This window comes from Magallana gigas, chromosome 1 (genome assembly GCF_963853765.1).
Source record: "Magallana gigas chromosome 1, xbMagGiga1.1, whole genome shotgun sequence".
NCBI classification, from domain to species: domain Eukaryota; kingdom Metazoa; phylum Mollusca; class Bivalvia; order Ostreida; family Ostreidae; genus Magallana; species Magallana gigas.
The window spans coordinates 43,490,231-43,562,319 of NC_088853.1; the positions used below are offsets into that span (position 1 = coordinate 43,490,231).

The following is a 72,089-nucleotide window of genomic DNA, read 5'->3' on the forward strand; positions in this document are numbered from 1 at the left end:
TTCAGTAAGGCATTCTTAATAAGCAACCGAAATTTGAGTGTAATTTGTTGAATTGTGAACAAGTTACAGAGCTTGAACTTCTTTGCAAAGTAAACAAAGCGTTTGTTTATAATTTAAATGTTAAAGTGAAAATTCCAATTTTAGACCTCAAATGAATGTGTTAAACGTGTTAAAGTGAAAATTCCAATTTTAGACCTCAAATGAATGTGTTAAACGTTAGAAACTGTTTATGCTTAAAATAAATTCAAAGATAGACAAATCAGTTTACAATTTTTTTACTCGTATATTGAACCTATGTAAACAAAAACAGGGCACGAGTGTTGTGTACATTACAAAGAATTCTCAGCTCTGTATCTTGCTTTCAACTCCACGAATGACTCTCAAATTTCATTTGATCATTGGAAATGCATGTCTAAAGCATTTCTAAAAAATAAAAATAGAAAAAAATAGAAAAATAGAATTTGACCAAAATCGTGACCATGCCCCTTTTAATTCAAATATGCCTGGGGGGGGGGGGGGGGGGTAACCTTACTTTTTTTATCACTGTTGTATTAATTCTTTATATCAATACGGAAAAATCTCGGGTCACCTTATGTCATATAACAGGAGGGAGAGTCACCAGTAATCCACTGCAGGGTGCCCACAGGTCACCATATATCATTTTACACAATGGAGAGTCACCGGTCAACCACTGTAGGGTGACCTGGGGTTCCCGTATGTCATTTTAAGCAATGAATAAATGAATTATGCCTAGGGGGACCAGAGGTAACCTTAGTTTTTTTTATCACTGTTGTATTAATTCGTTATATCAATACGAAGATCTCGGGTTACCTTATGTCATATAACAGGATGGAGAGTCACCAGTAATCCTCTGCAGGGTGCCCACAGGTCACCTTATATCATTTTACACAATGCAGAGTCACCGGTCAACCACTGTAGGGTGACCAGGGGTCCCCGTATGTCATTTTACACAATGAATAAATGAGATATGCCTATGGGGACCAGAGGTAACCTAAGTTTTTTTTATCACTGTTGTATTAATTCTTTATATCAATACGGAGATCTCGGGTCATCTTATGTCATATAACAGGATGGAGAGTCACCAGTAATCCACTGCAGGGTGCCCACAGGTCACCATATATCATTTTACACAATGGAGAGTCACCGGCCAACCACTGTAGGGTGACCTGGGATCCCCGTATGTCATTTTATGTAATGAATAAATGAAATATGCCTAGGGGGACCAGAGGTAACCTAAGGTTTTTTTATCACTGTTGTATTAATTTGTTAAATCAATACGGAGATCTCGGGTCATCTTATGTCATATAACAGGATGGAGAGTCACCAGTAATCCACTGCAGGGTGCCCACAGGTCACCATATATCATTTTACACAATGGAGAGTCACCGGCCAACCACTGTAGGGTGACCTGGGGTCCCCGTATGTCATTTTACGCAATGAATAAATGAAATATGCCTAGGGGGACCAGAGGTAACCTAAGGTTTTTTTTATCACTGTTGTATTAATTTGTTAAATCAATACGGAGATCTCGGGTTATCTTATGTCATATAACAGGATGGAGAGTCACCAGTTATCCACTGCAGGGTGCCCACAGCTCACCTTATATCATTTTACACAATGCAGGGTCACCGGTCAACCACTATAGGGTGACCTGGGGTCCCCGTATGTCATTTTACACATTGAATAAATGAATATGCCTAGGGGGAGCAGAGGTAACCTAAGTTTTTTTTTATCACTGTTGTAGTAATTCTTTATATCAGTACGGAGATCTCGGGTCACCTTATGTCATATAACAGGATGGAGAGTCACCAGTAATCCACTGCATGGTTCCAACAGGTCACCTTATATCATTTTACACAATGGAGAGTCACCGGTCAACCACTATAGGGTGACCTGGGGTCCCCGTATGTCATTTTACACATTGAATAAATGAAATATGCCTAGGGGGACCAGAGGTAACCTGAGTTTTTTTTATCACTGTTGTATTAATTCTTTATATCAGTACGGAGATCTCGTGTCACCTTATGTCATATAACAGGATGGAGATCACCCGTAATCCACTGCAGGGTGCCCACAGGTCACCTTATATCATTTTACATAATGGAGAGTCACCGGTCAACCACAGTAGGATGACCAGGGGTCCCTGTATGTCATTTTACGCAATGGAGAGTCACCGATCATCCTCCAGAGGAAAACCGATGACTCTCCATGGCGTAAAATGACATAAGTTGACAACTGGTCACCCTACAGAGGATGACCGGTGACTCTCCATCGTGTAAAATGACATAAGGTGACCCCTGTTTGACTTACAGTGGATGACCAGTGTCTCTCTATCGTGTAAAATGACATAAGGTGACCTCTGGTCACCCTGCAGTGGATGACCGGTGACTATTCATCGTGTTAAATGACATACGGAGACCTCGGTCACCCTGCAGTGGTCGGCCGGTGACTCTCCAAAGTGTAAAATGATATAAAGTGACTCCTGGCCACCCTGAAGAGGGTAACCGATGACTCTCCATTGTGTAAAATAATATAAGGTCACCCCTTGTCATCCTACAGTGAATGACCGGTGACTCCCCATCATGTAAAATGACATACTGGGACCCCTAGTCACCTTACAAAGGATGAACGGTGACTCTCAACCGTGTTAAATAACATACGGGGACCCCTGGTAACTCTGCAGTGGATGACCGATGACTCTCCATCCTGTTAGAGGATATAAGGTGACCCCTGGTCATCTTACAGAGGATGACCGGTGACTCTCTATAGTTAAAAATGACCTGGTCACCCTAAAGAGGATGATCGATCACTCGCCAAAGTGTTAAATGACATAAAATGACCCCTGGTCATCCTACAGTGGATGCCCTGGTCATCCTACAGTGAATAAATGATTCACTATAGTGTAAATGACATAGGGTGACCCCTGGTCATCCGTCAGATGACCAGTGACCCTCCATTGTGTAAAATGATATACGGGAAACCCTGGTCACCCTACAGTGGATTACCGGTGACTCTCCATCGTGTAAAATGATAAAAGGTGACCCCTGGTCACCCTACAGTGGATGGCCTGTGACACACCATTGTGTAAAATGACATACGGGGACCCCTGGTCACCCTACAGAGGATGGCCGGTGACTCTCCAAAATGATATAAGGTGACCTGTAAGCACCCTACTGTGGATTACTGGTGACTCTCCATCATGTTATATGACATAAGGTGAGAGTCACCGGTTATCTACTCTAGGGTGACCAGAGGTCACCTCATGTCACTTTACAGGATGGTGAGTCATTAGTCATCAACTGAAGGATGTCCACGGGTCACCTCATGTCATTTTGCACCATGGAGAGTTGCCGGTCTTCCACAGTAGGGTGACCAAGGGTCACCTTATGTCATTTTACACTATGGGGAGTTACCGGTCTTCCACAGTAGGGTGACCAGGGGTCACCTTAACAGAAATATCATGAGAGAAAGAGAAGTCACCTCCTTAATGTATTTCCCACATAAATGTCGTTATGATTATGTGAACCTTATGTCATTTTACCCGATGGTGAGGGACCGGTCATCCACTGTAGGGTGCCCAGGGGTCACCTTAAGTGAAATATCATGAGAGAAAGAGAGGTCACCTCTTTACATGTATTTGCTACGCAAATGTCGTGATGATTTTGTAAATCAATATATACGGAAACTGGAAGTGGGCTGATGCATTTTGCAGATGGAGATTAATCAGTCTTCATCCTTTTTTTGACTACCTGGTGTTACCTCATATGATTTTACAAGATGAAGATTCACTAAGGTTATTCACTGTAGGATAACCAAGGGTCACTTTAAGTGAAAAATGAATAAGTGGCGTCATCAATGTTTTTAGATTGATGTTGTAATTCTTTGAGTCATTACGAAGACCAGATTTAACAAATATTTCAATATACAAGGTGAAGATTTACCAAAGCCATCCAACGTAGGGAGACCAGGGGTCACCTTATTTGAAATATGCCTAAGGGGACCAGAGGTAGCCTAAGTTTTTTTTTTCATCACTGTTGTATTAATTTTTTATATCAATACGGAGACCCTGGATCACCTTATGTCATTTTACAGGATAGAGAGTCACCAGTCATCCACTGAAGGGTGCCCAAGGGTCACCTTATGTCCTTTTACACTATGGAGATAATCTCAGCGAGATTCGTCGAGACTGAAAAATTTTTGACGGACGTCTCTTCCGAATCTCAGACCAGTGCCACACAAAATGATTCGGGAAAATTTGCCCCAACTTCTACCGATTGTTATGATAGAAATACGCTGAATTAAATCATCTGCTCGCTTCAACTTTTTACTTTGAACATCCCTTTAACTCCCTATCAACATAAAATGTTAGGTTCCTACCGTTAAAAGATTTATATCCCACAAAATATGAACTTGTTTATTTTTCAATTCATTTCCACACTCATTCACATCTCCAATGCTGAAGAGTTCCAGTCAAGGTCATAAATAGACTGTTTCAAAATGTCGTATTCGTAGTTTTACATAGAAAACTATAATAGGGCAAACAGAAACTTTATAAATGCATTTAGATGTCAAGTTATTTGCCAAAAAAATAAAATATGGAATTTATAATAAATAAAAAGGAAATATCCGGTATTTATAACTAAACCTTTTAATTTTATAATGTAATATTCATAAAATGATAAGGTTGAAACCTTTGAGTACGACATATATGAAACAGGCTATTTGTGACCTTGACTGGAACTCTTCAGCATTGGAGATGTGAATGAGTGTGGAAATGAATTGAAAAATAAACAAGTTCATATTTTGTGGGATATAAATCTTTTAACGGTAGGAATCTAACATTTTATTTTGATAGGGAGTTAAAAGGATGTTCAAAGTAAAAAGTTGAAGCGAGCAGATGATTTAATTCAGCGTATTTCTTACATAACAACCGGCCGAAGTTGGGGCAAATTTTCCCGAATCACTTTGTGTGGCACTGGTCTGAGATTCGGAAGAGACGTCCGTCAAAAAATTTTCAGTCTCGACGAATCTCGCTGAGATTACTATGGAGAGTGACCGGTCATCCACTGTAGGGTGACTAGGGGTCCCCTTATGTCATTTTACAATACAGAGTGTCACTGGTCATTTACTGTAGGGTGACCAGGGGTCACCTTATGTCATTTTACAGGACAGAGAGTCACCAGTCATGACCTTATGTCATATTACACTATGGAGAGTCATTGGTCATCCATTGTAGGGTGACGAGGGGTCCCCTTATGTCATTTTACAGGATTTAGAGCTACCGGTCATCCACTGTAGTAATTGAAATATCATGAGAGAAAGAGAAGTGACCTATTTACATGTATTTCCTACACAAATGTCGTAGTGATTTTGTAAATCAATATGGAAACTGGAGGTCGGCTGATGCATTTTGCAGATGGAGATTAATCAGTCTTCATCCATTCATTGACTACCTGGTGTTACCTCAGATGATTTTACAAGATGGAGATTCACTAAGGTTATTCACGGTAGGGTGACCAGGGGTCACCTCAAGTAAAAAATCGATAAGGGGACCAGAGGTCACCAATAGTTTTAGATTGACGTTGCAATTCTTTGATTCAATATGGAGACCTGAGTTTTAACAAAATATCAATACACAAGGTAAAGATTTAGCAAAACCATCCACAGTGGGAAGACCAGGGATTACCCTAAGTGAATATCTAAAAGGCTATCAGACGTCAACCTGGGTCTAAAGACAATGTAGTTTTAATTTTCTTCAAATGACATGAAGTCCAGATGTCAACGTATGTCATTTACAAAAACACCCATAAGGAGACCAGAGGTCAGTTCATGTCCCCTATCAATTAAATGATTATTTTCCTTATCTATAGGGAGACCAGAGGTCACCTTATGTCATTTACATGATAGGTATTCAGCCATGGTAGGGAGATCAGGGGTCACCTGAAGTAAAATTATGCACAAGAAGACCAGAGGTCACATCAGGTCCTTCATCAATAAAATAATTTTAATATAGAAACGGTCAGCTAATGTCATAACAAGATGGATATCCCTAGAAGCCATCCACTAAAGGTCACCTTTGGAAATCGATGTCTGTCGTTATAATTTTGTCTATTAATGACGGAAATCAGGGGTCACCTAATGTCATTTTACAAGATGTAGATTCAAATAAGTCATTTACTGTAGGGAGAGCAGAGGTCACATTTAGTAAAATATCCATGATGAGCCCTGAGGTCCCCTTATGTCCTACATTAATGTAGCAATAATTTTGTTTATCAATAGGATACCAGAGGTCCCCAAATGTCATTAAACAAGATGTATACTCACTAGATGTCATCCATTTGTTAGATCATGGGTCAGCTTGAATGGAATTTCAAGATGATAAGTCTCGATATGTCCTAAATCAATGTAATAGTTTGTTGATAAATACGAACACCAGATGTCACCTTCTTTTCCAAGATAGACATTTACCTGAAGTAATTTACTGTAGAGAAACCGAGTGGTCATTATAAGAGGAATATCTAAAAGGAATTTAGAGGTCACCTTAGTTTCAAAAAGGTTTAGATTTAATTCAAAGATCAATACGTTAACCATAGGTCAGATAATGTCATTTTAAAAGATGGAGATTCCAAACAAGCCTTCCACTGTAGGAAAACAAAGGTCACCTTTGGTAATCGATCTATGTCGTTATATTTTTGTTAACTAATAACGAAGACCAGAGGTCACTTAATGTCATTTTACAAGATGGAGATTCAAAAAAGTCATCTACTGTAGGGGACCCAAGGGTCACCTTAAGTGGACTATCCAAAAGGAGACCACAGGTCACCTTATGATCGAAATTGATGTAGTATAATTATTAATTCTGTAAATCAATACGGTGATAAGAGATCCGTTAATGTCATTTTAAAAGATGGAGATTCCAAACAAGCCTTCCACTGTAGGAAAACAAAGGTCACCTTTGGTAATCGATCTATGTCGTTATATTTTTGTTAACTAATAACGAAGACCAGAGGTCACTTAATGTCATTTTACAAGATGGAGATTCAAAAAAGTCATCTACTGTAGGGGACCCAAGGGTCACCTTAAGTGGACTATCCAAAAGGAGACCACAGGTCACCTTATGATCGAAATTGATGTAGTATAATTATTAATTCTGTAAATCAATACGGTGATAAGAGATCCGTTAATGTTATTTTACAAGATGAAGAATCATAAAATATCATCTATTGTAGGTAAACCACAGTTCGTTTTTGGTCTTAGATATGTGTCGTAATAATTTTGTTCATTAAGAAGGAGATCAGAGGTCATCTTATTTCATTTTATAAGGTGGAGATAACAAAGTAATCCACTGTAGAGAGACCAAAGTAATCCACGGTAGAGACACTAGGGATAAAATCTTATGAATTATCAATAAGGAGATGAGAGGTCACCTTTAGACCTAAATTATTGTAGTAAATTGTTCATTAATACAAAGACCAGGAGATGAGAGGTCACCTTTAGACCTAAATTATTGTAGTAAATTGTTCATTAATACAAAGACCAGATGCCACCTTCTTTTACAAGATGGAGAATTACCATGCAGAATTCATCCACTGTAAAGAAACCAATGTCTATTAGGAGACCAGAGGTCACCTTAGCTTCTAAATCAATGTTATATTTTGAAAATCAATTCGGATACCAGAGGTTATCTTATATCATTTTACAAGACGAAAATCATGCACTATATTTATATTGTTTATTAGGCAGAACATAATTGTTAGAGGGAACATGTGTCACATAAAGATGATAATAAATACGTAAACCAGAGTTCGCCATATATTGTACATCATTGGGGAGACCAGAGATTGCATAACTTATAAGGAGACAACAGGTTCAAAATGTGGTGTGTGAAAAATTTTACTCTAATCTACTGAACACAAAAGTTCAGATTTGATTTTATAAACAAGCAAAAACGGAACACATTTCGATCACATTTATTCCTTATCTTTTGTCGTCAAAGGAAGTTGGGGGGGGGGGGGGTAAAGGGGTGACGATTTGCTCGTCTTTATTTATTTCTTAAATGCAATTCACAAAAGGTCCGTATTTACTATGTTTATTTTAGCAATTTAAATATTTTTTTTAATTTGATGAGTGAAAATCCAGTCCAGGGAAGTGGTTGGTGGAGCGGGGGGAGTGGTGAACTCCAACCCTCATGCAACACCTGTAGACAGGGGAACACCTACTCCGTAATGACAATAAAGAGACCAGATGTTAGCTAGAGCATTAAGTCTAAAATTTTACATGTACAGTCCGATATTAGTGAGCTTCTTAAAATAAGACCGTTACTCGTGGTTACAGTACTGATATCCTTCAAAACCAGACTGTCTCAGGTAATTCAACAATGAAATTCAATAGCAGTGTTTTTAATTAGTACGATGTATGCAGAAAACAGCTCTGTATGGAAAAAAAATATCACACAGTTCTCATCACTAACGGGCTCGAAAATGTCAGATATCTTTTTTTATACAAAACTGTTTTGGCATGCATCCATTACGGAAACCAGATGTCATCTAATGTAATTTATTTTCAAATCATTTTACCATTATATTAAAGTATCAGTAAAAAGTCTATGGGTGGGTGGCTGGGGGGGGGGGAGGGGGGCAAAGCTACTTCTTTCTACAGGCTACACCAACGTATACAGAATAAGAAGGTGAAGTACTTTGATATTTTAATGAGGAGGATTTTGTGTTACATTTAACTAATGTATATCCTTAGGGGGACCACAGGTCACCTTATGTCTATATAACGTATATCATATATCTTTCAAATAACAGTCAATGTTGAATTTTTTATCCTCCATAGTGTACTTCCAATACTTAGAGGGGTATTCTTTAATAAAAATACATTTCTGCCTGTTGTATATCATTTCTAAATGCTAAGTAGTGGTACTAGTTATTCTACTTTCACTTTGCGGTTGCAATGCACTACATTTTGTAGTGGAGTGCACAGATTTGGTAGTTGTGAATAAGCAGGTGACCTGGGGTCCTAGTTGAGCGTACGTTTTATCCTTAGACTGCTGAATTCAAAACAGACTGAGACTGAAGAGTGGAAAAAAGGTCGCCGAGTCATTGAATGGAGATCTTTCATAGATTCGTTAAGTCATTGTTTAGTGTGTAAGATGGGACCATTACAACTTACATATGAAAACATTAAAGGTGAAATGAAGATAGGGTTGGGAGGTTATTTGTATATTCAGTGCAGCAACTGCGGTCAGTTGAATAACGTCCCATACGGCAGTACATACACCAAACCATCAACAAGAGGACAGAAAATATTCACAGTGAACACAAAGTTGAGTGCAGGTTATTTCATAATGTTATTGATTTTGTATAGGATGCTATAAGCTGTTTAAAACAGAAATTTTCATGTATATGTAAATGAGCATTTCTTATTTTCTGAGTGTGTTATTGCAGCAATGATTGACCCAATTGGAGGGCCACCACGAGTCAAGAATTTCCTTACCACCCTATATCTCCCATCAATATCACACAAAAATCTGAAATGCATGGAGAGACGAGCTGGGAATCTGATTGAGGCTAATGCTGACAAAAGTATGGCCAGTGCAACAGAAGCATATTTCGATGCTGAAATGAGGTTAGCATCAAAAATATAGTATGATACAATCCAATTGTTTGCTTTAGTGGAGAATAAATGAACACATAGAGCATTTCAAATTAATTGAAAACAAAAATTAATTACTGTTTTAGTGACATCTCAAACTTGGAAGAAAAGAATGCACCATTCGTTCAGCATGCAACTTTTGATGAGGAGTTGGGTACTGCAGTTATAGATGGAGAATTTATTGGTTATACATTATAAGATTCTTAGAATCATAATGAATGACAAATGGCTGCACATTTTATAGACCCCTATCTTGAATAAAATTGTTGTTTTAAAAACTGATACCTATTTCTACACATCTGTTTATTTAGTGATCCTGCAATACTTACGAAACCAGCTACTGTCCTTGAAGAGCAGACAGGAAGTTTTGATTCAGGAAATCATAATGATTATGATGATGATTATGAAGTGTAAGAACATGAATGATTTAAAATTTTTGTTTTTTTATAATACCTACAAGTAAATATCTACGGCAAACAACAGCTTATGTGAACTATTTACACACATAAATTGGTCAGTAAGGGATACTTTTTATTTTTAGAAAACATCAAATGTGCATGAATGTACAGGTAGGCCAGACAAAATCCAAGATGAGAGGGCAAGGAATAGTTGTTCCTAAGAAGTTAAAGTTTAAACCTTTGACAAGAAAAGGAATGTCTGTGTGTGCAGATCATGGCTGGCAGAAAAAGGGATTTAATAGTCTCACAGGTAAACAAAACTAAAACTAGTGATTAAATTGTACACTAGTATATTAAAATATCTTGAATATTGTCTCAATTTTCATTACCATAAAAATTGAAGCATTCAACAGGCCACACTTTTTTGCTCAGCAAAAGTAAGTATAGCAATAAAGTTCTCAAAACTGTTGTTAAACATCGAACGTGTTCAGTTTGTAAATGGTGGAAACGAAATAGACCCGGACAAAAGGTTCGTAACCGTAGATGTGTCTGGATTCACAGGGGTTCATCTAAGTTACACAGGGCGAAAAACCATCTTTAAGCAAGTCCTTAAAGGTGGCTTAAAGGTGACTTAAAGGATCTTAAAGGCTATACAACCTTTAAGCCGCCTTTAAGTCACCTTTAAGCAAGTGCTTATAGGTCCTTAATGTCCAAACTTCTTTAAGCCACCTTTAAGCATCTTTAAGTGGCATTTACGCTCTCTTTACACTGCCTTTACACTGTCTTTAAGTGGCCTTTAAGTCAATATTGATCAAGCTGAACAATAAAAACATATATTAAATGCAAAAGCTCTTTTATAGAGATGGGAGGGGGTCATCCGAGTGATAATATAATTTCCAAGGAAGGGGGGGGGTGTTCCAGGCGGTTTTAATCGTCGCTCCATTAAACGCAGATCGCTATCATCAGCACCGCTCCGATGGACACAGATTGCCGTTATAAAATTCTTTATAATTTTTTGGGGGTTTCAAAATTATTGTAGGGATGAGCGCAGTCTCTGTATCTTAATATGTGCATAAAACTAATTAACGTATGTTTGTTTTCTTTTATAAATTAATCGGTGAAAAAATCTCTCTCTCTCTCTCTCTCTCTCTCTCTCTCTCTCTCTCTCTCTCTCTCTCTCTCAGTTCATCCGGTTATTAAACAAAATAAAGATAATGAACCAAAAATGCATGATTTAATTTGTTAATCGGTTTAAGGTTTGTATTTTTTTTTCAATTTTCATTATTTCTAACTCTAGATCTGCTAGATACATGTTAAAGATGAAAAGACTCTCAACTACCTTTGTTATATCGGGCAGGATATTACTGCTTTGTTTGTCTAGACATAGTTTTGTTCGTTTGTGTATATCTAATTAGAGTCTATTGTTTGTCCAACTTAAGAAAACCCCTAGAACTAACACAGAATATACAAGATATACACAACAGTTGTGTCGTGTGCCCAGGTGCATGTTTGTGTATATCTAATTAATGTCTATTGTTTGTCCAACTTAAGAAAACCCCTGTAACTAACACAGAATATACAAGATATACACAACAGGTGTGTCGTGTGCCCAGGTGCACGTCAGGGTTTCTAAAGGCGTTGAATCTTAGTGTGTACGAGTATACGATAAGTCTAGTGAATAAAAGTTAATTTACATTTGTAATTCATTTTCAAAGTATTATTTCCTAGCTCTGGGTTTCAAAGATGTTACGTCTACAAATTAACGATACATGTATGTAAGAGTAAAATCTTGAGGCTCATTAATTAATGTACCGGTGATCATAAATAGGGGTTGATTCTTTAAATATATGTATAAGGGTAAATATGTCAAATATACCCGGTCTGGCACATCATACAATTGTATGTACAAGTCATTTGCAATTGCCACATGCAGTAAATACGTCACCGGTAATTGGTAATTTTGTTTGTTATAGAATTGATAGTTTATAAATCATGTACATACAATTAGTAAAACATGTAAATATTTAAACATATTGGAACGGCGCCGCGATCATGAAAACCGGGAAATTGCGGGAAATTGAACAAATACCCTAATAGTATCAATGCATTTAATAAAAGAAATGATTTCATTTTCTTTCTTACATTTTTATAGCTATAAATAAGATGAACGTATATCTACTCGGTTTAAATTTATTAACTACATGTAAGAAAGCCTACTATAGTGAACCTAACGGTTTCCATTAAGGTATAATATATTTTTGTTCACTGAAGACCAAGTTCCGTATTTCATTCTAAATACATGCATGCATGTAATTTATAAATTAGATATAATTGATTGTTACAAACTGAATGGTTTGTCAAAATCTTTTCAAGTAAACACATTCAATACAGTGATTCAATATCCACTGATATATAGGAGTAGTATAAGGCCCCTAGATAGGGGGGTCAACTGAGGTCAAATCCAAAATGGCATCTAATATTATTTAGGTCAAATCCAAAATGGCGTCTGAATAAAGGTAAACAAAGGCAGTATAGACAGAACAAGTCAAATTTTATTGAATTCAAAGCAAAATAAATGAACAAATGAACATATATACATTGTTTAAGGAGAAAAATGTTAATAAAGAACAATTTTTTTCACTCGGAAACGAATTTTTTTTCACTCGGAACACGTTTATTTGCTGATTTCACATGATGTTTCTCCGCCTTTGAGGGCTTGATCCGTGAAGAAGATCGAGAAATAATCATTTTCGTTGAACTTCGCGGCCATGGACCATTTTTCAGTGGCTTGTTCCTTCGGTCCTCCGTTCAGATAGATGTTTGGTCCCAGGAGTTTGTTGAGTTCTTTGATGTTGAGTGGTTTTTTCAGCTGAATTTCCCCGCTGATATTGTGGGTTCTTCCGTTTCTGACGAAGCAGAATTTTTTGCAATGTTCGGTGAAGAGTGCCTTGAGACTTTTGAATTTTTCTTCCGTGGCGATTTTGGGTTCGACATAGATGCTCCATGCTTCTCTTTCTTGTCCTGTGGCTGCTGCTTTCACCCATGCTTCAGCTTCGTTGAAAGTTTCTGTCATATCCTTGATGTGGGGGAGAATTTGGTCCAGTATTTCTCCGAATATTTTGACGTTTTCTGTGTTGTCTAGCTTGAGTGCGTCGACTTCTGCTTCCATGAGGGCCAATTTTTCTTTAGCTTTTTGGATTTGTTCATCAGCTTTCTGTTGAATTTCTCTGATGAAAGTTGCGGCTTCTGAGGTATCGTATAAGGGAGTGGCTTTCTGTACTTCTTCTTTCATTTTCTGGTTGATATTTTCCATTTCTTTGACATGTTGTTTGTATTCTTGGAGCTCTTTTTCTTTTTCTGTCATTTTTTTATCCAGGACTTTTTCTTTATCTTGGATTCTTTTAGCATCGTTGTCCATCCAAGTGAACAAATCGGCTTCCATGCGAGTTATCATGTCATTCTTTTGTTGGAGTTCTTTTTCTTTTTCAGCCAGTTTTTTCTCCATTTCCTTTGATTTTTGTACGTAATCGAAGTCGATCCAAGTTTCCATTTCGCATTCCATGCGTTTCATTATTTCTCTGTTTTCTTGGAGATTGTCCTTCAATTCCTGCAGTTCGTTTTCTTTTTCAGTCAGTTTTTCTTCCAGTGCAGTATTTTTCATATCTGCTCTCTCTAGCTCGTTTTCTAGTATCCAATTGAAGGTTTTTAGTCTTTTGTACTCTTCCTCGGAGAAGTATAGGGGAGGAACTTTTTCTAGTTTGTGGATTTTTTCTTTCAGTTTTTCGACTTCTTCTTCCAGTTTGTCTATTTCTTTATCCTGTTCGTCATTTTCTTTTTCTTGCTCTTCAATTTCTTTTTCTTGCTCTCCGACTTCTTTCAAATCAGGAATTTTCTTAGTGGCTTTTTCATTTTCTTTGATGACCTTTTGTAGTTCTTCTTTGGTGATCTGCAGTTCCATTTCCACGTCTCTTTTCTGTTGTAGTTCTGCTTCAGCCTCTTCCTTTATTTTTTCTGCTAGAATGACGTCCAATTTCAGCCTGTTGAACTCGTTTTCTGGGTAAAAGTAATCCTTGAGCAGGTCTTGTATTTTGCTGTAGAGGGATTTTGTGCCCGTTCCGGGTCCAAAGGTTCCTGTCACTAAGTGAGGGTTCTTATCCAGTCTTCTTTTTTCTTGGATGACGATCATTTTGTAGAACTCCTTGTCTTCCTGCTTTTCTCTTTTCAGTATGTCTAAGTAAGTTTCTCCGCCTTCATTTCTGGGAGGCTTTAGAAGAAATGCTGGTTTTTCTTCTTTTTCCTCGGAGGCTGAGAATCCAAACTTCTTGGCTGGCTCAATCTCAGTCATTTCTTCTTCTTTTGGTTCTTCTTTGATTTTCTTTTCCTCTGCCATGTTGCTGAATTTCTCTCTGATTTTTTCCACGATAAGGTTCTGAAGGCTTTCCATTCAATGGTGTGAGGAACTGAAGAGAAATGCTGTGTTATATACCCTCCGTGTACGTGACTTGAGTCAATGCAGCTGCTGGGTAAACAACACCTGTGTGACCTCGCTAGCTCTGTGTACGTGTCTGGAGTCAATGTAGCTGCGACGTAAACAACAGCTGTGTGACCTAGACAGCTGTGTGACCTAGTTTATGGTAAAAAATACTCTGACGTAGCTGTCTAGCGACCTTGATCGTAAACAACAGCTATGTGACCTAGACAGCTGTGTGACCTAGTTTATGGTAAAAAATACTCTGACGTAGCTGTCTAGCGACCTTGATATGAGTTCGTAAACATGTTTTGATGAATATAACTATAGCATTATTAAATACTTTTTTCATTTGGATCCTTCCCTTGAAAGCGAGAGAGATGGATGTAGACGAAAGCATTTTGTTGAATAAATCTCGTTTGTTGAGATATAAAAGAAAGCGATTGATCGATGAAAATTTAAAACTTTTAAAGAAAAAAAAAGCGGTCAGAAAAGCTGTTAAGAAAAAAGTGGTTTCTGACTTTTACAACGTTAGATTAGACAGGGGGCGACAATCTCGCAAATTTAAAGTGAAACAAAATGTATATACGGTCAGCTTTCGACCTTTCCCCCAGAAATCAGATAGCGGTTTTGTGAAACGTTTATTGAGCGACATGTTGAAAGAAGTGAAAGAGCGCATGCAATGTAATCCTAACGATTATTTGAGATTGAATTTGCGCCATCCGTCTTTAGATTCTGAGATTTGGTATGAATTTACTCAATCAAAGAATTTGAACGAAGCTACTATTTTGAATAAAGTTCAGGCAGTGCAGCAATCGAAAAAAGATTTTACTATTACGGACGGATCTGCTGAATTTGAATTGTTTCACGTCAAATATCCTCAGGGAAGCGGAGGTCAAAAAGTCAGACATCTACATGCTAATAAAGAGAAGTTTAAGAAAGGAAAAAGATCTGTATTGAAAATTAAAAATGTAGGTGATCATCTCTGTCTCCCTCGAGCTATCGCTGTAGCTCGGTTACACAGTCAGCGCCCCTCGGATCTTTTGGAATTGCCCCGTTGGAAAAAACAGTGGGATCGTATTAAAAGGAATGATATTCTTTCCCCCCAGCAGAAAAAAGAAGCTTTAGAGTTGATGAAAAAAGCTCATTGTGATGCTAATTTGCCCTGCGGTCCCGAGGAATGGAACAAGTTACAAGAAGTATTGCTTCCTGAATATCGATTGAAAATATTTCAATTTAAAACGGTCTCTTCTCGACTGAAATTAGAGGCTATTTACAAAGGAAAAGGAAATGGAAAATGTTTGAATGTTTTGTTGGATGATGAACACTACGATACTATTTTGTCTATGCCTGGATTGACCGAAAACAAATATTACTGCGATTATTGCGATGTAGGTTATAGTCACATTGAAGATCATAGAGTCAAATGTCCTTACCTTTGTTCTTTTTGTTTGGGGGACACCCCATGTATTTCCGATGGGAGTAGCATTGTTTGTTCTGATTGTAAGGGGTATTTTAAAAGCAAGATTTGTTATCAGAGACATTTAGAGTCTTACAGTGTAAACTGTGAAACTACTGTATGCAGTTTAATGGATCGATGTTCTCACTGTCAAAAATGGATGAGTAAAAAGTTACTCCCTTATCACAAATGTGGGGACGGAAAATGGTGTAAGATTTGAAGAGAAATGGTCGAGAAAGATCACCAATGTTTTGTTCAAGTCAAACCTACTCTGAAAGAGAGAGGGAAAAAAATTCAAATGTACATTTATTTTGATTTTGAATGTACTCAAGAAAATGGAACTCACGTCCCTAATTTATGTGTAGCTCATCGTGTGTGTCAGCATTGTGATCATTTAAAGGTAGATCAGACCTGTTCTCACTGTGAACATTTAAGCCCTCGACGCCATTTGTTTCGTGGTTCTGATACTTTGAAACAATTCATGGAATGGCTTTTTCAGGCCCAGCCTCACGCTACTCAAAAAAGTCAATCTCAGCTTTTGCACGAAGGGGCCATTGTCATAGCTCACAATTTCAAGGGATACGATGGGCAATTTATTTTGAATTATTTGGTACATACCGCTTGCATAACTCCCTCGGTGATCATGAACGGAACTAAGATTTTATCTATGGAAGTTCTTGGTTTGAAATTTATAGATTCTTATAATTATTTGCCTTTTGCTTTATCAAAAATGCCTTCGGCTTTTGGATTTGAGGAAATGAAGAAAGGATATTTTCCCCATTTTTTTAATACGGAGCAAAATCAGAATTATGTGGGTCCCTATCCCCCCGCTTCTTATTACAATCCTGACGACATGACTTGTTCTGGACGAAAAGCGTTTTATGATTGGTATCGGCAACAAGAAGGGAAATTGTTTGATTTTCAAAAAGAATTCTTAGATTACTGTATCTCTGACGTAGACATTTTACAACGATGTTGCGCTCAATTTAGAAAGACCATACAGAGGTTGGTACAAGTCAATCCTTTTCAAGAAGCCATTACTTTTGCCAGTACTGCTAATTTAGCCTATCGAAGGGGATTCATGCCGGAAGACAGTATTGCCATCATACCGAATTTGGGATACGACCCAGCCCGACAATTTTCAATGAAAGCTTGTCGATGGTTAGCTTGGATGAGTCGAGACGGGCGGGTGATTTATCATGCTAAAAATGGTGGAGAAATAAATTTAGGGCCCTATACCGTAGACGGTTACGATCCAGAATCGAATACCGTGTACGAATTTCATGGATGTTACTGGCACGGCTGCCCTCAATGTCATTCTGATTTAGAGAATGAAAATCATCCTCATCGAGTCGATTGTACTTACGGGACGTTGTACGAACAGACTTTAATTAGAGAACATCATTTGAGAGAACAGGGGTATAAAGTAGTTTCTATTTGGGAACACGATTTTGATTTGGAAATGAAAAATAATTTTGAATTGCAAGAGTTTGTGGGCAATTTAAATTTTCAAGATCCTTTGAATCCTAGGGAAGCTTTGTATGGGGGGCGCACCAATGCCACGCGTTTATTTTGTACCGAGGGAGACATGAGATATGTAGACGTTTGTTCTTTATATCCTTTTGTTTTGAAACATAGACCTTTTCCCATGGGTCATCCAGAAATCATCACGGAGAATTTTGAGGAGATTTCTAATTATTTCGGGTTGATTCAATGTCAGGTTTTACCCCCTCGGGGTCTCTATCATCCCGTTTTACCCTATCGTACCGGAGGAAAATTATTGTTTCCCTTATGTCGTACTTGTGCCCAAAAACTTTGTCAAGATTCTCAGTATCGCTGTCAGCATACAGATTCTGAACGCTGTATCACGGGAACTTGGGTGACTAGCGAACTTCAAAAAGCCTTAGAATGCGGATACCAGTTAAAGAAAATTTACGTAGTGTGGCATTTTCCAGAAAAAAGTCAGGATCTCTTTCGCAGTTACATTGACACGTTTTTGAAAATCAAACAGGAAGCCTCTGGATATCCCCCCGATTGCGAGACCGAGGAACAACGGGTAGCTTACATCCGCGACATATTTGATCGAGAGAAATTGATGTTGAACCCTATAGAAATCGAGAAAAATCCCGTGAAACGAACTATTGCCAAGTCATTTTTGAATTGTTTGTGGGGAAAATTTGCTCAGCGCCTTCAATTACCTAAAATCGAATATTTGAACGAAGAAGAACAATTGACGAGAATGTTACAGGACAGCACTCTTGAAATCAAAGGAGTTGAGTTATTAAACAACTTAGAACAACCCGAACGCGATCTGATTTTGATTAATTATCTGGAAAAACAAGATTTCATCGAAGACTGCCCCTTTGGAAACGTGGTGTTAGCTGCTTTTACTACTGCTCATGCTCGTTTACATTTATACGACACCTTAGAAAAATTAGGAGATCGGGTTCTTTATTTCGATACCGACAGTATTATTTATCAACACGTAGAAGGCTTGTATAATCCTACTATAGTCAATAGTTTAGGAGGATGGACCGACGAATTGGAGGGAGGTCATATTACCAAATTCATGTCTGGTGGCCCTAAGAATTATGCGTTTGAAACAGATACTGGAAAAAGCGTGCAAAAAGTCAAAGGCCTTACTTTGAATCATCGAGCTTCTCAAATCGTAACCATGAAGGCTTTAGAGAAAATGATTTTTAAAGAATTGGATGAAGTGACGGTCACTTATCCTCATAAAATCCAGAGAACCAAGAGACATGAATTATTGACCAAACATTTTACTAAGAAATATCAAATTGTATATGATAAACGGCAGATCATTGATGATTTTAAGACTCTTCCTTTTGGTTATTAAACTTGTTTGTTCAAATAAAATATATGAAAAAATATCACCTCTTGTTTTTTCTTAGGACCAGAGTCCTCTTTATATGATAAAATAATAAACAATGAATTTCAAATGCAAAAAAACTTTTTAATTGGAAACTCAGCAAACAAACATACAACATATTTACATGATTTTTGAAAGACTTTAGTAATGAGAAAAAAACATATTTACCATTAATGATATAAAGAATCCAAAATAATTTTTAGTCACATATATACACAGATTGATTTTTTTCACACGGATTTCACATATTCTTGATTTTTTCCATCACTCTGCAGACTTGGAGCAATTTCAGGAGTTCGGCGTTGTTTCCTAGCATTTTCATTTTCAGGTAAGACTGGTATAGTAATTGTCTTTTAGCATGTCTTAGTTTTTTCCTACTTCTTTCTTGATCGGCTACTTCCTCTTCTCTTTTTCTTTTCTCTCCTCCCAAATGGTTGACCATATTGCTGTAGGTTTCGCAGTTCAGCCATAATCCAGTCAATTCTTCTTTGGCTTTCCCGTAATCCGTACAAATTTTGTAAACCCCGCTTACTTTGTCTGCTTTGGCTCCCTCGATTTCCTCACGCTCCTCTTGACTCATGTTCTCTACCATTTTGTCCGTGTCTTTTTCTTCTCCCATAAGCTGCATCTCGACCCACTCACCGTCATCTCCATAAGTGAGATCATTTAATAGCTCTTGGAAATCGGATGCGACCACTTCTAAGGGGGTTTTATCAGTTCCCTCCTCCATTTTCTCCACCACGAAAATTTCTGTCTCCGCCTCTTTTCCTTCTTCTTCTATTTCCTCCTCATCTGTTTCTTCTTCTTCTCTCTCTTTTTCTTTCTCTCTTTCTTCTCCTTCTTTCTTTTCTTCCTCCTCCTCCTCCTCCTCTTCTTCCTTCTCTCCTTCTTTCTCTTTTTCTTTCAATTCTAAATAAAGTCTCTCTGGTTCCATCTTCTCTACTTCCATCGGTTCAAATATTGTGGGAGGATATTCGATCTTTGGTACCAGGTATCCAACACCGCCGTCCGCTAAGGGCAACGCGATCACAGCTCTTATCTCTTCCATTTTATTGTTGCGTTTTACTTTACTGTGGCACTTCCCCATCCAAATTGTGACGAATAATGATTTGAGCTGTCTTTTTATATGCTATCAATAACGAAAGTAGTTTGTTTCTCGGTACCGGACTACGTGACGTGTCACAGCCAGGTGTTTCATTCACTAGCTGAACTAGGGTGACCTCTCTTGCCAAGTCTGATCGTAACTCTTACAGCATTGACCTTTGTGCGTTTTAGGCTTTTTATAGTTTTCTTTGAACCATCGTCTCACGTAACGATCTGTTTGTTTTGGTGTCCAGTGTTTAGGAAATAATTGTTTTAATACTTTACGGCCTCTTCTATGACGATGATGTAAAAAATAGACACAATATTCCCCGCACACTTTACTTGTAAAATCTTGATAACGCCTTCCATTATATATCATGTGATGACTGTTTCTTTCAATAAATTCTTCAATTTCCTTATACAAGGGGGGAAATCCATAAGAATCGAAATATTCTATCGTATCTCCGTCTAAATATAAACACACCCAATGAGCTCCCGGTTGATCTTGAGGATCTGTGTTTATGACGATGGCTTTTTCTTTAAAATTTAAATGTTTAGGAATTATATCTAGGGCATAGACACCTGCAAAAGAAGATCCTAAATCTGCCTTTAAGACTTTTTTCAATTGATAGGTATCCATTAAAAGTCAGTGCTGACTTCTCTTTGTTTGTTGATTTCTAGCACGTTATCAAATTCAGCGTAGACTAAACAATTCAGAGTTTCTGCCGTGTTTTCTGCAAATTGAATTTCGATTCTCAAATTTCCTGTTTCAATGAGATGAAACTTGTCAAGCTGTGCCTCCTGATCTTTGGTGAAATCTATACACCACAAGGTGTAGCCGTCTTTATACTCGTCGAAAGTAATTCCTGGGGCCCAATCGGCACCGAATTTTCCCAGTCCTTGATACAGACTCGAGTAGGATCTGAGATACAAGTCGTTCTCGAAATCCGGCTCATAGGGTCGGGTACTGATGGTTTCTCCGTTAATGGTGACATCTAATCTTTTGACTTTGGCGTTTTTGAAATTGAACGGGTTTTTGTTGGATGTGCCATTGAAAGCGTCATTAGCTACCAGGCCCAAAACGATTCGTTTTGGCATTTGCCCTTGAAACAGATGATCGCTGATTTTGGATTGGGTTCCTGTAGGAATGGTGAACGTTTTAACGTCTACCCGTCTTAGGGGATACTTGGCCGTTTCTACGTTCAACCTCTGGTTGACAGTATTTAACACGGCTGCAGTAGGTCTGACTTTTCTGACCCACAGTAACACGTTCAGAAGTTTTATTTTTCCTGAACTCCCTGCATAAGTCATCATGTGAAAATCAGATTTCGTTCGGTTAAATCTCAAACGAATATCTACTCCGTTGGGAATGAATTTGTCCTGTTGAAAGAGATCTAGATACAGACGATCGATTAAAGTAATCTTTTTGCTGTTCTCGATGACATTGCGACGCTTTCTCAACCCGTCGTTTTCAGAATCTGCTGGGTAGGACAGTGCTATATTTGCAGGAGTTATGGTGATTTTGTCATTAACGGCAGTATATTCCCTTTTACCTAGAGCTGCAGCCGCTACATTACAATCATCCATATGTCCTGCCGTGTCTTTTTCCCACAGACTGCAAGCAAACATTTGAGAGTCTAAGGTTTCGGGTCTGTAAGAAAGTAATTTCTCTAAATAGGCTTTGTAAGGATAGGTATCTGTTCCTGGGGTAACGATTTTACCATTCAGAGTGAGATCGATTTCTGAGAACAAGGAATGTATGATGTTATTCACGGGAGTGGAAGCGGAATTAGCTCCCGTTAAAGCAGCGCCATCGGATTTGGTGAATTTACAAACTATTTGTAAATAAGTCTGTGAGAGATCTATGTATTCGTCTCCCTGTCCCTGAATATCGAATTCAATGGGAGCTGTATCGGAATCGAGGGTACTGGAAATGGGATAATATTCCATCCATTTCGATTCTTCCAAGGCTATGTTGGTGGGGGGAACCTGGAACAATTCTAAATTGTCCATCCCACACATGCATGACTCTCTGTGCATCATTTTTGAAGGGTAAAAAGTGTGTGTGCGTGACTTTTGAATTAAGCTACTCGACTGTCTAGGGTGAGGGGTCTGACTCTCTTTTTATAGGGTGGGGGCATTGGTCAGTCAAAAATATCCATGAGTCTTGCTTTTTTACCTGTTCCCACTTTTATTGTTCTTTTCCTTTTTTTAGTAGGTCCTCCCTTCGCTAGAATTGGTAATGTTTTCCCTAAATTTTGTTCTGCTTTTTGAATACCTTCTATGGCTCGGGCAACACTCGCTTCTTTTATATTTTTTCCTTTAAGGACATCTATGCCTGTTTTAGCAGCAGTCTGTATCGCTTGTTTAGTTCCTTCTTTAATGATTTTTTTAGCGCCTCTTTGAATTCCTCTTTTTATTCCTTTTTTAATTCCTCTTTTCATTAGGGCTTGAGTCCCCTTTTTAAATAATTTAGGGAGTTGTTTAATTCCTCCTTTGACTAGGTCACTGACTACTCCTTCGCCTCTTTGTTTTCTTCTTCTTCTTCTTTTTCTTGTCCCACTACCCCATTGATTTGGCATTAAGAGATTAACTTTTCGTTCAATAGCTGAGGCTAGCTTATTTTTTATCATTGGTATCACTTTACTACTAAGCACTGAACCAATGATAGGAGATCCCATAAGGGGAAGCTTTTGTCTTAGAAGACTATCGGCTAAAGGAACAGCAATATTTTTAAGTCTGTTACTACTCCTGACTCTTAAATTATGTAAAATGGTATCTTTACTGGTGTTCAAACCTTGAGTTAGGGCATCTCTGACTCCTACCCCACGCATAAAGGCATTTTTACTGACGTTAAAACCTTGTTTTAGGGCATCAGTCACGAAACCTCGTCCCGTTTGTTTGTTTTTTTTCTTTCTTATCAAACCTCCTACAAAATCTCCGAGGAGAGGTGCTAAGGCACTGGCCGCTACGGACCCTCCTAATTTAAGGAGAGTACCTAAGCCTCCGTGACCTTTTTGGCGTAATAATCCGCTATAAACATCCATCAAGACTGAAAAATATACTTAGTGATTTCTCTTTTTATATCATTTTGAATTAGGGTCTGTTTCTATATCTGTATCTTCTTGCTACTATTCTTCTTCTTCCTCTCCCTCGTTGAGGGAGTAATCTAGAAGAAATTTTAGAAAGTGCCATTCCTGCTACCGTGGGGGCAAGAGCACTCATTAGAGCTGGTATAAATTGTACAAATCCTCCTTTCTGACCCCTTCTTCTTCGTCTATGTCTATAGGCCATGTTGATTGATAATGAGGTCAAATTGTAAATAACTCTCTATTTATATACTCTCAGTATCGTCTTATACATTCAATACACCAACTAAATATCAAAATTGTCGATATCGTTAGAGTAACAATCAGAATCCACAGCTCCATGTTTAATAGGCTTTTTTAAAATGAAGTTTTACCACCGTTCTTCCACTTAAAAAAGGAAATACGGTTCCTAAAGGAGTTCTGATCTGAATTTCAATCGTGTCAAAATGTTTCTTACTCAATTTCAAATATTCTACTCTTCTGGGTTCCCACACATTTTGGTAATTATCCCAATTGGGTGGGTGAGTTGCGTAGATGGGGACTACTCTCATCAATTTTAATTGATTAGAACCTACGATCTGGGGTTCTACGACGTCACAGTAGATGAATAATTGTTTCAGGTTTACTGATAAGTCAAGGCTGTAACGAGGATGATAAGCCACGTTGATCCATTTGGTATGACCAAACCCTATCGCTTCATCTTTTTTTCCCTGAGCTTGATTGTACATTGTAGCTAAAGCAATAAATTTGCCAACGTCATGGTTACTTTCAAGAAAAAGAGCAGCATCATCAAATCCCAATTTATAAGCTAAGGAGATAGGAAAACGAATGGCAAAAAGGCATTCTTCACGTAATTTCCTTCCATTGATATGATACTCTAATCGGTCAAAAGTCTTGTCGTGAAACAACTGCAGATTATTGTTAGATAGTATTCTCTCTTCTATTTTTTCTGTTTGTTTAGCTAATTGTTTTCTTGCCTCGTCTGCACTTAAACTTAATATCTGTTCTTTTGTCAATATTTGTTGTGGAACACCGCCACCACACTGTATCCACAGTTTTCTAAACGTTCGTAGAAGAGCCAGATTGATTTCATTAATCAGTTCGTCAACATTAGCATACTCTCCACTTTTAAAAAAAGTCTATGAATGGTCATTTTCGTATCCTCGGGTGGGATTTTTTTATTTTCTTCTCTTTTCTTAAAATTATTATTATAAAAAGAGTCCTTCCAGTCGGTCATAGGCAAGATATTTCTCAGATTTACAGCCGTTAATTGTTCATCTCTAAATCGCCCAGTTTTGCCTTGGTCTGGATTCTCTATCAAGTTTTCATATTTGTTTTCAAAGATTACATCTACATAAGATTCCTTTTCTGAAATGTTTTCAACATTACCGGAATACTGAACTTCAGTAAGACCCACTTCCCATTCACCACTCGTTAAATCTATGGTTTGAGGTAATAACGTTTTAAATTCGGCCACAGTATTTTCTGGAAATGTTTTATAGGACCCATCACTGGGTAAAGTCATGAAAAAACCTTCTCCTGCATCCATGATCAATTCAAAATGAATAAAAAAATAAAATTACAAGTTTATTTATATATGAACAAATTTTAATTCAAACATACAACACAAATTCAGAAAAAGTTTTTTAAACATGAGAAAGTTTTTTTTTTAATTCATTTCGTCTCCATGTCTTCATTTTTCTCTTCCATGACCCTCTCCATTTTCTGAGCGGCTTTTTCATCAATCTCGGGAAAATTCTTTTCTTCTTCTTTTTGGACTGCGGGTTCAAAGGGAGGAAGATGTTCAAGGGGAAAAGGTTTTCTCATATACAGGTACTCGATGGGGTCACAGCAATCCACATAAGAGTATCCAGATCTTCTAAATTTTTTCAATTCCATTAAAGTTTTGCCCAGTCGGTTTCCCCATTTCGATTCGTACATGGTCCACATTGGCTCCTGACGGTAAAAGGCTGCTTTTATTTTGTACTTGTACTGGTTATACTGGGTTTTACCAAAGACCAGAAAGTGTTTAGGCAATACGACTCTCTTGTACAAATAAGGCTGATCATGGGCTTCCATTAAATCATGCTGCTTTAAAAAATCTTTGTAACAGGCGGTCTTGGAAGGTAGCCATTCTCCCTTGTGAGAAGCCTTCTTGTCTGTTCTTGAGTGGAAGGCACATTCAATTTTCCAACGATATTGATATCTTCGAGTCATTTTGGTCAGAATGCCGATAACAGTTCAGAGTGTTCTTTATATGGGTTTTTTCAAGGTTAAATGACGTCAATAAGGGACCCCAGGTGTCAGGTGTTGTTATTGTTATGGTAGATCATGTTTAGACTTGGGAGGGCTGGGACTGGGCATAATGTACCCCATGACCGAGCTAAGAATAACCATCCAGAAATCTCGATTCGTATCGTGTAAGGCTAACATTGCAATAGAGGCAATAATTAAAGTAATACAAATCAATAATTGAGCAAAAAAGATAATTTCAGCTCTAGGTATTTTTCCACAGCATAGTTTCCAATGTTCTATTTTGGAAGAATGAGATCCGATTGGGGTATCCATGAATCAAAACTGGAAGGATATCCCTTCCAACTCACTTTGACAAGAGAAATGGATTTTTTTCCGACCCGTCCCTTTTTATATCCTAAAATTTCATCCACTTCATAGACTTCGTCTTTTTTAGTCACTTTCTGTAATTCAGATTCGTAAAAAGTGCCTTCTAATTCTTCTCCGTTAAAATCTTTTACCTTATATCTATAAGGTACAGATTCCTGGATTAAACGAGATACTTTAAATATCTCTCGAGTCCAATTCGGTAAATAACCTTTTTCAAAGGTACGTTTAGCTTTACTGATTCTCACTCGATCTCCGTCTTTAAACTTAGGTTTTTTAAGACTTATTTTCTTATCATACAATGTTTTCCACACTTCTAACACATTGGAGGAATTGACCTCAGCAGGAGCTCTCTTGATACTTCGATGGTAACTGTGATTATAAGCATATACTAAATCGGGTAAAATATCCACATAACGTCGAGTTTTTTGACGAGTGAAATACCGCCACATGCTTCCTTTGAGAGTACGTTGAAATCGTTCTACGATACTGGCTTTAGTTTCTGCATTTCGGGTAGTAAAAAAATGAATGGATTTAAAAGCACTTAATAATTCCTTGTTGGTAAATTCCCGTCCTTGATCTGATTGAATGCGAAGAGGTTGTCTGCCGTCTTGTTTAATAATTTCCTTTAATCCCCGAATCATTTCTTTCCCCGATTTCTGTTTTATGGGTACTACCCAGGCATATTTAGATAAGACATCAATAGCACACAGTAAAAAAGTATAGCCGTCATTGTCTTTTTTTAATTGAGAGACATCCGCTAAATCTAATTGCCATTGTTCGTCGATACCGGTCACTCTCGTTTGTCCTCTTATGAATTTTCTTTTTATGGGTTTATGCAGAGTATAAGCTTCTTGTTCTTTGAGCCATTTTCTAATTTCAGATAAAGAAATAGAATAGCCTTTGCTCCGTAATTGGCGATATAATGACTGTACTCCGCCATACCCTGTTTTAGGATCATAATAAATATCTTCTAACACAGAGTCTATATTCTTTTCTTTTTTCTCTTCTTTTTTTATTTTCTTAAGACGTCCCATGAGAGATTTTTTACTTTGGACGAGCGAGGGGTGGGTTGTATTGGAGATAACTCTTGACTTATACTCCTTTTTCTAGCTCTTTGCAATCTTTCTAGGGGAGATTCATGAGGAGTATAACTAGAAGCATCTTGAAATCCAGTATCATCATCCTCGTCCTCATCATATTCTTTTAGGGGTGCAAGGGCTCTAGGGGTACTGATTTTTCCAGGTCTTTCCATAGCTTTTATAACGTTAGGATTTACCAGATAATCTCTAGGGACTTTGGTTTCTTTCAAAGCTTGAGCAAATTCATCAGAACCTGGCAGTGCAGGTAACCTAGTACTAGATTTAGTTTTCATTGTATTGGTAACTAAATCTACAATATTAGAACCAGGAATGGGTTCTCCCCGATAACTAATTTCTCCATCGTCGTTCCATTTTATGACATTAGATTTTTTAAGGTGATCTAAAAGAAGGCCTGCTTTTCTTTGCATTTTATTAGAAACACTTCTGATTACTTGCTGATCCATTTCCCTGGTTTTAGGAATAGCATCATCAGGGGCAGCAGCTCCATCAGCAGGGGCACCATCAGCGGGGGCAGCAGGGGCAGCAGCAGCAGCAGCAGCAGCAGGGGTACGGGTAGCAGCAGCGGCAGCAGCGACAGAAGCAAGAGGATTTTGTTGAATACGAGCTTGAGCTAAATAATTTTGATACCGGTATAATTGTTGCCCATACAAAGCTGCTTTTTCTTCAGGGGTCAAATCTGTTCTCGATTCAATCTGATCTAATTGTTGTCCTAACCCAATAGCAGCAGAAAATTCGGGAGGTTTAGGTAATTTACCTTTTAATTCCAATAACATACTCTCGGGAACCAATACCATTTTACGACTCATTTTGGTACAATTTGTAAAATTTTCCTTAAAACTAAATTAAGAAGAGACCCTCCTTTTTGTTTCAACAACAATTGTCTTCTTTTTTTAGTACTCTGAGGTTTAACTAGTTTTCTCAAGATGTGCTTCTTAGTAGAGAGTTCTTGCTTCTGAGAAGGGGACAAAGGAATGTTACATTTTAATAGGTTATAAACAACCTCACAAATTTTATGAATGCAATCACCACTGCAATTTTTTAAGGCTTCATTTCTTAATTTCCCTGAGGTTTCAGGAGACACTAAGACTTGAAACATAGGCATGTGAGGTCTCAACCGGCATTCACAAGACGTATTCTTCTTTTTCTTCTTCATATCTGAAGCCATGATGAAAAACTGATAAAAATCTCTTTTTTAAACGTCTTTTATAGGGAATTTTTTTATCTATTGAAAAAGGTACTGATAGAAGGAAGATGAGCAGTAGCCATATGACGATCGTAATTTTCTTTCAATCGGAATCCAACACCATCGTGAGGGCAAAAATATTTTAAACCTTTCAACCCTTGATTCACAGGATGAGGATCATAAACTTTCTCCCATGGTTTTTTTAACCCCGCAAAAGGATCTTTTGCTTTCTTCTTCAATTTCAGAGAGGGTCTGCGCTTAGGGGTAGAGGCAGCAGGCACTTCAGGAGATACAGGTCCCGTTAAAGGGGAGAAAGGAAGAATGTGATCAAATAATGAGGGGGCCGGGGAAGTTCTTGTGGGGGTAGACGTCAATATATTGTCACTGGTTCTAGCAGCTCCTATGGGTCCTGTCATAGCCCTATCCATTATCTGAACGGCTTTATCGTCCATGTTGGGGAGAGTAGCATCTAAATCTTCATCTTGATAAGATACATTAGGGGTTACAAGACTTGCAGGGCTTCCAGGGGTGGGGTTCTGATAAGGCAATCTAACCATCAATTGCATCTTACCCCCAGGAGTTCTAGTTATCTTATCCATGTTAGGGGGTTGAGGTGGGGCTTGGCCTGTTTGACCTTGTCGATGTAAATCTACTTGCTCCTGAATCCAATCAGGTAAGTCTTTTCTCAGAGGAGCGGTTTTTACAAAATCTTTTATATTTAATTTCTGTGTTATTTTCTTCTTTGATTTACTCTTTGCTTTACTCTTTCTAGGTTTAGCAATTCTCTCTTTACTCAGATTCCATTTCAACAAGTGACGAATGATCACCCCGCCTAAAAATCCAGCACCTCCTCGTTTCAAAATCGCTTTTAATCTATTATCATCATTGACATGTTTATCAGCAATGACGCTCAAATCTTCTCGATGTTTATCGATAAAACGTTGAGTTTGCTTATCGATAGGAATAGTCCCTTTCAGCAAATTCTTAGCCCCAATCAAAAACCATTTCAATAAAGTCTTACGACTTAACTCGATGATCTCTTGTCTCTTTTCTGGATCTTTTTCTCCCTGCAAAAGTTTCAGGAGTCTCAAAATTTTCTTTTGTCCTGCCATGATGTTCCAAGTCAAAATGATATAAATCGTACGTGACCTTTTATTTATATTTCTCTTGGCATATACACCACTAAATTCTCAAACATTTGACTTCTCAATCTCAATTCATCGGGAGTCTGTGAACTCAAATCTACTAACAGATATCCGTGAGGGATGCGAGTAGCATCTAAATAAGCCGACATTAAATTAGGCATATCTATTTGTCGACTCAAAACCGTGATTTGAGATTTGTCTCTGGGATTTTTAAACAACACCATGTAATGAGTATTCAAACTAATCGTCCGGTGTTGAACGGCTCGATCAAATACATTTTGAGTAATGTAAATCACACTGGTGTTACGGTGATGAGCTTTGCGAGTAAACCAATCGACAATAGATTCGATGGCTTTCCCTCCCATTATATCATCAAAAATTAAAAGGTGACGTAGACTAAAATCACTCACTAATTCCTCGTCGTTTTCTGGTATATCGCGAATAAACTTAACTTGATCTTTTAAACTTTCATAGGCCGGTTGCCATTCTCGATAACACCAAACTATTCTGTCTGGGGGAGGGGAGATCCAATGTTTATTTAATATTAAGTTTTTTACAAATTCTGTTTTCCCCGATTTTGAAGGACCCGCTACCACCATAGTAAATTCGTGTTTCAATTGAAAAGGAGAGAGTGAATCGTAAGAATACATGATTGGGTATGAGGGAAATGTGACTGGTGTTCAGTGTTTTATTTCTATTGTACTGTACTAGATAGCATCTTTTCGAAAAATATGGGTGGCCCTGAAAAGGGCCGTTTGGGGCTAGATGGAATTAGCCTGCCTGATGAATGGACTGCTGGGCTGCCTCTTCTAAAATTCTCCCCGGAATCTGCATACAGGGCAGGAGTTGATGCTTTGGTAGACTCCTACCACGCAGGTACAGCAAACTTTCATAGTTCTGCAGTTCTGGCACTGCACCTGCAAATGGCGATCATCCCCGTAGCAGATGACGCACTCTCCCATCTCTTCTTTCACCGCTTTTCTGCTCCAGCTGGGTAGGATGGTCAGGTGGTTGCGAGAGTCAATGGGGTGCCGGGTGTGCTGATAAAGTTCCAGCATGATGTCTGGCGATGGTTCCCTCGATGGTGGAAGCTCCGGAAGAGGCGGTGAGGGGGTCCTGGGAGGCGGAGGCAGCGACTGGGTGACACCAGGGGGTCCGGGAAATGTCCGTACCATGGCTGGCGGAGGAGAGGGAGGCGACTCGATGTTTGGTATGAAGTCAGCAAAGAGATTTCTAGCTCTCGCAAATGGCAAAGAAGGCCGGCCAAAAACAGAATCCTCCGAAGGAATGGTGGGTCTGACATATGGGCCTCCTCTTCCTCTTCCTACGGGTCTGGGTGGGGATGGAGCTCTCCTCCTACTCATGACTCGACCGCGGCGGGACTCCGGAGCGGGCTGCAGGGCCGGATTAGCTGCTGCTAAAACTGGCATAGGTGGTCTGGGTGGTGGAACAGACGGGCAGTCCGGCAATCTAAATTGATGGTCTTGTCTGGCCACGTAGTAGGATTGGTCACACTGCATGCGGTCTGGCGAATATGCCGGTGGAGAGGGTGTGATCCTCTTAGTGGGGGTGTCTGTTGGCGAGTAGGGCCCCGAAGGATCCGGGCTGGCCGGGGACTCTGGAACCGCTGGTCGGCTCACTGGAACAGCGATGATAGCGGGTCTGGGACTGGCTGCAGTAGCTCCAAAATTGGGCGGCGGCGGTCTTGGCGGAGGAACCAATCTCTCCTGTACAAGGAGGGGCAAATCCTGAATCATCACAGGTCTAGGGGGGAAAGCCTCCCAACTCTGGACATCGTCTTGTGGGTTGTCGTCCGGCTCAAACATGTGCAAAGCACGGAAGCTTACTCTTTCATATCGCTGCTGGGCTGGGTTCCACTGATAATCCCAGAGTTCGAGGACTTGACGAGTAAATATTCTCGGAAAAGAAACGCCAACTTCTACAAAAGATGACATAGCTGGAAGTACTAGGTAACTAGTGAAGTGCGGGGATTGAGAACGCCGCTATTTACGATAAGAAGGCGGAGTTTAACAAACTAAATGACAGTTGTCTAGGAAATCAGAGTTCACAATAGTTCATGTACCTTGAAATCGACAGTTTCAGCACGCGCTGTGGCTGTGACGTCATATCATTGGTTTTAACTCTTTTGTACTCAAGATACACCATAGAAAAAAACAATTTTTTTTGGGTAAATCAATTTTTATTAATACCAACATAACTCAAAAATAATACAAACACATTTTAACTCAGAACACAAACATATTAAATCAACTTCAATTTCTTAATCAAAAGTTCAGGCAATTTTATGCGTCTTGTTATAGCACTAAAAAGTTCGTAACCGTTGTAAGGAGTACGCCAAAACCAGGTATACAATTCATAGCGTTTTCTTAAAAGCGGATCAAGGAGATGGCTCATCTCTTCAATACGCCGTTCAAATCGAATCCGGTCTACTGCAGCGGTCATCCATTCGCTCGTCCGATCCTCGTTAGGAACTTCGTAAATTTTCAATTCAGGATCAAATCTTACTTTTTTTATTGGGTTTCTTGGGTTTCTTGTTTTAACACATCCACGTCCGGGACAATGGCTTCTTCGTCCATGGGCTGAGCGTCCTCGCTGTCGTCCTCTACAATCAAACATTGAGGCATGTCCAGATTTCTCTTTAGTTTCATGTACGCAAACTCCAGAGCCGCAATTTTCATTTGATCGATCTGCCGAATTATGTGAGAACATTCTCTTCCTTTTCGGGTAAACATTCTCTTCATACAATTCCAATCCTGATATTCTTTTAGAGTCACCCCGGTTAATTTCTGCAGCAACCCTGGTTTGGCTCCCTCCGCAAACCAATAAATCGTCGGCAATCTTCCGGGATTCGGGTTTTCCGCGACCATTATCAGTACTTTCTGAAGCCATCTCAGGTTGTCGATTTGTTTGCTCATCTCCACGATCTGTTTCAACCTCTGTCGTTTCTCCCCGGTCGCCAACGCGTTCCATTTCGTCACCAACAAATACCCTTCAAAGGAAAATGAAGCAATATCAGACATCATAATTGCTCTAGTATCATGCTCTTTTTTGAAATGATAAAAAATCCTCTATTATATACCCTCAGACAAACATGTTTACGAACTTTTCTCAAGGCCACTACACACCTGCAGGTGTTTACGTCAAACTCACAGATGTTTTTTTTAGGTCAAACAGCTGCAGAGATTTTAACAATAACAACTTCAGTCATGTAAACAACAAGGGTATATAAGACAGGACTTTTTATTAAATAAAATCATTCTCTAAAAAATCATGAACTATGATCCATCTCTCTTGACCCAGTCGCAGGACACCGTAGCCTTAGAAATGGCTGCATATGATCAAGAGGATCCCTCATACATGAGCAAGGAAGACTTCGGAATTATAACTACCACTCAAGAAGGAATTCTGAATACCATGCAAGTCATGAGCAATGAAATTGCTAATCATACCGACGTCATCTTGAAAAAAATTCAAAAAGGAATTCTGGATATCCTCGAAGTCATGACCAGTGAAATTAGTAATCATACCGACATCATCTCGCATAAAATTCAAGAAATACAGCAAAAAAAAGGAGGAATGACTACCGTTTATAAATGCTATACCTGCGGAGAGGAAGGACACTTTTCACCCAAATGCCCTCACAAAGAAGAATACCAAAAGAAAAAAAAAACTAACAGCGCCGAAGAAATCAAACCAAAATTTACCTGCTTCACTTGCGGAGAACCGGGACATTATTCTACCAACTGTCCTGAAAAAGAGAACGTAAAACCAGCACCAACTAAATCCAACGGATGCTTCAATTGCGGGGAAGAAGGACACTGGGCTAATAAATGCCCACACGAAAAACAGAAAAAGAAAACAGCACAAAAAAGAAGCGCTTGCTATACTTGCGGAGAAACAGGCCATTGGACCAAGGACTGCCCAAAAATCGAAGAAGTCATTCAAACTTCGGATATTGAAGATAATGAACCACCCAAGAAAATCAAAAAAGAGAGAAAAAAACCAACCAAAAAACCTAAAAAAGAAGACTGGGACGAGGAAATGAAAATAGAACAAAAAATACCGGGCCGAATGAAGAGAATCAACAATCAAAACATGTTCATTGAGGAACCCGACCTCGATTAAAAACCGAAATCCGTGAAAGAAAAGGATTATTTCTTCAATGTAAATACGTTTAATAACTTTAACTTTAACGGTTTATCATTATTTTCTTGTTCTAATTGCTTGTTTTCATTCAATAAATTCGTTTTCACTTTATACTGCCTTTGTTTACCTTTATTCAGACGCCATTTTGGATTTGACCTAAATAATATTAGACGCCATTTTGGATTTGACCTCAGTTGACCCCCCTATCTAGGGGCCTTATACTACTTATAGGATATAAAAACGCTCTTATATATGTAAGTTGCCGTGGCGCAGAGGATGTGTGGTGATGATAGTAAACTAAGGGTCCCGTTTTAATACCTTTTCTTTCATAAAGTTAATACATTTTGTTGGAAATTAAGCACAATATTGAATTAATTTTTTTTAATGGCTTAAAGGTAGCTTAAAGGTAGCTTAAAGGTGGCTTAAAGGTGGCTTAAAGAAGTTTGGACATTAAGGACCTATAAGTTGTCCTTAAAGGTGGCTTAAAGGTGGCTTAAAGATAGTCTTTAAGCTGCCTTTAAGCCATCTTTACGCTTTCTTTAAGCCACCTTTAAGCAATACATATAGCTTAAAGGTAGCTTAAAGATGGCTTAAAGATCGTCTTTAAGCTACCTTTAAACACCTTTAAGCTATCTTTAAGGAGGACTTAAAGATGGTCATTCATCCTGTGTTAATGGAAGGAACATCAGGGATTCAGGCAATAAAGGAGATGATGTCGCAAAAGACGCCAATTGAAGTTATTGAGGGCGACGGAGACAACACTGTGATATCAAGAATAGAGAATGAACTGGGGGTTAGAATCAAGAAAAAACTGGATCGTAACCACTGTGTCAAAAATATTGTCAAGCATTTATATGACTTGCGAAACAGTAAAGAATCAAAGATCAGCAATCAGGTGATTCAGCACTTCACAAAATGCATCAAGTATGTCTTTGCAAAAAATCAAGGTGATCCAGATGGCATGCGCCAGAACTTGGAAGCATTAGTGCCACACAAGTTTGAGGACCATACCAAGTGTGTTCCGAGATTTTGTGGATACAAGAGAAAGCCGGATGAGACTTTCTTGCATAAGAGTTTACCTTACAAGACATCATTAAGTGACCTAAGCTACTGCAGCATGTATAAATGAAGGTGGAAAATACTTGCCAGAGGTAGAAGTGTTAAATGTTATGATGTTTGTTTATTGTTGAGTTTACTGTTGACAGATTTTGTCAATTTTAGCACTTTACATATATTTGTTTTTGAATTGCAAAAATTAACCCATTGATAAGACATATGTTTCTAGAGCATGTATATATGAAGATCTTATTTTCTTAGTCTGATTATTGGCATCAATTTTTATGAATAATTATGGATGTTATTTTTAATGAAACATAAAATATTTTCAGATATTTAGAAAACACAGTCTATCCCCTGGTTATTACACTCAGAAATACTCAGAGAAGATGGACAATGAACGAAAAAAACGACAGGAAAGGTCACAGTTGCCTGGGAAGAAGCGGCGGCGATTGTAATTGAAGCAGAAGAGGATCACTCAAAAAGGCGCCAATGAGGCAACTGAAGAAGATACATATCAATCAGGTAAAGTACAATTACAGACATTAGTTTTGGACTGATTTTAGTATGATTGGAACCTTTAGATATAATAAGAACTTTCTGCATATCTTCAGAAGTTGGACTATCTGACCAAGTAGACATTCAAACCATTCCTGAAGCTGTTCCAGAACCAGGATTTGCAAAGGTCGATCATCTGAATGATGTTCAAGAAAATAGGGTCGTAATTGATCTGGAAACTACTGGATTGACTAAGAATACATAATTTTATTTGAATATTTGAGTTTCAAATACCAAAGTATTAAAATTATATTACATTTATTCAGATAAGTATATGTATTTATACACATTGGTAGTTTTAAACTCAGTCTATTTCAGTCCAGCGAGGATTAATGCCTCACATAATATATAAATAGTGCCTGTTTGGGAGGGTAACAGTTGAAATTGACACCCCGAGAAAACCATTGTCAACCGACGCGAAGCGGAGTTTGACAATTGTTTTCGAGGGGTGTCAATTTCAACTGTTATCCTCCCAAACAGGCACTATTTATTTTGTTATACTGAATGTCTTAATTTTTAGGAAAATGTTACTGCTTTTATATAGGAATAACGTGAATTCTACAACGAACTGTACGCGCATAATTTTCGCGCATGTAACATGTTTTAATGTTACCCGTTGCTAAGTGCGTTGCTAACGCTGAGGGTAATAGAAAGGATTATGAACTGCGTCTTAACCAATCAGATTTCAGTATTTAACATGAAAGTATAACAACACAGATTGCTGCACAGGATATGTCTACCAATGTGAAGTTTTCATGTTATGTTTCCCCGAAGGGTAGTACCTATCAATGAAAAGGCTGAGCAGACGACAGGAATATCCTGGGATGGAGAACGCATGACAGTTCATGGAACACAAGTTGCAACAGTTTCAATATTAGAAGCACTTTCAAAATTTTTCAATTTTTTTAAAAATATAGGCAATGTCATTTTAATTGCACACAATGGTAGGGTTTTTGATTTTCGGATTTTGTCTTATACAATTTGTAGACTTGGAAAGATGAACGAATTTTTGAATTATGTCTTAGCATTTGTGGATACTTTGTCATTATTTCGTTGAAAAGTACTCAAACTTGCCAGTTATAAGCAAGAATTTTTAGCTAAACATTTCTGTCTTGAATCATACAATGCTCATGATGCAGTAGACGATGTCAACATGTTAGCGAAAATTGTATGTGCAAGTGGTACAGAAAAATTAGATTATGTAAAACATTCATATCCATCTAATTGTCACGTTATACAAGAAAAATTCAATCTTGCTAAGACGCAAAAGATTGATAGTCTTCATTGTCTTGTAGCCAGTGGTGTACTCAAATTAGCAACAGCAGAAAATATTGCAGGTTCCGGTCTTAATTTACAACATTTGAAACTTGTTTGGCAGAGAGATGGTGAAGATGGTTTGAGAAATATTTTTACTGCAAAAAATTGTATAGAGAAACCTTGTGTTACTAAAGATCAAAGATTGTTAGCAAATATCATACCAAAATTGTGTTTGTTTTTCGAAAAGTAATGTGCGACATTTAACACATTAGTTTTGCATTTCAATCATGTCTCTTCATACACTATTGTCAGTGAGTTTTCTGCAGATGTTTGATGTCCTCTTTAAATGATATACTCAGGAAAATTTATTGATATTTGTAGATCATGTCCTTTACAATTTGCAGACTTGGAATGGTGAATACATTTGTGGATACTTTGCCATTATGTTGTTCAAAAGTACCCAAATTGCTAGTTATAAGCAAGAAGTTTTAGCTAAATATTTTTGTCATGAATCACACAATGCCCATGATGTGAATGATGATGTCAACATTTTAACGAAAATTTTATGTACATTTGGTATGGAAAATCTAGATTATGTATAACATAACCATCTAATTGCCACTTTTTACAGGATAAATTTAATCTTGCTAAGACGATAAATATTGATATTCTTCACAGCTTTGATATAATCACGAAAATTTATTGATATTTATTGATATTTGTAGATCAGGTCAAGGTCACTGAATAATCAGTGGATAATTTGAATTGTCCAGCAATCAATTTTATGAATATATAACTTTTTTATGCATATATTAAATTTTGGGGGCAAATTTAAATGCATATAGATCAGAAATTCTGATTTTGAAATGTTAATGAAAAAGGGGGATTGGGTTGTTCAACATGACGTCAATTTAGTTACATGCGGTAAATAATTTTACAGTTAATATTGACAGAAGTAAATACTTTTAACTTTATTTACAGTTGATATTTTGTGAACAATTTGCATTATTTTTACCAAAATATTGTAGTTTAGTACGTGTGACCTTTTTGTACTCATAGTGAAATCTGTAATTACTGTTAATTTTTCTTAAAGTTAGTCAATATTTTTGAGGATTAGTAATGTGTTTATTAAGTATAAAGCTATTAATATTAATAAAATAAAACCTTAATGCAATGAATATTTTTATTTTTCTTATATTTTATCATTTATATAATTAACGAACAGGAAAAAGGGGGGATAAGTAAAAAAAATGACAATGTAAAAAAAATTTGCGGATAATTTTCAATTAAAAACCTCTGTATACCTCTTAACATCACTTGTGATCATGATTAACCCCTATTTACATATTTCATGAAAATCACATAATGTGGGTCGTATACCTTAAATATATTTCATAAAAGTCAAGAAAAATGAAATTATTTCATGCTCAATCTTCAGTTTTACATACACATGATTTTATTTTCTGAATTTATGAATTTATTAGATTTTTCTGACAAGATTATAATTTGAGAAAGAGTTTTGAGCTTTTGAAAAACAGCAAAAGTTATTGTTGTGTATTTCTTAAATTTTGATAAGTTGATCCTGCAATATACTTTATCTATATTATCTTACTGTATTTTTATTGCAGAAGATGAGCAAAAGAATTCAATACTTGAATTTGTGGAAAAAATGCAGGCAAAATTAAATAAAAAGGCCAAAAGAAAAGGAATAGGAAAACAGGTTAGTGAAAGTGGAATAAGGATTTACAATTAATGCATTGCAATGATTTTAATTTCACAACATTTTTCAATTGGACTTTTGTTTCATAGACACTTAGCCATTGTGATGATTTTGTACCTTCATATTATATATTATACTCGACGCAATGAGGTTGTGAGGGGAATAATGGTTTTACCATATCAGTCTTTCAGCCAGTATGTCAGTCCTATTTTGGGGAGCACAACTCCTCTTACATGTAAACTGCTGCATAGAATTTCAAGAAGCTTTATTGGCATTTAGGAGACATGGTGTAGATTTGCAAATACAAGGAAATTCCGAATTCATGATATTTCTGAAAATATTGGACTTTTTTAACTTCGAATTTTGGTCATGTAACATGTAAAATTATAATTGAATATAGTATTGAACAATTTGTAAGTGTACAGTCATTTCAAGCATATCTTTTACAACATACACCATAGCATAGCATTGAAATCTCATAGCATAGCATTGAAATTTCATACCATAGCATTGGAATTTCATACCATAGCATACAATCTCATAGAATTGCATTCGTCATATCATACCATAGCATACCATAGCATAGCATACAACAGTATTTTAACTCGGTTTTAAATGTTTTTATTTGAAAAAATAAATGTTTAAATGATAGATTTGTGGTAAACTTTGGCTTCTTTTTATTTTACTTCGAAATGTGTGAAACTCTTCTGTGTATGGAGGCGTTTTTGTTCAAATCTCATAGCATACCATACCATAGCATAGCATACAATATCATTAAGCCCTTTATTTCCATTTCTCATGCATAGCATACGAATCTCATATCATAGCATACAAATCTCATAGCATATCATTAAAATTGCATACCATAGCATAGCATTAAATTGTAAAAGATATGCATGAAATGACTGTAACACTTAATAAACTGCTACACAGAATTTCAGAAAACGTTGGATATATTCAATAAGGACAAGCGGTCTATGTATCTATTTGATGGTTCCTATTTATATGAATCATGTTCAGCTTTAAACATTGAAACAAAGCCAATATAAAGTATAATTATCTGTGTTATGTTTTTACATGTAGCATAAACCCTCAAAATATTAATAGAAATAATTTTCTATTTTCAGCTAAAAAGATAGAAACATTGTTTTTTATTAATATCTATACTTACATTCAACAACTTTTTGCATTTTCCCCGGGCTGCCTACAATCATGCCTGAACTGTTAAGACCATCCCTGTGATATCTACCCATAATGCACAACCATACTTTCGTTTCAGTTTTGTTCAGGCATTCGAGGAGAAAAGCGGCATGTATTTTCTTCGATTAAATTTCATTTTCAGCTAAAAGATAGAAACACTGTTTTACTTATAAGGCTAAACAATAGAAACACTGTTAATTTTAAGGCTACTTTTGTATTACAATATCATATCTTATGTTCATGCTTTGCTCACAGACACATTTGAATGTGGAGAACATCAAACCGGGGCCTTCTTCCTCACAACAACATTAAGAACACAGCATTTCGTATTTTGAAACCGTCCTCATACAATGCATTGATTTTATTAATATATTATTTCAGGAAAAACCTGTCAGGCTTAGCATTGGATAGCTTAACTACATCTTTAAGGAAAAAAGGTACATCCAGGTGAAAAACATAGCAAAAAATCCTGGCAACGGCTCAACATCAGTTATAATCCACCAATCCTCAAATTTTGAAGAAAGAAAAAGGGTTTTAGAGGAGGAATTTTTCCCCAATGGAAAAAATTCAAAGGGGAAGCTTTCTGGGATGGAAACCTCATTGGGGTATTTCACTGGTAAAGAGATAGCAAGAGAACAGTTTCAATCGGTGGGAGATAGTATTAATGAAGAAAAGGTGCTTCACCATAGAGCAAGGCTCTACTTGGTGACGAAAAAGAAGGTATTCTTGCACAAAGCTTATATATGAGTTTAGGACACTGTATACTTCAAGTTTACCTAAACTGAATGTTTCTTATTCATTTTTCATCAAATGCCATAAATATGCAGTTATTTGTATTTTTACAATTTATGTTTGAGCCAATATGTTTCTTTGAACGGTATAAAGGTATTTTACCTAATCCATTATAGACCATTTTATTTAGGCTTCATTATTTCACACCAAATCTTTCTTGCATGAGGCTGTTTAAAATACTTTGTGGACTGGTGAAATTTGCCTTTTTCGGTACAGCATGACTGAACAATTTTTATATTTGTATAGAAAACCACACATTTGGTTTGAAATTCAGGTAATTTCTATTCATTCTATTGTTAATTGTAACAACATTATGTTCGACTTTAGCCTGTGAGTAATGTTAAATTTTTCCAATGATGTTTAACAACATAAATAATTCATAGAGAAACCAATACTGAAGCGGGTGTATTTTTTACACCTCATGTTTACTCTTGTATGAACAAACTTGCAAGGCACATTGTTGCTGATAGGTTTTGTTTCACAGATTGTTTGATCTTATTAAATGATATTGTTTATTTTATACATTCAATGGTCCTGCAAATACAAAGCCCCATGTGCTAGTTTTACTGAATTTTAAAATTTAACATCTAGTTCCCAATGCCAAAATCAAACTGTCGTTGCTGTATTTTTGGATTTGTATTGAAAAGAGTTGTAATAAAGTCGTTTTCCAATAATGTTATCTTTTTTTTTATTTTAGCGTCGATTTTATCATTAGCTCATTGCAGTCATTCAGAGCAAACCCCGGATCTAAAATTACATTTAATGACAATGAGGCTCCTCGCTTGCAGGTAATGATTGAGAAAATGATTTGAGGAAGTCAACGTATGCTAATTATAATGACAGAGGCAAATAATGAAGTATAATATTTCATGTCACCTACATATCTTATCAATCATTGAATATAATGTTATAAAAAAATTTTTGGATTAAAAGAGTTATGCAAGTATTTTAATCATTTGAAACAAAAACAGTTTTTGAACTTTTTACAAATGTAAGTAAACAAATAGACTTGTTAAAGGGGCATGGTCACGATTTTGGTCAAAATTTATTTTCCCGATAAGCCTCAGTAAGTCATTTTTATTAGGCAACCAGAATATAAGTGTCATTCGTTGAGTTATAAGCGAGTTACAAAGTTTCCAATTCTTTGCTCTGTAAACAAAGCTTTTGTATACATTTTGAACGTTGAAGTGAAAACTCCAGTTTAAGACCGAACATGAACGTGGAAAACGTTAGGATCTGTTTATTTTTACTTAACATGATTAAGAAGATAGATAAATCAGCTTGAAAAAGAATGTTACCGGTATATTGAACTAATGTAAACAAAATTAATATGGTAAAATTATTTTCTATCAAAGCCTTGTACCTTTTCAATATCAGGTCATGCACTCCATTATGATCCTTAACTTTTTCGCTCAAATTATAGGTTTCATAGTCCTTCATTACAATATTATTTTTTTTTTCTACTCCAGAATGAAACTTAATTAAATGCATGTATGAAACTCCTCGACAAGTTTGTGTATGAGCTATGGTACTCAGGTGACCGTTAAGGCCTATTGACCTCTTCTTAATGTGTAAATGTGGCTCGTATCATGTTATTGTTTATTTTAATTCTAATATATATATTTAATGAATTCAGATTTTTTTTTTCAAGATAACTATATAAACAATAAACTGTTTAAAGTATTTGTCGCATTTCACATTGTGTAAGCAACCTCCACGAAATAACAAAAATGGCATGAGACCATATATTCGTAATGACGTATGACAAGTAATATTCAAATCTTAGCTTAGTTTAACATTCTGTTCATTAAAATCGGGAAAACAGAATTAAAAAAAAAACATTTAGCTATAATCATGGCCATACTCAGTTAAACTTTTATATCATGTATATGTATTACATATATTAGAGTGGGCATAATCACTATTTGAGCTGAACATTAAAAAATCCTTTTTTAGAGTTTACAATGCACCATTAAGTATTTTAATGGTCAGCCAAAATTTGTATTTCGGTTATCGAGAAGCAAGATGCAGAGCTTTCATTTTTTAAAAATGAAAACAAGGGTCAAGTTATATTTTGTTTACATGTGGCTAATATATTTATAAAAGTTATGCTTCAAGTTGGGTTTTTGTCTACGCTAGTTCGTTCTCAAATAAACAGTCACATGCTGCTAAGATACACATTGTTTATTTTAAAAAATCTTTTACATCTGACATTTACTAGATTTGTTTAACACTGAGTAAAAGAATGGAAAGCAGTGTTTTAAATAAAAGCAATGCATCGTCAACGTTGTCAGAAACAGGTCTTTTGCATTCGTCTCAATTTAAATTGCATTGATGTTCCAACTCGTACCAAACGTTATCAGAACATCCTCTTTCCGTGGGTGCATCGGTGCTAAGTTGACTTAAAATGTTGAGATCTTCGCTGCTATATGGCACACTTAAGGAGTAATCTGTATCCCCAAACATTATAGCTTGATTATATAGCACATCCGGTATACCACAGGGAACTTCAGAATTTCTTTGTGATCTTATTCTATGCGAATTCCATAATTTTTTGAATAATTCAAGCCTATGTCGTATTATTGGCAAAAACGAAAATCGCAGACAATTTACTTGTAAAGCGGTGTTCAAAAGGCCTGCGTCTCTCAAATCTTTGAACAAACTGTGTATTCTGCGTTGTCCGGACGTTACACTTCACGTTCAGGTCTCACACAAGCAATGAATTTCACTATATGTTACTATATAGCTTTAATTCAGTTAATTAATTAACTATACTCTCAGCATATAATTCATGAAAGAGAAATTTTAGTGAAATGCTTCAAGAAAAATTTTAGATCAGAAAAATAACGCCTTAAGCGGTTTCTAAGAGAGATAATTGAGAGTAAACATACCTACCCCCAAATACACGTGGGTTCCACATGTTGACAAACAGGCTCAGCACCATCCAGGAAGTTGCATCATGCGCATCTAAAAAAATAGTTCCACTGAAATTAGTGTGACAATTCCCCTAAAGTAATAATTCTCCTAGCCACTGAGTCCAAAATCAATACTATAGGCCTAAAATAAGGTGCCAAAAAAGGAAGAAAGAAAAGAAATTGTCTCTATATATATGGAACTACAATTGACTAAGTTCAGTTGTTTGATTGGCTATTTCCTTGCGTAAGACCTTTAAGACAACTAAAAGTTTATGAAATTTAATTAAATTTGCAGAAAATGTCTAGTAGGTATCTATCACCTATATGCTAGTGTATGAAAATCTAATTTTGACCCTAAGGGATTAAAAATAGGAGATAACTCTTCTTAACAGCTTGCTGAATTCTGGAGTAAATTTCTGTTAAAATTCATCTACAGTTCATCTTTTTAAAACTCTATAAAAATTAATTAGTGAGATATTGAGAAAAGAGCTTGGAATGAAATGAACCCTGAAATGTTAGAGTTTATGTGTATGTGCTTTAAAAAAAATTCATCTCTAATTAATAGACATTAATTAGCTAAGAAACAGGAAAATGACTTAGATATTGGAAATAATTAGCAAAAAGTTGTTAATTTTAATTCTAAGACAAAGACAGAGACTGGAAAAAATGGTGCCAGAAGAGTCTTCAATAATGTACCTTGGAGTTTTGATAACGGTGGTCATTGATTAATGGCTAGTGATTAAGATAAGAGGTTCTTAAGCAATGGGGGGTGATGAGGCTTTTCCATCAGTCATCAAAGATGGGGGTTCCTCTTAGAAGACATGGCAGCTCTAAAATAAATAAACAGTATGAAAGTTTACAATACATAAAAACTTGCACCACACACAACATCACATTATTAGAAAAAAGTCTACAAGTGTACAGTTCAATATAAATCATGCCAAAGAAAGGACCAAAGTGGCTGCATCAACATCAGTACAAAAAAGGAAACATACCTCACAACAAGGGCCAGAAAAGTACAGGGACCACCAGTCCAGTACAGTGTCTATGTCCTATAAGAAGGCTGAGTAAAGAAGAGTTTCAGGACGTCGTACAGCAGCAGAAGGATGGAATATTCACAATAAGCGATGCTGAGCGTAGAGACAGTCAAATGAAGATTTTGCGACCCGGGCCCAGTGAAGTGCAACTGGTAGACTCCTACACGGATGCAGAGTCACCGAACCCTAATTCCAGACTTTACAAAGTGCTCCATCAAGAAAAAACTGCTAAACTATGGAACCATGCATTTAAAGAGCACTCACAGAAATTCCCGGACTGTGACGGTTCACTGGACTGGAACCAGCATGGGGAGGAAAAGAGAGGCCTGGCATGGATCCTTTCCATTCCATGTAAGAAGTGCCATTACACCAGTCACCGTGAAAAGCTGTACGAGGAAGTCAGTCGATCAGGAAGGGGACGGAGAGCGGCACAGCTTAAAGTTGCCATGGCTGTCGGTCACTTGGGTACCAGCCTTACAACAGAGGGTATGCGTGGTATGCTTCTTGGCGGAAACATCGAACCAGCATCAGCCACCAACATTCATCAGACCTGCAACAAAGTAGGCAAAATCATCACTGACGTGAACAAAAACAGCATGAAGAAAATAAGGCAGGACATTCAAGAGCTTAACGAGAAATGTGGACTTGCCAATACACCTATAAGAGCGGAAGGAGATGCCCGGTATAACAATGCCACCTTCAGTGCGATAGGGAAAACACCATTCCAAGCTGCCACACAAGTGACATACACTTTAAGTGAAAATGTTACCAAGAAGAAGAATGTTGTGGCAGTGTTTTGTGGCAATAAACTGTGCAAGAAAGGCACCTATCTTAGAGTCAAGGGAAAGGAAGTTACCTGCCCCGGACATGAAGGCTGCACTGCAACCATTCCTCCAGAGACCACCATTGGAGACGAAAAGAGATGGGCTGCGGAATGCATCAGTGAGCTGCAAAGTGATGACCGTCCACTCATCATTTCCCATTTCACCAGTGATGGAGATAGTGCTGCTGCTTCCGGTGCATCTGAAAAGCAAGGGCATATGATTGAAAACCTCAAAGACCTGCGCCACTTCTTTGACTCTCAGAGAAAACAGACTGCTAAAGCTCCATTCAGCAGTCACATGTTTCCTGGAAGAACAAAAGCTATGAGAGAATCCATGCAGAGGAGATTTGCCCTGGACCTGAAGCTTAGATGCAGGACCGAGTACGAAAACTGCTACAAACACTACTCCGGTGACTTACCTTTGATGAAACGGGCCATGTCAACTGCTGTCCGTTCCATCATCAGCTGCTACCAAGGACAGTGCGGAAAGTCCTGCCAACTTCATTCCTTCTCCTGTCGCGGACTGAAAAACAACAAGTGGAACTCTTCAGTGTTGCCTCGTGACTTCGAATTAAGCATGACAGAAGAAGACATGTGCTTGTTAAAAGACTGTATAAATCTGACTTTGGGACCTAATAATCTTGATAGAATTAAATATCACACTTGTACACAAAAATCTGAATCTGTTAATAGGGCATATTTAAAATCAAATCCAAAATGTATTACAAGTAGTAGAAATTTTGAAAGTAGAATACATAAAGTTGTGCACTCACTCAATCGGGGTCATGGAAATTCAACATTGGAACTTTGTGAATCTGTAGGGGCACCTGTTGTAAAAGGAAGTAGAGTGGTCCATCATCTAAAACAACAGCAAAATAGGCAAACTTACTTTAAAATGAAACAAAAACTCTTAAAATATAAATACAAAAGAAAATTTTACAGATCTAGATCTAAAAGATATCAGCTCTATGATAAAAAGTCTAAAGACACTTATAGTAAGTCACTAACAGATCCAAAGTTAAACAGGAAGTAGTTAAGTGGGGGGGGGGGGGGGGTGTTATCATAGGTGGGTTGGGTTGGGGGGGGGGTGTAGTTAGCATGTTTGAAATATTTGTTATATTATACCTATCATATGAATTTTGTATTACATTCAATAATTGCTCTGTTTAAATAATGTGCACTGAATGTATGGTAATGTGTGAATGATGAGTGTGTAAAATGTGAAATGTCCTTTTATGGGGTGCTCAGTTCATGTAAATATGTTATATTTTTCATTGTTTATCTTATTAAAATGATTGCAAACAATTATCTTGATTTTCTTACCTGTCTGATGTACACAACAAAGAGGACTGAGACGATTGGCTGAAATACGGGTACACAGGTGTCAAATTTCACCGTTGGTGACAAGACAGCATCCCGCATTGTTTATCCGCCATTGTTGATCTTTAACAAGGGAGACAACTCCTGAAATTCGAAAAAATGCAGTTTAAATAAAAGTTACATGTTTCTCTTAAGGTCTCACACAAGCAATTAATTTCACTATATGTTACTATATAGCTTTAATTCAGTTAATTAATTAACTATACTCTCAGCATATAATTCATGAAAGAGAAATTTTAGTGAAATGCTTCAAGAAAAATTTTAGATCAGAAAAATAACGCCTTAAGCGGTTTCTAAGAGAGATAATTGAGAGTAAACATACCTACCCCCAAATACACGTGGGTTCCACATGTTGACAAACAGGCTCAGCACCATCCAGGAAGTTGCATCATGCGCATCTAAAAAAATAGTTCCACTGAAATTAGTGTGACAATTCCCCTAAAGTAATAATTCTCCTAGCCACTGAGTCCAAAATCAATATTATAGGCCTAAAATAAGGTGCCAAAAAAGGAAGAAAGAAAAGAAATTGTCTCTATATATATGGAACTACAATTGCTAAGTTCAGTTTGATTGGCTATTTCCTTGCGTAAGACCTTCAGCAGTTTCCACATCGCTCTATATCCTAAGTTAATATATCCTTCTTGATGAAGGAAACAAATAGCTAGCCTTTATGATTTCGATTAACGGAAATTCAACGTTATTCCTTTGTAGACCCAGTTTACGAAGAATGCGTATTAAATTTCGTAAGCTTGAAGATATACCATGTATACAGAACATAAATCCAATTATCCCACTGCACTTGTATCCCAAATGAAAATAATGTGTTATGAGTTGATTTCTTACTATTTCATTGATGCAACATACACTTCGTAGTAAACACACTCCTGTCAGAAGGATGTTCATCTGAAACAACAATTAGAATTTTAGATGAACCATTTTCCGAATATCAGAAACAGTACTTTATCAGTATGGTATAGCATTGAGAATGTTATGTGCAGTGGAAGGGTTAAAAAGACGTTAATGCAAAACGAACAACTAATTTTTAAAAACATGCTAAAATACGACCAGCTTAAAGCAAAATCAACAGACTCTTTTGCAAAATCAACAGACACCGATGCAAAACAAACGATCACCGATGTAAAAACAAACAGTCACCCTTTAATTGTCTTAAGAGTTATTTTAGAATGAAGGTAATTTCAAATCCGTAATCAAAAGAAACTATGTTCTAGTAATAAACATGATAAAAATAAATAGATTAACTTAAAAGTCGAACCCAGGACCTCTGCTTTATCTATTTGTTTTGATTTTTTGTAGTAGTTTCTTAGTACCATAAAGTATACCACATGTCTTTCTTTTCAGGCCGATAGCAATTATCTTTACCATAATACACTAAAGAAATACTTATCCATTTGAATTATACACATGTAAAATGAAAACGTGCTTGAAGTTAATATATTGGATGGTTACGTAGCGTGTGAAGATGACCTAACTACGATAACGTTTAAAAAATTATAAAGCTGTACTTACTTTTGGAGAGTTTGTCAGCATACACATGCACCGGCTGGAAATGAATGTCAAGTGACGTGACGTTTCATTAGATCTCCCGCGCCCGCGAAATAATTCGACAACAAGATTTGTCCATGGTTTTTTTTCTCCAGAAATGAATACATTTTTATATCGATATAACTACTAAACATATGTTTCTACTGTATTTGCTACAATGTTTATATCAAAATAACTTCATCTCATTTTTAAATCACTATTTTTTAAATTTCATATTCTTTTAAGTCGATAAACCTTACAGCAATATAACTATTGAAATACAAGAAAATGCTTTAAATAAAGTGAAATACCTTAATACAATACAACATATCTCTATTAATAAGAAGTCATAACATTTTGAATGTCGATAAAACAATAAAAAATAAGACAATGCACAAGTTATAATACATGTGTAGGCCCCGATACGCTTCCGTAGATATATGCTTTAATACAAACACTTTTTTGAAATTGAGAAAAAGAAGTATTCCGTCTAGATCATTATGTAAGTAGTATTCAGAAATATCTAATATTAATTGTGCATTTTCGCCGATATATCGACTTTTATTATAATTATGCACTTTGTTCACGTTTGATAATTTAATCAGCTTCTTTTTGTAAACATTTTGCTAGTACGTGTGCAAAAATCTTGTTGTCAACATTAGTTAGGCTTAAAGGTCTGTAATTTTTTAAGTTATTTTGTTCTCAATTTCTAAAAACAAATGGAATTACAGCATTTCTTTAAGAAAACGGCAGTATTCCTAGTAGGGTTGCATAGTAAGTTTCTTTTATATCCTTCCAAAACTGTTTGTAAAATTCTGCCGAGAGTCCATCTTGCCCCAGATTTTGATTATTTTTTTTACGTTTAACTTATATATCGCGTTTATGCATTGTCAGTAATTCATCACATTCTCTCTTTACGCTATCGGTAATTTTTTCACATTCGATATCCTTAAGAAAATTATCAATATCATCGTCATATATATTTTTGCTTTTATAAAGTGTATCACAGAAGTTAATTAGTAAGTTCATTATACATGTACCTGTATTATCTACATGCTCTATTTGATTTTCAACTTTTACTTTATTGATTGTATTATTTGACTATTGTTTTTTTTTCAAGATCTAAAAAATAAAGTGAACTGTTCTCTTCTTTTTCTATCCATACATATAAACATGGTTCATACATCTAGGGAAAATTCCGTTCCTTTGCATATCGAATGTTGAAAAATCGCGTTAGAAATTTGAACGGGATTTTGAACATGTATATTTATGTTTTTAAACGCTTTAAAAAATCAACATTTTATTATTAAAATTAGGTAGATATTTTTTATACATATGTATCTGCATTACAAAAACTTGTCTGTGTCTTGCTTTCGAATTAAAAAAAAATCGAGTCGGTTCTCAATAGTACTGGAAATTTTCCAAATTTTGGACGTTATCAAGATTGAGCACATGAAAATTGAGTTCGGGATTGATTAAACGCATGAGGTACAAAAACTCCTCAACTTATAGTGTACATTTGGAGAGATAATGTTTCTCGTGTTTAAAAAACTTCGTCGGATGATGTATATTCCAAAAAATTTCTTCGAGATTTTAAAACGGATTAATATCACAGTAATCTTATCAAAACACTTTTTCTGAGACATAAATGAGGTAAACACTGTGCAGGATATTTCGGCAGTGCCAATATGTCAGTTTTGCTTTCGTTTTAGATGCAGTTTTGTGAAAAATTCAAATAAAATTATGTGATAGGCAATGCACTAGTTCTTGCTACTATTCCACATTTTAATTGTACGTGTAAGGACGCAATTGCCGCTGACTGTCTTGCGTAACCTTTCTTGTGTTCAGCCGTTTGTTGAGTCACGTTATGTCCGCCGTCACGTTATGTCCGCCGTCACGATATGTCCGCCACTTTTTTGAAAAAATCGTCTTTCTGATCACATTTTGTTTGTCGTCTGTTTGCATGACTTTATAGCTTTCACTCAAGCTGACAGATCTGGCCCCATGGCAATAAAACGTAGACGAGCTCACTTTTGATCTCAGCCTCCCTTTTCCACTATATATTCCTAGTGGAAAAGTGAGACTTAGATCAAAACAAATCTCGTTTAAATTTTATAGCCCCGGGGCCAAGTGAGCCTTTCTGATAACTCTTTGTTTGACGTCAGTTTGCCTGTTTGTATAGCTTTCACCTAAGCGGACAGACCAGGTGAGCCTTTCTGATAATATTATGTTTGTCGTCCGTTTGCCTGTCAGTAAAAAAACCTGACAGATCTGGTCCAGGGCCATAAAACGTAGACGGGCTCAATTTTGATCTCAGTCCCCTTATTCCAATATATATTTCTTGTGGAAAAGTGAGATTGAGATAAAAAAAATCCCGTCTAAGTTTCGTGGCCTCGGGTCCATGTGAGCCTTTCTGATCACATTTGGTTTGTCGTCTGTCTGTACAGCTTTCACCTAAGCTAACGGATCAGGTGAGCCTTTCTGATCACATTTTGTTTGTCGTCTGTTTGTCTATCTCCAGTTAACAGATCAGGTCAGCCTTTTCTAATTCTATTATGTTTGTCGTCAATTTGTCTGTCTATACTGTATAACTTCTCTTGTCTGCTATATACATGTACGTTTACTTTTATTTCACGAGGGTCATTGAATGACCTTTTGCTATCAGTCGGTGTTCGTTGTCGTCCCTATGGTTTTAACCTAATTCTAACAGAATTTGCTTCAGTTAATTATTTTTCTAAATGGCCTTTTTATGCTTTATTTATGTCTTATTTCTTGTTTTGTAGTCTACTTTTGCTATTTAGCATTGTTTCCTTTTGGTGGAAGACCTCAGGAGCGCCAGTCGAGAAGACGATTCGACCAATATCGGACGAAAGATATCGCCTCATTTACGGTAACATTAACATGCATGATATACTAATACAACATGTATTCTGCTAAGACACGAACACTGAATGGTTAATCTCAAGATATTATCGATCATAAGATGCGGGCACAGTTCTATAAACAAGATTATTAATTCGATACTCCGATGCGCCACGAGTTACATTGCGATATCTCGTGTGATAACACGAAGACAATGTTGCGATAGCACAATGATGATGTTGCGATGGGACATTGGTATGATTCCTATCAGTTTGTCACTTCATTAACAAATTAAGTAATTTAGTATGCTTTTCTAAGGTTACATGTATAAAGCATAAGCAGACTATACCGATGTTGTATACGAGATCGATCGCGCTAACGATCTTACTATCGTCAGTCCGACGAGCTACTGAGTACACTGTTACATTACATTGTGTATTTTTATGCATGTTAATGTTAGGATATAACCAACATATTGCTAAGATCCTTAGATATCCAGAAATATTCCGATTACCGGTACATAGTTTAATGAAATTAATTCTATCAATATAATATTTCAGAACATAATTTTCAAATTAAGTTTAAAAAAACAAACAATAATGCATAAAATCGACCTCCTTCAGCACTTCCGTACTTGTCTTTCTTCTCTTTTGACTAAAATTATGAAGACATCTTATTACGAGGGATTACAATGGCGGCTGTTTACACTTGTATATAGTGAGGCCAGTGAAGACTGATTTTCATGCTAGTTCCGATACGTTAGAAAAATCAAAATTATCCTTTTATAATTACATTTTAAATATTTTTGTACGTAATTTTTATTGAAAATCATTCATGAGACAATAGCACATAAATCGTGTCTCAGGTTAAACTACTTTAACGTCACAATTGTTAAACATCGAAAACAGCAAAATCCCATTATAGCCTGAATAATGGAAGACGAAATGTTCAGATTTTACGTAGTAACATATTTCAACCATAAATATATCAGCTACATGTAGTTATACGACTTCAGAGATAATATGAAAATAAAAATGAATGAATAATTTTTTGTGGAGTTCTAAAACGATGGATTGAGACGAAATTGGTATATTTCCAATATTTTTTTTATCGTTTCCATCTATTTAATTGTGTAGAGCAATTAGCAACTCGGCGGACCCTGGTCACTCCAGATGAATTAATTAAGCCCCGTTTTAGACAACCCTCGTACTTAATCGTTATAACGGTCGAGATAATATGTCGTACATGTACGTACGAGATAAAAAGTAGTACGTACGAGATAGTAAGTGATTACTACGACATAGAATAAGTTTTACAAACGACATAAACTATGTTGAACGTACCTGTACATGTATAAGATACAAAGCGAGATAATAGAGCGGTAGTTCGTACGAGATAGTATGTGATTACTACGACTTAAAATAAGTTTTACAAACGACATAAACTATGTCGAACGTACCTGTACATGTATAAGATACAAAGCGAGATAATAGAGCGGTTAAGCATTTCAACGAGTACGTGTGACTAGGGGAATCCTCTAATTTTATGTGTATTAGGTCATAATTTCTGCATATTGTTGTACAAGTTGTACAAAACGTGTAGAATGAAAAGTTCATGTAGGTGAAAACATGTAGCATTTTTTGATAAAACTATAGACTATAATATAAGTGTACATCAGACGTTATTTATGTAAAGCAGATACATGTATTAATTAAGGACGATTATGTCTTTGGTTTTATCAAATTTATAGAATTATTTCATAAACAAAGAGTAGAAAATGGAACATGTTAAAAATGTTGAATCAAATTATTTTACACGTACGCGAACAGTTATGTAACATAATATAATATGTCGTACAAAATGATAAGTCACATACTGTTGTAACGAAACAAATTCCTACATACGAGATAACATTTCGTAATAATGAAATACTAGTCGTAATAACGAAAAAAATATCGCACCTTCGAGATTCTCAATCATAGCTAGTGTCTAAGTCGTTATTCGCAATGATATACCGTACGTACAAAATATTAAATTTCACTGTAATGACGAAGTACTATGCCGTACGTACGGGATAACATGTCGTATATATATATATAAACGAAGGACTAAATCGTAATAACAAAAATTAGGTCATGAAATAATGAGTCGTGTAATGAAATAGCGAAATAATATGTAGTATGTAAAAGATAACATGTAGTCATAAGCAGATATGAAGTCGTCATTAGGAGATTGTATCTCGTGCGTTCGAGATGCTCAGTCAAATTAACGATATGTCAGTCGTACACTGTAATAACGAAGTAATACATTTTTGATAACATGTCGTAAAAACGAGATACTTCGTCGTCAAAACAAGTTAATATCTCGTACGTTCGAAATACTCAGTCCGATAAACATGATACTTAATCGGAATAACGAAAAATATGTCATGACTACAAAATGATAAGTCGAAATGAAATAATGAGTCGTGCAGTGTAATAACGAAATAATTGTTTGTATGCACGAGAATACATGTAGCCATAAGCAGATATGAAGTCGTTATATCGAGATATTATGTCGAATATTCGAAATACTCAGTCGAAATAACGAAAAATATGTCATATATACAAGTATTAAGTCGTACACTGTGATAACGAAGTAATATGTCGTACGTTCGAGATAATATGTCGTAATAACGAGATACTCTGTCCGATAAACAAGATACTAAATCTGAATGTCGAAAAATGTGTCATGCCTACAAAACGATACGTCATCATGAAATAATGAGCCGTGCAGTGTAATAACGAAATAATTGTTTTATGTACGCGATAACATGTAGTCATAAGCAGTTATGAAGTCGTTATAAGGAGATATTATGTCGTACATTCGAAATACTCAGTCGAAATAACGAAAAATACAGTTGTATGTAATACTTACAAATAAGTTGAACACAATAATTTTAACTTATTACGAGATAATGATAAAGTTGTAATACATATGAGAATATGTGTCGGAAGTCGGATGTACGAGATATGTATACATACACATACAGAAATGTACATGACTTTGTGCTAAGTATACATGCCTTTGTGTTAAGTATATTGGAGATTGTATTAAGTGATCGTTTGTTGTTGATATATAATCAAACTAAGCAGCTTTAAACGTTATGATAAAGTCACAACATTCTAAAAAAGATAACATATGCATAGGCGTCAAAACCGAACCCCCCCCCCCCCCCCTTTTCAGTTTGATAGGAATATTTATATTTTTAAGTGTTTTTATTTAATGTAATATCTCTGCAAATCGAATTTGTATTATACAGTCCAGTAAATTCAAATGACGTATAATTGGGGCGCAAGTGGGGTTTGCTTATTCATATTTAAAATGATATTATGCCACAATTCTAAAATAGTTTTTTCACGTCGGACAAAGATTTTATCAGAAACGTTATCGTTGCAAGCATAATATTATTAATTTTATTATTTTCAGAAAGAAAAAGAAAATTTTTTGAAAGTCGGACATAACGTTACGACATATACTTTTTCACAATTTTAGTAATGTCATAGTACAATGCTGCTCCTTTGAGAGAAAAAAGAACTTGTTTAATGTCGGACATAATGTTACAAATAACGCTTGAAACATAACATCCAGTTGGCGGACATCAAGCCACAATTTTTCATAATTATGAGCGCGGTCATAATAAAATTTCTCCATAAGGCGGTGGACATTATGTAACGACTTTTGGTTAGTCTTTCATGTTAAATACTGAAATATGATTGGTTTAAATGCAATTCATAATCCGTTCTTATACCCTCAGCGTTAGCAACACACTTGGCAACGGGTAACACAACGAATTGTAACATGCGCATGAAATATGCGCGTGCAGGTCGTCGTAGAATTCACGTCATTTTTATATAAAAGACTTTAGGTCTAGCATTAAGACATTCAGTAGACCCTATAATAAAATATGGTATTGCACACCACAAGCATCAAACATATATTTCAACAACTCTACACGTGGTTGAACATGAACGATTATTCTGTTCTGCATTTTATCGTTTAATGTAAATAACCGCTAGATGGTGATATGAGACATACATCTTAAAAGGTTTTTATGTTTTAACATAAATCCAAGTAGGATATGATATAAAAACGACCAGTACTTACGTATTTTGAGAATATTATCCGAACACTTGTACTTCCGATCGAAATCTCACAGGAACTGATCAAATCTTGGTGAAGTCTCGTGGACTTTCATTCGAGCACCTCTGGATTTATTACATACTTAGCAACGATAAAGAAAACATTTCAAACACATTCGCAGGAGCGATATAACCAACTTTAAACTGTAGTTACTGTGGTAAACGAAGTAAACCGATGTAAAACAAAAATGGATGAACGTATTACTGTCACAGCTGTTGGTGTAAATATAACAACCCAAAAGACACCTTTCTTTATCGGCTTTGCTAGAATTCCGACATAGATAGAAATAAAATATAAAAAATTGTTTAATATTTCAACCAGCTCATTAGGCGTATGCCAATTTGACAAATCAAGTCCTTCCATTACGAAAAGATTCTGCATAAGTTTTACAATTGGTACGTATATAATACGCTTGGAATCGTATAAATTAATTTTTTTTTTCGTCGTATTACCCCGACAAATCATTGAATTGAAACATCCCTGATACTTCGACTTTCCCATTTTTTTCCATGCGCTCATCGTTTGTTTAATTGCACTCCCCGCTTCGCTTCGTTCGCGCTCACCGTTCACAAAACGCTAATTGTGCGTTCAGCATTCATTTATCGTTCGCTCCTTTTTCATTCATTTTCATTCGAAACTCCAAAATGAAAGAATCGGTCTTCTGAGTCACAAGAAATTTAGAAAAGAACACGTGAGTAAAGGTGCAAGAAAACTTATAATACACATAAAACATCTTTTTTATCAGTATTTAATCAAGTGAATTTAAAGTACACTTTCTTGAGCAGGTCCGTTTTTTGTTGTTGCTTTTTATGACTACAAGAATCATTATCGCTGTATGTTTATTACGTCATTCCTATATAAAAAAAAGTACTTAATATGCGTTTGATAAATAAAATGCGAATAAAAAAATAATAATAAAAGCAGTTACGTTTTCTCGTAGTTACAATGGTGTTCTCGGAGTAGTAATTTCAACTGTCACCCTCCTAAACAAGCATTATTTATATAATTGGTATTTATCAACAAAACTTTCAAGAAAATCTATGCACGCCGCATCGAAAGATATATCGATAAATGCGATGTTTTAAAGTGATTCATAAAAAAATAATAATTTCCCAAATCATGATTACTTTAATTGTCGAGCGAATGAGCCGATTACAGATCAACTCAAATGATTTACAATTAGAAAAAAAAAATGAAGTAAATAAACAAAGGTTCTTTATCTGCTTTATTTGTTATAATACATACATGTATATATAACGAAAACAAAAATGTAATCACTTATTTGTTTGTTAACGTAACTGTGTACACTCCGCGATTTGATATTTCCGATGCTCACGTCTTTAAGTATATGTACCTTGTACTAAAGATTTTCGATTTAGGTATTTATTAGACATTTTTATAATCACATTATTCGATAATTCGTTGCTAAATCTATTATTGTCTTCAATTTCGTTTTGTTTAACTCTTATTCCTAAGCATATATGGCATTAGATAGGATAGGATAGATATGATTTGCTGATAATATGAAGGATACAAGATAAAGGATAGGATAGGATTGTTTTGCCAACTTTCACGATAAGAACATGTAGTTTATGCGGTTTTTCTTTTCCTGATTATCGATGAAATACAATGTAAGGATAACTCCGGATGCACTCCGAATAAATCGATCATCTTGCGTTTACAAAGAGTTCACATATCGTTCACCATGCGTTCACCGTTCACGTTGCGCTCTGCGTTCGCTCATACTCAGGCACATAGCATCGTTACTGAAAGTGGGGGGGGGGGGGGGGGGGGACTCATCCTAAAATCTTGACAAGCAAAAAAGAAAAAGGAAATTATGACTTTCCCAAAATCGTCGAAATCCTAATCCGGGAGGGGGGGGGGGGGGGGGGGAGTGGGCGTCGCATATAACTTCTATTTCCATCATAATTTCCTTATTTTCATATTATTTTAATTCATGCTCCCAAAAAAGTGGGGGGGGGGGGGGGCAACTCCATGATAATTCAATTTCTTATATAGAAATTTTAAAAAATTTGTTTCTGCGATAAAAGGTCCCCCCTGCCCCCCCCCCCCCCCCCTGATGCTACGTGCCTGATACTTCACCGTTCTTTAGCCTACACCAAATTCCGGTAAGCGTGCGCTCACCGTTCGCTCTGAGTGCGCTCACCGTTCAAGTGGGAAAATGAAACGTTTTAGGAACGGTAAATATTCTGCATCTTGACTAAAACATTACATTGGTTCGCTTCCTAATTACTGCATACACAGTTATATGGGTATAATCACACTAATACAATTTCCACAGGCGGTTAAGTTAACGTTCGCAGCATCTCTCTCGGCAATAAGGGGCACCGTACATAAAATCTATAAAACTTTTGAAATCCCTTATCGTTAAAAGCTCGGGGTTAAAAGTCAGATTTGTTTTTCGTTAATTTGCATCTGTTTGATAAAAAATCCTAATCAAACAGTGCGACCTCTTTTCTTTAAAAGATATATTTAAACTTAACACTTTTTTTTTTAAATTTCACATAATTGGTAATGTAATTTGTATATGTCATGAAATAATTAGGCTAGCTGCAGGTCTGTAGCTCCGGGTCTGAAAAAATTCGGATATCAGATTTTCTCCGAAACACGCTACCGACCTCGGAAAATCAAGTATGTTGAATTTACATCGAGATCGAGAGTCGCCATTTTTACATGTAAACAAAGTGCACCACATGAATTTACGGGACTGGTGATGGTGTTTAAAGACTATCCGAGGCAAGTGAAGAGACATCAGAGATATCAGTAGTAAATTGCATGAATAATTTAATGGTACTAATTGTTTTCACAGAATTTGCGTATAAATAAGATAAATTAGTCGAAAACAGCGCACGTCTTTCTGCGCAATAAATATACAATTTTTTTCAATGGGTGGTCCTGTACCTCCCAGGTCCTCCATCCGAATTTTTTCAGACCGGGAGCTTCAGACCTGCAGCTATAATCAGGCACGATATCTATGTTTTATATGTTACGATTTTTTTATTTTGTACGTTGTCAAAACTTGTTTCGATCTTAGTTTCATCATATCATTAATTTGGTTAACGCAAACAGGCTTTATCTGTGTGTCAAGAAAATCTTAAAACATATTGCCATTGTAAATATTTGAGCTAGTTTTACCAGAGACATAAATACCAGTATTAAATTTTACACCGTAAACAACCCCTAACGCGGGGGAGTCGACAAAAAGTAGGGGGGGGGGGTCGATTCGAAGTGTTTGAGACTACTAGACGCCCAAGCACTCGGACCAATAACCGACACAAAGTTTGATTATCGCTGTCTACCGTGCGGTATATATTTTTTGGAAATACTTCTTATAAATACCTACAAACTGCGTGACCTAAATTCCTTCCGTCTCCGAAGGGAAGAAAATCGACTCCCCCATGCGTTGGAATCGACCCCCCCCCCCTCTAATTTTTGTCGACTCCCCCGCGTTAGGGGTTGTTTACGTCTCTGGCGTTACGCAGATCAACTTAGTTGCATTTAGTATTAAAATCGTTAAAAAGATGATTAAGTTCCTAATAAATCATCAAATAGTAGATTATTTATGTTAAATACTTTTCTACTGACTTTACACTAAGTAATTTTATTGATATAATGCAATTTTAAAATATTTATATACATGTACTTTTCACAGACATTATATCAGGAACAAGGACCATCAACGAAAGGAAGGCCACCCTTGAAGAGAAAAACGCTGCAAGGATGATTCGTCGCTGGAAAAAGCACTATCCATTGACGGTCGCCAAATGCCACAACCCATTGACCGGGACGGAGGAAAATCGCTTAATGGTTGACGGTAAAATGGTCTTGAGGTCGAGCGAAATCGGTTTCGCGACAAAACAAGCGTTCGAGGAAAGCAAAGGCGCGGGTTCCAAAAAAATTCGGCATCGTCTTAAATCTGTATTCAGCGGCGTAACACATAGGAACGTTCAGACGTCTCTGAAATCTCTACCCGAAAAGCAGTCCGTCAATCCAATATTCGACAATGTAGCTCCTCTGAAACCTATTCGTGCGAGTTCGATACAAGAACGCCACCAAATCGACTTAGTTGATATGTCGCGATACACCGAATTTTATGACGGTCAAGAGTACAGGTATATTTTGTCGGTTATAGACGTGTTCAGTCGTTACATATGGCTTCGCCCCCTCCGCTCGAAAGAAAGCACCGAGGTTGCAGACGCGCTCGAGTCCATTTATCAAAGCGAAGGACCGCCAAAAATTATTCAATGCGATAATGGTCGAGAATTTCATGGAACAGTTACCCAATTGGCCGAGGTATTGGGTTGTCAAATTATCAATAGCCGACCGTATTATCCACAAAGTCAAGGTAAAATCGAATCGTCGCATAAATCGTGGAAATCAAAGATTAAGTACGAATTACTTAAAACAATCGATTCGAATTGGGTTCGGGATTTACCAAAATACGCGATGTTACGCAATGAAGAGTATCACTCTTCATTAAAGGCGTCGCCATTTTACGTGTATCACGGCCGGGAATCTAATCGCGTGCGTAAATCTACTCGACTTGGGCCGAGCGTTCCGAATCACGTTTCTAGTCAGCTAAAAAGGCAATCAGCTGTCCGCAACGCAGCCTTATTGGCATCGAACAAACGCGAAAAAACTATGATAAAACACCATTTCAAAAAACATCAAGTTAGTGTGTATAGCGTGGGCGACGACGTGTATGTAAAATCTCGAACGCACAAAAATTACAATAAAGCTAAGCCACGTTTCGAAAGAGGGAAAGTAATCGCTACTAAACACAACGCGTTCTCGTATAAAATCAGTTTTCTAGTGGGGTTTCGCGTTGGATAAACGTTCAAAATATAGCTGCGATTTCGCGTTCCGAAGAATTGTTAAAAAGGCAAAAACGTCATCGATTAAGATTTAATCCCATGTGCGAATGTACCAGCGATGAATGCTCACGAAAATCGGACCCCAACTGCAAACACAAACTCAGTAAATTTTGTTGCCGCAAAAGCAAAATTTCGTGTTCGCTGCCGTCTCATAATTTCCCTCATATATCGGATTTCTATCTGTCCGAAAACTTAGTTAACCAACTTAAAGGACCGAGCCTTTCGATAACCGATACAGCCCATGACGACTTGGTTCGAAATGCGCTTGAACGCGATTTAGTTCCTGTTGGAAACATTCCTAAAGACGGCAGCTGTCTATTCCATTCTGTTGCACAATCGCTCTCAAGTCAGTTACAAACCGATCTTGGTCAGCAAGATATCCGAAATGTCGTGGTTAATTGGCTTTCCGAAAATCCCGAAACACCAGCCGGCGACCGCTTCTCGCAGTTCATTCCTAACCTAGACTGGGACACCTATTTAGAGGGCATCTTAGGTACCGAATGGGGCGATCACATCTGCATTACAGCCATAGCAAACGCGTTTAACATCGCAATAGGTATCGTGTCGAGCGCCCAGTCCGACTTAAATTACATTTTACCTTTCAATCCTCAAAATCGGGAACATCTTTTGCATATTTATTTGGGTCATGAGTTCGAGTTTCATTTTATTAGATTAGAGCCAATAGTAGGCATGCAGTCGGATGTTTTTAATAGTGCAGTTAATGTTCAAAATGTAAATATAACATGTCTTCAAAACAAAAATACAATCTCAAATCACAATATCACATACAACTGTAGTGATTTTTACAACCATTCTTTTCAGGAAGTTATTCAACCTACAAATTATTCGACTGATTCAGTTCTGAACCTACATTTATCTACAGACGACAGTTCATTTTCTCCTCAAAGCAGCCATCTAGACAGCGCCCCTTGTCACACAGAAGAGGAACACATTGATGCTCCTCTCCTGTCAACGTTAGATTCATCAGCCTCCCCAACAGCCGCCTCAGACAGAAACGATCTCAATTCCACAGATCATGACAGGTTATCCCCTCCAAGCCTTAATATGTCATTTTATATTGATCCGCCTTCTTTAATTCAAATTGCAGATACAGCAAATGGTTCAAATTATGACGAGGAACCTCCGGTGTTATCACCAATTCATTTAAGGTCAATAGTGCGCCCTCCTAAGAAGTTCACACCAAGTGATTATGTCAGGGCACGTAAGCAAATTTTTGCCGAAACGGTAAACCAAAAGCATTTTACTGATTTACCTTTTTTTATTCAGCGCAACATTTTGTCCCTTGTAATCTATAACAATTTCAACATGTTTTTAACTTTAATGAAGGTATCAACACATTTCGAACATCTGCTAGCCACCCTTTATAATTTATGTCCTCAAATTTACTTAAATGAAAATGTTATGTCCATATTGGAAGGTAAATCTGTGTTTCCTGATGGCGTACGACACAACTGGTCTCTTACTGAAAATGCCCTTAATGTCATAGATTTCATATTAGAGTCTCTGAAACGTTTCAGAACTGTTCATGTAATCAGTAGTTTTTGATGATGCACATGTCTTTATAATACATTTTCAAAATCGTCATACTGGAAATTCGAACATAGAACCTCTACATTGTAAGTTTTAAATTACCGCTAATTTACGTACGTTATAGTAAATACTTTGACATGCAGATGCGTATAAAATCTAAAGAAATATATATATTTTTTTAACATCAAGAAGTAATGAAGAGAACTATAGATGGATGTCTTTTTCCCGGTTAATTATTTTTAAATGTTTGTTACCGAATGCCTGATAACCACAAATTTCCTCAGCATCTCTGAACTTAAGATATAATCATATTCTAAAATTAAAAAAAAATAATAAGATAAACAGAGGCGGTATTATGTTCATATTCTTTGTTTACAACTGTAATGTTGACTTTCCTCTACATGTCAGCAATAGTAGACAGTCAAATTAATAACTAATTATTTCATTTATGAGAAGTGGGATGAATAATATCAAACCCTTTTGCATATAATTAATAATGTAATTAGTGCCTACGTGTGATACTAAAATTAAAATTATCAGATGCGGTAGTCGTTACTCATTAATTATGAGGAGATAAATTTAGGCGATAATTATACAATCGCCTGTATTGTCCCACGTTTGCTATAATTATGATACATGCATTTTATTTTTTATATTAACGATGAAAGTCGCCATCTTCGGATCCTCATACGTTAAGCGAGCTTCTTATTTTGCAGACTTTGCCATGCCATTTGAAGTAGAGTGGTTCGGTGTTGGTGGAATGACAGCCTCCCAGCCCTGCCCAAACCTAATCTTCAAAATGGCGAGATACAGCCCGGACATCGTTGTCGTTTGTTTGGGGGGTAACGACATTTCCAGTGGAGCAGAGCCGTCTACTGTCATCGACTGCCTGACAAGCCTCTTCCACAGAATAAGAGATTTCGCCCCCCGACAACCCGATATTTTCTTCACGGAGATAGTCTCCAGGGAAAATTCCGTTCTTCTCTACAACGTGAGGAATTTGACGGAAAGAGGAGAACCGTCAACAATAAGATGAAGAAAATCCTTGGCAGAACCTTCATCAGAATAGACGTCAGGTTTCCCAGACACTATCTACCAGACGGAATCCATTTTAACGACGCTGGGACTGTCATATTCCTGCTTTCCATAAGCAAGACAGTAAAAAGTCGCTCCTTTGAGTAGAGAATAAACGGCCCTTTTAAGGGCCTATCACATTTTTCGAAAAGCTACCTCTTAACAGCAATCAGAACATGTCTAACAACGGCCAAAAAATGGCACACCCATCAAGTTACAAAATCTCGAATTCCTAATAAAAACAAAAAATTCATTTCATAACATTTAAGACAACAACGCCTGCCTTCAGTTCCATGTACGACGTAATACAGATTTGGTCATATATTTATCCTCATAACTATTAATAATATTTATTTAAACGTACATTCCTGTTGGCGGACATTTTGTCACGTTCTTTCACAATATTCAGCGTGGGCATAATACGATTTCTTTAAAATTTAAATGCGGCGTACATAATGTAAAGACTTTTAGAAACTAGGCAACCTTTTTTAATTGCAGACATTATGTTTCGACATACAATTAGGTAGGCGGACATTTTGAACAACGTACACAATGTTTAGCGTGGTCATAATACGATTTCTTTAAAATTTCAGTGGCGGACATAATGTTACGACGATTAAAAAATAGCACTTTTTAAAGGGCGTATATAGTGTTACAACTTACGATTGAAACATACATTCGTGTTAGGGATGTTATGCCATTTTATTTTTCAATGTTAGCTTGGTCATTATATAATCCCTTTAAAAATATAACGGCGGACATAATATTACGACTTTTGGAAAAAATGTGAATATTTGAAATTGCTTATATAATGCTATGACATACATTACAGTCGGCGGACATTATGCCACAATTTTTAGCGTGGTCATAATCATTTATGATTTCTTCAAAAGTTAATACGGCGTAACTTTAAAAGTAGGATAACACTTTTTTATGTCGGACATAACGACTTATGGTTTAAACATGCATTCATGATGGCGGACATTATACCACAATTTATAACGTGGGCAAACAAACGATTTTTTTTTTCAATTTATAGGCGACAAACAAAAAGTTACGACTTTTTAAAGAAAAAAGTGATCATTTTTTTTTAATGGCAGACATAATGGTGCGACACATTTCCTTTTTGCAGACATGCATAATTTTTCACAGATTTTAGCGTGGACAGAGTACGTTTTCTCCAAAAGTTAAAGCGGCGGACATTATAAAACGACATTTAGAAAATTGGAGTGCACTAAATAATGTCGGACATAAGATTTAAACATGCATTCCTGTTTGCGGACATTTTGTCCAGATTTTTCACAATTTTTAGCGTGTGCATCGTGTGCGTTAAACGAACTAATAGTCTATATAATGCGGCGTACATAATGTTCCGACTTACGATTTGAACGTGCATTCCTATGTGCAGACATAATGCAATAAATTTTCGCGTCGGACATGATACGATCTTTCCGAATTTTTGACGGACATACGTTTCAACGTTATGAGATAGTGTGTACATTTATGTATATTGTTTAATACGATCATATAATTCTCATTCTGAAAATAATTTCAGATCAATAAATGGCAAACATAATATTACACAGTGGGATAGCAAATATTATATTTAGAAATAATAGAGAGAGTAGTGTGTTCAAAACTGGTGGCGGACATTAGCCCATACATTTTCCAAAAACAATGCTGACATTTTTAGCGACGTGCATGCATTTAATACAATTTCTCTGAAATTTGAAGGTGGCGGACATATGGTAATGACTTTTGGGGGAATATACGGAATTTTTGTAAAGGCGGACATAACGATGATTTTTTTCGAAAAAAGTGGCGCACATTTCGTGATGGCGGACATAACGTGACCATTTTTTCAAAAAGGTGGCGGACATTTCGTGATGGCGGACATAAAGTGACGATTTTTTCAAAAAAGTGGCGGACAATTCGTGATGGCGGACATAACGTGACGATTTTTTCAAAAAAGTGGCGGACATATCGTGACGGCGGACATAACGTGACGGCGGACATAACGTGACTCAACAGCCGTTGAATCGCGTTTTTGTAAATGATTTATAAGAACAAACGTCAATGGTCATAAGAAGGAAGCATTTTGGCTCAAATAGTTGTAGAGTAAGAAATAAAGAACGTGAAGAAATTGAAATTCTTCTTCCTTACATATATGTAACTATCATGCGCTTTATCAACACTTACAATGTATCACTTAGCCACATAGTGACTTGAAGATTGGTGAATTCATGGCAAATGCGTATCAAAACCTCTAAATATCGTGTCATTCTTTGAACTTCAATGCCTTTCCTTTTATAGAGTGAGTCTGAGCTCCATAATTTTGTCATAGTTTTTATAAGGTTTTAAGAAAATTATACCGATTGGTTTGATTTCAGTCAACAAAAACGTAGATAGGTGACCCACTATACATTTAAAATGTCATTTTGTATCAATGATTGAACAATTTAGAAAAAAAAACAAGTCCGTAAATTCGTGGTTGAGTCGGATTTAGCATTTAAAATGGATGTTGTTGTGACTGGAATGGCGTAGTGGTTAGAGTACCAAACATAGGTAACATTATAGGGCTAAGGTTTTCAGTTGTAGGTTCGATGCCACCAAAACTTTAGAATTTTTTTTTTTTCTTATCGTTTGTTAACATATTCAAAACTGAGTATATTACAAATTGTCCTTTGTAAACCTGTATTATAACCTTCCCAAGTGAAATTAGTTGGAAGAAAATAAATTTGAAATTGCATTATACGATTAAACAAAATGGGCATTTGCGCTTTCTTATTCCTCCATCTTCCTTAGATACATCGTTAATTAAGAAAAGGTCCTCTCTGGATAAATTCAAAAGCAAGCTTGATTTACAACTTCTTTTCCGCTGACAATTCCATGTAATATTACATGCGATACAAAATTGCCTTATTTTAGACAAGCAGTGGAGCAAATAGTTGATGAGGTTTTTATATGCTCATGGCATCCGGTATTTTTTATGTAGAAAATGGATTTAATTCTTCGAGAACAACCATCGTTTGGATTAAAAAAATAAATAAATTAGAATGGTAAACAATCTCCTGTTGTAAGGAAAATTCAAAGATATGAAGAAGTACATTTAAAAAGTTAAACGGAGATAATAGTTTAAAAAAATGCTTATGGGCCATTATTCGAAGTGAATTCGATATGCTAAGTTAAAATTCAATATATTAATCTAACTGTTTAAATAAAATTCATAAAAATATTCCTTTTAAGATATGAAATGACGTCTCTAACTTTTATACTTTCACTGCCTTTAGCTGAGATACTGGCTTCAATCTTTTATAAAGTCCGAATCAGGTACATAAAGCTCGAGTAAAATACTTCTCAAGGAATATGAACTATAAAGATAAAGGATTATGTGCCGTGCGGAAATTTCTAGCAAATAAAGTTTCAAACACGCAAGTTATGTTTATTGGAGACTATGTACTTATTGTAAGATCATCGATCAATGCAATTAGACAACCTCTAGTGTCTGATTCTGCGAGCAATTTAGAATTTTCAAAGAATATGCTTCAAAAATCAGAAATAAAAAAATTAAAATAAAAATTCCTTTGAGAGATATGTTTATTTATGACTCTGGTAAACAAATTTTATCAAAGAAATTAACAGATAGACGCATCGGACGCGTTACTGGATTTTCCTGTTCTATCGGAAGAATACCTTCGTTCGCTTACATTAAGGGGTTTCAAATAAAACAGGCATTTTCATATACACTTGAACATTTAGGTGAAGACGGGGTATGATATTTTTGTAGGAAAACCCATGCCAAATTTAACACAGGGGAAAAACAATCTAGACACGTATCATTAAAGTCCTATTATCTGTGGGTACACTTCGATTCCGAGGACGAAGTAGATCCAGTAAAATTTTGGTCAATGTAAGTCGGGGGCTCGTCTAGTGCCCACGTCGCTTCCCTTCTTTGGCATATAGGCATCCAGAGGCACATGTACAAGGATATGTCATAAAACACTCAGATAATACCGGATAACTAATGTGTTGGATTGTAATAAATCTAGTAGTAAATCTTCATCTGGTGATGTAACTGACTCTTCATTTGAATCATCATTACATTAAGAAAAATATGCTTAGCATTTATTCCATGCGCCGATGAAATTTGTAACCAGAGAATCTTTCACATTCATTCCAAAGACATGTTAATAAAATACTTAGTATTTAGATAAAAAGGAAAAAAATACATGTAATCAACGATTAATATTATGATAATTATTTTCTGGAGTCCTGTTAGCCATGATCATTAAAAAATTTTATTGCTCATTTTGAAAAAAACAACAACCCAAAACCTGGGGTTAGAGGAACCCAAGGTTAATTATGACTGAATTCTATGGAAAAGATATTTAATTAGACACGATCTCGTTGCGAGCAACGAGTGGGTCTTCCGTTTGATTATGAATAAATGATAGGGTTAAATCAAAATGTTGACATTTGGTACGAGTTACTATATCAACTTCCTTTTAAACTTATTTTTACATATCATATTTATATACTCTTGTTTGAAAACTGTCAAATTTTTTGTAGATTTGATATAATTCATCGTTCAAAAAGGGGCCACAGGCAAGAGTTTCGGAACATTATCCTTTAAAAAGTACTTCGCAATATTAAATAAAACTAATAAAAAGATGACCTGAAACTGGTATTCCAATTAATCATGTTAATCTTTGCATTTTAGATAGTACTTCTAATGCAGAAAATATTAATTTTTTTTAATGTAAAAGGTAAAGTATCTCCACTGTGGTAACCGACTTCTAAAAAAAATACGCTGTCAAAGTGCCGTAAAATTGGGACCAACTTAAGGGGGGTGTGCGGCCATCTTGTACCTTTGAGGATGAGAATGTAAACATTTCTTGAACTGGCTTGTTTTTGCCCGATACTGGCCAATATGTTACTAAAGGATGTAAAAGCAATAAATATGAAATCCTACATGTTATGCATACAAGAACAGGAAAATGCATTTTAAATCACTCATACAGTTGTCAAACTGCGCAGCTACAGACTTATTTTGAAGATTTGAAAGCCTTAAGAAATATGAAGGGGGTCCATTGATGTCCTCTTTACAATCATCTGTGAGAAAAGGGCCAAGCTTGCTTATTTAAGTTGTAAAGTTGTCTTAAAGTAGTGTACACACTTACCACTAATGATATAACTGTAACGTTTTTGAGTTCTTTTTAATTCGGCTGCTCTACTTGAGCTATGATAAATATAAATCAACTATCTCAATCACAAATTTAAATCTACAATATGTACACAATCCCTTTCTTCTCTCTGGATCACGAGCGCTTTCTACTGCGCTCTTATGTATTACTGTACTACAAGAAATCATATTGACGCAAGCGTCAAATGGGCCGCAAAAAATATAATTGTTGTATGAATCATTGATTGTTTTTATATAAAAACACACCACAAAGAAGAAAATAAGAGTTGGTCGTACTAATTTTTATGGTAAATTTTAATATACTTTCAGCAACTTGTTTTGAAGTTAGTTTAAGAAATATTTTATTCAAAAATATACATATAAGTATATAAATGAATCTGGATTGAACAGCAGGCAATACTAGCCTATATTAGTTCTCTCCATCTGAGATTGAAGTTTAACATTTTACTATTATCATAAAGAATCGATTTCGTTACTGTAAGCATTTCTAACGGAAATTGTATGATCATTGCCATAGTATGAAGTAATGGAGAACACACTGCATGATTTGTACATTACTCTAATACAAAGTTCAACTCATCATTTTTCTCTTGGAGATTATGAATTTCAAACGGTTAACCATTTTGGGTTTTTTGTTGTTGCATAGTATTGAATGAAAACTTAATGCATTAATTTAATATATGATTTCAAAGGGACCTCATAATAAAATAAAAATGGATAAGTTCAAATTTTCCAGTCAATTCAAATTTTCATTTCTGTCATATTCTTGCGTAAATAATTGATATAAAAAAAATGTCATTTCATGATATTTTCTACCACATTTTACATGGAAATATAATAAATACACACGCAAAGTCATTTTATTTGACACGGCACATGGAAATTCAAATATATCATTTATATAAAATTTAATGACATTCAGGTCTTTAGTATTTCAGGTCTTTAGTATGTCCCGCATACCGATCCTGATGCATTGTTTGGAAAAGAATGAAAAACTCCGAAATTTTCCGAATAGATTATAGTCTCGATAAAAACGCACCAAATACGACAATCTGTTAAGTATGACCTACTTTTCATTTATGAGTAAAACAAAATATGTGATATTTTCTAAAAGGCATAAAACATATTTCTGCCTGCAAATTTACTTTAAATTCATAAAAATAAGCATATTATTAATTCTATTAAAAAAGAACCGTGTCCCGCAGAAACGCAGTAAGAATATTTAAATGTGTATCAAATAACGGACCGCCTTCCGGCGGCCCGTAATAAAAGTGCGCAACCCCGAATACAATATAGATATTTGCCAGGTCGACTATCTTAAATTTACACCGCTTTATTTTCAGGTCTCGAAAGACTTATTCAGGCACTTAACACCTAGCTTTTACAATTACCTTATTTTTCTCGATGTTCACCAGTCGACTTCAACTTAAACACTCTCAGCGTTCTGTCTTTGCTTTATATACCCCTCTGTCACGTGACAAAAGTCTCGGAGAACAGTACGGAGTTCAATACAGGAAGTCATAAAACATACTCCAGAGAACCGATAGGGATTACTTATTTTCATTCACTACTTCCGCTTCAACACCATCTTTGAGCTCTACGAACTAACAACCAAATACATAGTTCAATAACCAGTACATTATTTAAATGATTTCAGGAAAACAGTCCCCTTCCTTTTTTCTGAAACATATTATATTCAGCATATTTGAGTAAAGGTTAATCAAACTACTGCAAGACGTTGGCACCACTGTGGGTGGATTATACATTTTTATTCAGGCTAGAAATAAACATTTTTTTTTTATCTCAGACTTCAACATCAATAGCAATTAATAAACTGAAGAAAACTCAACATCGCATTATATTATTACATGTTTAACTTGACAAACTTAAACCGATTGCACTAATAGCAATAGGGTATACTGGTAGTATTTTAAACATAATAAATTATCAGTATTTCCCATCTTAATTTGGTTCTTATCTTGGACTTCTAATGTTATATGGGTCAGTTATCCTTAACTTTTAATTTTAGTCAGTAAAAGATGTCATAATATAAAGTTTTCAATATTTTTGCTTGAGAGTTTTATCCTAAATATCAAAATCAATTTGAGTCATATGCACTGTAGAGAAATCCAGTTTTCTAAAAAATTATCACGTGACTTTCCAGTGATGCAAAGCAACAAGTTGGATAGCAAACCAAAAGCATTTGATCTACAAATGAATTAAAGCTCATAGAAAAATGTTCGGTGTGATCGCTTTTATTTCCTGTTACATATGTCAAAGCAGAAAAACATCCAGACACTTCTTGACCATTCCATTTGGTGTGTTAATACATAAATTGGTACTTAATAGGAAACTGTGATCAATAAAGAACATTAACCTATTGTTATAAAACTAGTTCAGTCATTTCCACCACAAATGTACACTAAATATGAGTTTCTATCTTTCTTTATTTGTAAATCTTTATTTTTAATATAAAACAAAGATTAAATGCATTGGCATCCCTTCAGGTTCAAATATTTATGTACAAGGAGATATTGTGTTATTTAAGCATAATGACATGTTTCATTATCAGCACACTGATTGAACATGTTGCAAAGTCTTTATTTACTAATATATCCACATTTATGTAACTCACCTTTTCATATCATCTATTATGTCGCTAATCGACATTTTTGGCTTCTGTAGCTTTCATCGTTTAACTTCTTGTAGCTTAGCAATCTGCTTCTCCATGACTGATACTGTAATTTAAATTTCTACATATAAATGTAATCCTTGTGTTGTCGGTTGTTTCATTATCGAATGTGAACATGTTAAATAAATTTCATTGTGTAAAAGATAAATTGTATTGTATTAAAGACTAAGTTGAGTGCAGTCTTTAATTCACGTAGAACAGTTTTATGTATTAAATACTTTTTTGTGCTTTTACGGATTTCAATGCATTCAGTATATTGTATAAAAACTTTGTCCCATTAATCTGGGAAAGATATTTGTAGTTAAAGGAAATCCACCAACACTGAACCACAATGTTATTAAACATGATGTAAACAATGTCACAAGATAAACACTTATGTTGACTACCTTCTTTAGACTGAACCTTGGAGTGTGCTAGCTTCGCAATCACCACTTGTGTCACAATAGCTGTGATATAGAACTGGATCAAGGGCAGCACATGTAGTTGTTTCAAGGGGGGGGGGGGTTAAAGAACTAACACTGTTGATAATTATGCCAGTGCCAAGGTGGCATTTTTGCACCCGCTTAAGCAGCATATATCGAAAAACTCAAATATGCCATATGATAGACCATTGCTTAAAGAGTTAACAACCACCTTATTTATCATTGTATCTCACCTGTCAGGTGAGATATTTACCTTTCAAAAATAAATTCCTATAGGAAAATAATTTTTCCCATAGGAAAAACAATATTCCTTTAGGTAATTTGAAATATCCTATTGGAATACAAGAACTTCCAATAGGAATTTCAATTCCGATAGGATTTGATAAAATCCGATAGGAAAACAATATCCAATAGGAAAACTACATGTCTGAATCAAATTCCTACAGGAAATACCATTCTCCTATAGGAAATATAATCCCTATAGGACTTTTAAAGAATCCTAAGGATTGTCAATATTTCTGTAGGAGAATCAATTGTGCTATGAGAATTATAATTTTCCGATGGGATATTAATTTTTAAAGGTAAATATATCACCTGTTAGGTGAAACACACTAAAAACAAAAGTGGTTTTATACTCTCTAGACAATGGTCTATCATTTGGTATACATGGATTTTTCCGAAACTTCATCTTAAGCGGGTGCAAAAATGCAACCTTGGCACTGGCATAATTATCCGGCACAGTGTTAACTGCTTAACCATTTCCTGAAAGTATGTTACAAGTTGTGTCAGGATATCTTAAAATTTAGATATGTCTCAATGTACAAAATGATAAACCAATTTCATTTTTTTTTAAACTGTATTGAGATGGTTTTAACAAACTTGCTTGGTAGCTACCTTTTTGATGTTGGTATCTCTGGGAAATGACGTACAATCTTGCTGTATGAAAAAATCCGTAGGGCCCAACTCCTTGTTTCCAACTTGGAAATGGCAGCTACATATCCTGTCGTTAATATTCTATTTCCCTGTTTGCTCGTCTGAAATACAATTTTTTTAAAACATTTAAAATTTAGATTTTTAAAAGCAGTATCATGCTATATTTAATTACAGAAATAGAGAATAAAAGTATAACAATTTAGAAATGAATGGTACTTCATAAAATTGGTGTTTATAATGTTCGCAATTAAATTTTGAAAATCTTATATTAACATGGTTTTGGGGCTTTTTTTAAAAAGTTGAATATTTGTGTTGTTGACCAAAAAAAGAGGGGGGGGGGGGACATGACATTACGAAAAAAGGACAATTATTTTGACCGATATTATTATGTCACTATAATAAAATATGGTCAAAATAAAGCTGCTAGAGATTTGTAGAAAAAAAAATGTTCCCTGAATAAACTTATCATATACCAAGAACTTTGTTTACGAGTATATCCTTTCTGTGACCTCTAAAGAAACATTGCAGATTCAGTGACATCCTAAAACATCCTAATCTAATGACTATCGCAATTTTATTACCTACCTGCATCGTTCTATTTATTTTTTTCTCCGTTCTTTGGCATCGGGTGGGAATCTAAACAAACTACAAGTCTGTTTAGAGCCGGTGCGATGAGTGCACCCTATCGCGAAGCAGTATACCATATTGTTACT

At 36.1% G+C, this 72,089-nt stretch overlaps 2 protein-coding genes and 1 long non-coding RNA gene across 3 annotated transcripts; all 3 read right to left on the reverse strand.

Annotated features, from left to right (window-relative positions):
• Positions 1 to 12,750: 12,750 nt before the first annotated feature.
• LOC136275972 (golgin subfamily A member 6-like protein 22) lies at positions 12,751 to 14,466 on the reverse strand. The gene has a single exon (XM_066086423.1). It carries the CDS (start codon positions 14,464 to 14,466, stop codon positions 12,751 to 12,753), a length of 1,716 nt encoding a protein of 571 aa, XP_065942495.1.
• Positions 14,467 to 20,615: 6,149 nt separating this feature from the next.
• Positions 20,616 to 21,998, reverse strand: LOC117689059 (uncharacterized protein F54H12.2-like). Its single transcript, XM_034468727.2, has one exon. It carries the CDS (start codon positions 21,996 to 21,998, stop codon positions 20,616 to 20,618), a length of 1,383 nt encoding a protein of 460 aa, XP_034324618.2.
• Positions 21,999 to 44,316: 22,318 nt separating this feature from the next.
• LOC136273820 (uncharacterized) lies at positions 44,317 to 46,491 on the reverse strand. The gene is made up of 5 exons (XR_010712076.1): positions 46,347 to 46,491; positions 45,414 to 45,499; positions 45,060 to 45,163; positions 44,674 to 44,840; positions 44,317 to 44,367 (listed from the first exon to the last, which is right to left on the reverse strand). It is a non-coding gene; the product is annotated as an uncharacterized lncRNA (long non-coding RNA).
• Positions 46,492 to 72,089: the final 25,598 nt, after the last annotated feature.

Bases quoted from the DNA above. Each gene is read 5' to 3' on its own strand.
- LOC136275972 (XM_066086423.1), bottom strand. From the start codon at position 14,466: ATGGCAGAGGAAAAGAAAATCAAAGAAGAACCAAAAGAAGAAGAAATG.
- LOC117689059 (XM_034468727.2), bottom strand. From the start codon at position 21,998: ATGTGTGGGATGGACAATTTAGAATTGTTCCAGGTTCCCCCCACCAAC.